This window comes from Rhinatrema bivittatum, chromosome 5 (genome assembly GCF_901001135.1).
Source record: "Rhinatrema bivittatum chromosome 5, aRhiBiv1.1, whole genome shotgun sequence".
NCBI classification, from domain to species: Eukaryota; Metazoa; Chordata; class Amphibia; order Gymnophiona; family Rhinatrematidae; genus Rhinatrema; species Rhinatrema bivittatum.
In genome coordinates this window covers 65,520,352-65,581,299 of record NC_042619.1, presented here as the reverse complement: position 1 = coordinate 65,581,299, position 60,948 = coordinate 65,520,352, and the positions used below count along the sequence as shown (strand labels likewise).

The window sequence follows — 60,948 nt, the reverse complement described above, 5'->3', positions numbered from 1 at the left end:
ATAAATTTGTGTTTATAGATCCTCTACATTTAGAAACATTTATTTTTAACAAAAGTACTGAACAAGGATTAGAAGTTTAATAACTGGGGAGGACAATAGGTTAATTAATATTAAAAAGTTAGGCTCATCTAGCACATATCACTCTCTAATTTTTGTTTCCTTATAATGACTATTTTGCTCCCCCATTTATATATTTGCTGATTTACAGAGAATGTTTATTATTATTATTGGAGATTATTGATATTTTGTTTAGTGCCATGGTTGTATATTATGCCTTTTTCAAGTGTCTGTAAATATGTGTTAATTATCTTGTATTAAATGAAAAATTTAATAAAGAAGTAATTATAAAAAAAAGATAATCATACAAGCTGCACACACACAGTGCAAAATACTGGATAGGGCCCAGTCCACTACTGGACTGCTGCCTGCATCTTAATGCTGTTGAGTTAAAGTTATTTATCAATATATAAGGATAAATGTATTGCTGAATATCTGTGAATAAAGTTTTCCAGTTATACATAGCTGTATAACTTTGAAACCTAACCAGCTGCCGAAAAATATTAGGCCTCTCTCTTCATATTCAGCAGCGAGCGAATGGGCTTCACTCTCATTGCCCTACGTGGTTGCTCTCCTTGGCTGTCTTTTACTGCTAGCCAAGGGCTTGGGTTGGTGATTTCACCGCTTCCTAATGGTTGGCATTCTAGGATGCTCTGGTCAAAGATAGCCAGATAAATCTTTTGTATATGGACCTCAATAAGTTTAAATATGCTGAGGACATATTTACAGAAAGATATGGTTTCAATGTGAACTTTGAGTCACAGATGTGTAAACATTATGCATGTTTCTGTTCAGCACCACAAACCACAGCTTCTTGTGTGGGGAAAGCCAGCAAACACGTTTACATGAAATGACAAGGATGTTATAACATGTTTGTAAAAGGTGACTCACTGCTGAGGCTATAAAAGTAAGGATTTTATGCTGCAAAACCTCAGTAGGTTGAGAATTTTAGAACCAAGCAAGATGTATTCTACCCTTTCAGCTGCCATCTTCCTTCTAAACTTGGCGTGCTGCTTGTCATTTCCTGTGTCCCATGAAACAGAAGAAGTAGACTTGTCAGATGAAGACCTATTCTATGCAGAGGTATTTGGTAAATCTAACACTCTTTCTGAGGCTCTGGAATTCTGCTTGGAAAATCTTGTTCTTTAATAGCAGAATTATATTTATTTTGTAGCATTACCTGAATACGATTTACAGTCCTGTGTCCAGTCCTGCTGGTTTCTTGAGAAAGAGAGGCAAGATCTCTATGGCATCGAAGCTCAGAGAAATGCAGGCTTTCTTTGGTCTGGAGGTGACTGGAAAGCTAGACGATGATACAATAAATATCATGAAGAAACCAAGATGTGGTGTCCCTGATGTGGCCCAGTTCAATTTATTTCCTAAACAACTGAAATGGTCCAAAAATAATTTGACCTACAGGTAAAAGCGTGTATGCCCCTTTCTTATCTACAAATTTCCCTGATGTTTACTTGGTTTGCTTTTATAGTAAAAAAGCAAAGGCAGGTAAATTCCAATCTAATCTTTGCTTAGATCCTAATGTCCATGAGTTGTAGTTCATAAACATTACTTCTGCATATAATATTCTATAATGGATGCGTTCTGCCTTTTTTTTTTGTCTATATGCACAGTTGATGTATGAGACTTGGAGAGAGGAGATTATCAGGAGTTTGTTGATATGCTATGTTACATTGTTCTGGCTCTATTTGCACTTCAATTTCAGTCGTATCTCTTTGACAGGATTGTGAATTACACTCCGGATCTGACGCATGCTGATGTGGACCGAGCCATCAAGAAAGCATTAAAGGTTTGGAGTGATGTGACGCCCCTCAACTTTACCAGACTTCGTTCTGGCACTGCTGACATCATGATCTCCTTTGGGACTAAAGGTACAGTAAGATGGGGACAGTGCATCTGTTTTACAGCTGCTATGGTGCCGTATGTCTGATTGTTTTCTTGCTTTTCTTTGTAGAGCACGGTGACTTTTATCCATTTGACGGGCCTAATGGTTTCCTAGCTCATGCTTTTCCTCCTGGGCAAGGAATAGGAGGAGATACCCATTTTGATGACGATGAAACCTGGTCAAGCAGCTCCAGAGGTAACCACTGTGCTTGCTTTTCTGTTCCCTCTTATGTTTGATGAAATGTTTATCACTGAGGATTAAAATAACCTGTAGATATAAAACTCATGAAGCTTCTAATAAACATATGAAAAGTTAAAAATTAATATGAATTCCTGCTTAAAACATTAAACAGTTGGACTGGGATCATATATATAGCAGTAAAGTATGTTTTATACAATGGGATATACCTAAGCCAAAATGAAGGCAGACTTTAGCCAGAATTTTCAAAGTGGATTTATGTGCATAAATCTGCTTAAAAAATTTGCAGTTGTGCGTGGAATCCTGCGTAGCATATTTGCACGAGAATAAGTGTTACTTTGTGCATGTGGATTCAGACGCATTCTTTGGAAAATTGAAAGCATGCATATAAATTCAGATCCTGCCCTGACTTTGCATATTTAATATGCACAGAAAGGTACACGTGAAATCATGTTCTGCGCATACCTGCTGGGGTTATTTTTTAAGAGCCTCCTGTTTCTATAAAATTGGGTTTAGTATGCTAAAGTGCCTTTGTAAATCACCCCCATTTATAGCTCAAAATATCAGCAAGTTCAAAAGTAAAAACTTAACATGTGACAATTTTCTACCTTTCTGCCTGGTATTTTTTTCTTTATTTTGCCCTTCTACCCTTTCCATATCTCTCCTCTTCTGCAGCATCCTCTTTCTCATGGTTTTTCACATCTCTTTTCTCTCTGTCTAATCCCGGAGCCCGATATTCAAACGGCGGATAGCGGCCGCTAGATAGCTGGATAAGTCTGTTTATTATTATCACAGCGTTACAGCACAAAATAAAATGTTGTCTAACCTTTGTTGCCTTCTTCTTACATTAGGCTCTCCATCTCAGTGTTTAACTTCTTACTATTTTATTTCTTATGCTCCATTCTTCTGTCTCAAATATCTTCCCTCTAGCTGTGTTGCCTTCTTGTATATATTGTTCTCTTTTTCTTCCTGCTCTGTCCCAGGTCCTTTGCCACCTTATTCCTCTTTCACGCCATGCGCCACTTTTCAGACTTCCTTTTGCCCTCCTGTCTGTGACCATTCCTCTTCTTCTTCTGTTCTCTTCTCCTTCTCCTTCTCTACCTCTTTGCTCTACTGTCCTCCATTATAGTAAATTACTTCAGTTCTACAATCTCTGATTTTCTTTCTTTCCTTATGTCTCGTTTCATATTTTCCTTGGCCTCTTCTCCTCTCCCTGAACTTTCCTTTGCTTATTTTCTTCAGCCCTTTCCACTTCCCCATCAGTCTTTTCACTTCTCTCTCTGCTTCCTGCAGTCTTGCCATTGCATCTCAGCTTAGTGTTTCTCTCTTGGTCTTGCAACCTTTCTCCTCCTTTTCTCATAACCTTTCCCTGCTACATCTGCCTCTTCCATTCCCTTTTCAATATCTTCACTCCAGTCAACAACTGACGTGGGCCCCAAACTGAATATCAGTTTGGTACCACGCAAATAAACACTTATTTCTAAAGAAAAAGAAAGTTTTAAAAATATTTACTTCTGTTTAGCAAAAGAAACACCTGGGGTGGGTAATGCTCTGGCCTCCATCTCCTCCTCTCTCTAGCTTTCCCGTCCCCCAGCCTTCATGTTTCTCTCCTCTTCACGTTCTCTTCTTCCTAATCTTTCACCTTCAGCTCCCATCCTACTATCTAAGCAGTTTTCTTCAAAGCCCTCCACCTCCCCTTTCTGTCTCGCCCCTGCCTGCTCCAGCTCCCCCTGCTCCTAATGGACCACAGCAGCAGGATGGGCACAGTGGCAGCACCTGGCAGGCAGCAAGAGAAGCCGGAACTGCAATGCATGCTGCAACATCGGTGGCTGAATTGTGGAAAGGAGAGGGCAGGACAAAGCGAGTGGGCATGCGCCGGCAGTAGCAGCTCCACCTCCTTCATCCTGCAGCCTCCATTTCCGTTCTGAACAGGAAGCGCTGCGGGGATGAAGGAGAAGGGGCTGCCACTGAGACTGTTAATGCGTGCTCTCTTGCTGTGCCCCTGGGCGATAGACGTCACTGCATGTCTTCTAATTCCTGTTTTGCTTGTAAGAACATAAGAACATGCCATACTGGGTCAGACCAAGGGTCCATCAAGCCCAGCATCCTGTTTCCAACAGTGGCCAATCCAGGTCATAAGAACCTGGCAAGTACCCAAAAACTAAGTCTATTCCTTGTTACCATTGCTAGTAATATAGCAGTGGCTATTTTCTAAATCAGCTTAATTAATAGCAGGTAATGGACTTCTCCTCCAAGAACTTATCCAACCTTTTTTAAACACAGCTATACCAACTGCACTAACCACATCCTCTGGCAACAAATTCCAGAGTTTAATTGTGCGTTGAGTGAAAAAGAACTTTCTCTGATTAGTTTTAAATGTGCCACATGCTAACTTCATGGGGTGCCCCCTAGTCTTTCAATTATCCGAAAGAGTACATAACTGTTTCACATTAACCCTTTCTAGACCTCTCAAGATTTTAAACACCTCTATCATATCCCCCCCTCAGCCGTCTCTTCTCCAAACTGAAAAGTCCTAACCTCTTTAGTCTTTCCTCATAGGGGAGCTGTTCCATTCCTTTATCGTTTTGGTTGCCCTTCCCTGTACCTTCTCCATCGCAACTATATCTTTTTTGAGATGCGGCGACCAGAATCGTACACAGTATTCAAGGTGCGGTCTCACCATGGAGCGGTTCAGAGGCATTATGACATTTTCCGTTTTATTCACCATTCCCTTTCTAATAATTCCTAACATTCTGTTTGCTTTTTTGACTGCCGCAGCACACTGAACCGATGATTTCAATGTGTTATCCACTAGGACGCCTAGATCTCTTTCTTGGGTAGGAGCTCCCAAAATGGAACCCAACATTGTGTAACTATAGCATGGGTTATTTTTCCCTATATGCATCACCTTGCACTTATCCACATTAAATTTCATCTACCATTTGGATGCCCAATTTTCCATTCTCACAAGGTCTTCCTGCAATTTATCAGAATCTGCTTGTGATTTAACTACTCTAAAACAATTTTGTATCATCTGCCATTTGATTACCTCACTCGTCGTATTTCTTTCCAGATCATTTATAAATATATTGAAAAGTATGGGTCCCAATACAGATCCCTGAGGCACTCCACTGCCCATCCCTTCCACTGAGAAAATTGTCCATTTAATCCTACTCTCTGTTTCCTGTCTTTTAGCCAGTTTGTAATCCACGAAAGGACATCACCACCTATGCTATGACTCTTTAGTTTTCCTAGAAGCCTCTCATATTGAACATTGTCAAACGCCTTCTGAAAATCCAATATACCACAATCTACCGGTTCACCTTTATCCACATATTTATTAATTCCTTCAAAAACGTGAAGCAGATTGTGAGGCAAGACATGCCTTGGGTAAAGCCATGCTGACTTTGTTCCATTAAACCATGTCTTTCTATATGTTCTGTGATTTTGATATTTAGAACACTTTCCACTATTTTTCCTGGCACTGAAGTCAGGCTAACTGGTCTGTAGTTTCCTGGATCGCCCCTGGAGCCCTTTTAAAATATTGGGGTTACATTAGCCAACCTCCAGTCTTCAGATGATTTTTATGATAGGTTACAAATTTTTACCAATAGGTCTGAAATGTCATTTTTTAGTTCCTTCAGAACCCTGTGATGTATACCATCTGGTCCAGGTGATTTACCACTCTTCAGTTTGTCAATCAGGCCTACCACATCTTCTAGGTTCATTGTGATTTGGTTCAGTCCATCTGAATCATTACCCATGAAACCTTTCACTGATACAGGTATCTCCCCAACATCCTCTTCAGTAAACACTGAAGCAAAAAAATCATTTAATCTTTCCGCGATGGCCTCATCTTTTCTAATTGCCCCTTTAACCCCTTGATCATCTAAAGGTCCAACGGACTCCCTCACAGGCTTTCTGCTTCGGATATATTTTAAAAAGTTTTACTGTTGAGTTTTTTGCCTCTATGGTCAACTTCTTTTCAAATTCTCTCTTAGCCTGTTTTATCAATGTCTTACATTTAACTTGCTAATGCTTATGCTTTATCTTATTTTCTTCTGTTGGATCCTTCTTCCAATTTTTGAATGAAGATCTTTTGTCTAAAATAGCTTCTTTTACCTCCCCTTTTAACCATGCCAGTAATCATTTTGCCTTCTTTCCACCTTTTTTAATGTGTGGAATACATCTGGACTGTGCTTCTAGGATGGTATTTTTTAAACAATGACCACGCCTCTTGCACACTTTTTACCTTTGTAGCTGCTCCTTTCAGTTTTTTCTAACAATTTTTCTCATTTTATCAAAGTTTCCCTTTTGAAAGTTTAGCACGAGAGCTGTAGATTTGCTTACTGTCCCCCTTCCAGTCATTAATTCAAATTTGATCATATTATGATCACTATTGCCAAGCAGCCTCACCACTGTTACCTCTCTCACCAAATCCTGTGCTCCACTGAGAATTAGATCTACAATTGCTCCCTCTCTTGTCGGTTCCTGAACCAATTGCTCCATAAAACTGTCATTTATTCTATCCAGGAATGTTATCTCTCTAGCATGTCCTGATGATACATTACCCAGTCAATACTGGGGTAATTGAAATCTCCCATTATTATCGCACTACCAATTTGGTTAGCTTCCCTAATTTCTCTTAGCATTTCACTGTCCGTCTTCTGGCACTCTGCTTTTTGTGCTGCTTCAAACATTGGAGGGAGGGGGGATAATACAGGTGTAGGTGGAGACTAAGGGGCCCCCAAAAATGACGAGGGGATCCGGGACTGCCAGAAAGGGTCTAGCTCCTTCTCCTGTTGAAGGTTGTGGTACATCACACTGCAGGACAGAGATAGCAAGGCACAAACAATGAGGAAGCTGCTCGTAAAGCTATTTTATGTTGTTTAAATGATGAATAGCTTTCCTCAGTCCAACATATGTTCAGATTCTGAGTAGAACGACTAGATAAATTTGCAGTGTGAAGAAAAGACAATGAATGATAAAAAATGTAATTAAAATTGTGTTTAAATTAAGTTAAAGTTGCAATAGTTTTTACAGAGTGATTATACTAAAATTAACAAAAACTAACAAGCAAATTAAAATATTAGAGAAAACACCTCAATTATTAATCAATATGACTTAGATGAAAATTCAGATCTGACTGAAAACACATCCTTCAGTCCCACTGGCTTAAAAAGACTGTGTTGTCATATTAAATGTCTCATGCTATCCCTATCCTCATGGGAGCTGCAAATAATTGTCATCTCCCATGAGGACAGGGCTAGCTTTCCTCCCTCTGTGTTCAACTCTCTCTCAGGATAGATATGGCTAGTGATGGGAGGCTCCTCAGTTCAGCTAGTCCGTAATTTAAATATCTGACTCTTTTCTAGGGAGAGAGAGACAACGTATTTATTTATTTTGCTGCTCAGAATTATTTTCTCACCAGATCACCAAAATGGAGCTCCTAGCAGTTACAAATATCTCAGCATGATGGAGGAATGCAAACAAAAAACCCCAAAACATAGTTGCACTAGTGTTCAGACAGTTAGAATCGGATTAAGGGAAAATGCTAGGGCATGAGTTAGAGTTTGGCTCTCTGTTTCACCTTGGGCGAGTTAACTTTTTAAAAAACTTCCCTGTGCCCTTGGCACCCTGAAGGAAGCAAGAAATTAGATTTAATCTGACTCTTCTGGATCAACAAATCAAATTATTTTTTATCATATTTATTTATTTATTTAAGTTTTTTTATATACCAACATTCAAGACGGTGGTCCCATCATGCTGGTTCACAAGAAACAGGGGGGTGAAACTTACCATTTAACAAAAGTGCAGAAAGCAGTTACATCTAACAGGAAAACCAATAACTTGGAATGAGAAGGGAAATGAAGATTAGATAGTAAAAATATATGTATAAATAACATTGTGAGAGGTGGCTATTAACGCTAATACTAGCGTAGCTTGTTGCATGAAGGGGGATTAGATGGGGTTGGGAGTTAGGAACGGCCTGCGTGAACAGCCACGTTTGAGTCTTATCTTGAATGTTGAGATGTTGGGTTCCATTCTAAGATCCGGGTGGAATATGGAGTTCCATAATGTTGGACCGGCTGTGGAGAATGCCCGATCTCTAAGCGTGATGTGTCTGGTAGTCTTGGCTGGAGGTACTTGAAGTGATCCTTTGTAAGCATCTCTTGTCGGTCTTGTGGAATGGTGTAATCGGAGGGGAATATGGAGATCGATTGGGGCTAATTGATGGATGTTTTTGAAAATGGTGAGAATGGCCTTGTAGATTATTCTGAAGTGGATGGGCAAGCCAATGGAGGTCCATCAAGATAGGTGTTATGTGTTCTCTTCTCCTGGTGTTGGTGAGTATACGGGCGGAGGCATTTTGTACCATTTGTAATGGTTTGGTGTGTGATGAAGGGAGACCAAGCCATGATGGTGTTTTGCAATAGTCCAGCTTTGCGAAAATGATTGATTGTAGGATCGTTCTGAAGTCATGTGTGTGGAAGAGAGGTCGTATTCTTTTCAGCACTTGGAGCTTGTAAAAGCAGTCTCTGGTGGTTTGTTGATGTTAGCTTTCAGGTTTAGGTGATTGTCAATTTGAACTCCTAGATCTCTCACTTGTGTAGTGCTTGGTACGGTAGGATGAGTGTATGTGATGGAGCTGTTTTTCTGGAGTGATGAGTAGAAGTTCCGTTTTTGATGAATTTAGTATCAGGTTGAGACTTGTAAGAAGTTGTTTGATATTTTGGAGGCAGGATTCCCAGTGCAACATTGTTTTTGCGAGCGATTCTTCGATGGGGATCAGGACCTGAATATCGTCAGCGTAGAGAAAATGTTTGAGATTGAGGTCAGTGAGAAGTTTACATAATGGTAAACAGATAAATGTTAACAAGGTAGGAGACAGGGATGAGCCCTGAGGGACTCCTACGGCTGCGGGGTGTAGAGAGGATTCTTTATTATGAATCTTGACCTTATAACCTCTGTTGCTGAGGAAGGTTCTGAAACCATGATAGGGCAGTGCCTGAAATACCTAAGGCTGATAATTGGTTGATGAGAAGGGAGTGATTGACCGTATCAAATGCAGACGAGAGGTCGAGTAGTATCAGAAGGAAGGCTTGTCCTTTGTCTAAGCCTAGGATGATTGTGGTCAGTCATAGAGATGAGGAGGGCTTCCGTGCTTAAGGTTTTACGGAATCCGTATTGTGATGGAAATAGAAGGTTGTTGTCTTCAATGTGGTTTGAGAGTCGTGAGTTACCAATTTTTCCATTATCTTGGCTATGAATGGGAGGTTAGCTATCGGTCTGAAATTGTTAGGATCGTTTGGGTCGAGATTTGGTTTTTTGAGAAGGGGTTTGAGTGAGGCAAGTTTGAGGTTGTCCGGGTAGAGTCCTTGTGTGAGGGAGCAATTTATGATGTCTGCCAGGGATTTGGAGATAGATTCTGGGATTGCTAGTAGTAGTTTGGTTGGGATGTGATCCAAGGGATGAGAGGATGGTTTCATTTTCCTAAGAATTCCTTGGATCTCAGCGGATGAAGTTGTGTCAAGTATGAAGTATGAAGTAGTCCGTAATTTAAATATCTGACTCTTTTCTAAGGAGAGAGAGACAACGTATTTATTTATTTTGCTGCTCAGAATTATTTTCTCACCAGATCACCAAAATGGAGCTCCTAGCAGTTACAAAATATCTCAGCATGATGGAGGAATACAAACAAAAAACCCCAAAACATAGTTGCACTAGTGTTCAGACAGTTAGAATCGGATTAAGGGAAAATGCTAGGGCATGAGTTGGAGTTTGGCTCTCTGTTTCACCTTGGGCGAGTTAACTTTTTAAAAAACTTCCCGGTGCCCTTGGCACCCTGAAGGAAGCAAGAAATTAGATTTAATCTGACTCTTCTGGATCAACAAATCAAATTATTTTTTATCATATAGTCCTCTTGCTGCAAGCTATAATTATCACTTACTTTGGGAAATGATCACTTCATTTAAGACAACCCTATTCGACATGGTAATCCAGGGGAAAGAATAAAAAATATACTATAGGACGAATTTTCACAGCATTTGCATGCGTAAAATGAGCATATACTTGTGTAAGTAGCCTGTACTTGCGCAATAGCTATTTTATAAGGATCAAATGTATGTGTATACATTAAGGGGGGATTTTAAAAGGGTTACGTGTGTAATATATGTGCGTAATCCTTTTAAAAGCCTCCTGCGTGCGCCAAGCCTATTTTGCATAGGCTCGGCGATGTGCGCAAGTCCCGGGGCTTGAAAAAGGGGGCAGGGCGGGGGGTGGGGCCGGAACCTCCAGGCACAGCGGCCATTTGCTGTTGTGCCCAGAATCGTGGGCCGGCTGTTGCCAGCACGCGTAACCTACGTCTGCCCGGAGGCAGGCACAACTTCGCGAACAAAAGTAAGGGGGGTTTTAGATAGGGCTGGAGGGCGGGTTAGGTAGGGTAAGGGAGGGGTAGGTGGGGGGTGGCGGAAAGAAAGTTCCCTCTGAGGCCGCTTCGATTTTGGAGCGGCCTCAGAGGGAACAGGGAAAGCCATCGGGGCTCCCCTAGGGCTCGGCGCACGCAAGGTGCACAAGTGTGCACCCCCTTGCACACGCCGACCTCGGATTTTATAACATGCACGCAGATGCTTGCGCATGTTATAAAATCGGGCGTAGATTTGTGTGCGCCGGGTTGCACGCACAAATCTACACCCGCCCCTAAATTTTAAAATCTGACCCTAAGTTTTACATGCACTTATACATGCAAAAAAAAGGGTCAGTCTAGGACCATTCAGGGTTGGAGCCAAGTTATTCATGTAAGTTGTAATTTTGGTAAGACATGCGCAAACATTTAGCAACTTGTATAACTGATATCAGACTTGTTAATTGTGTGCTAATGCCTGAGTGGGAGGTCTGGGTGAACTGGGGGAGCTCAGGCTGAAGAACCAGGAGGGTCTCAATGACATGACTAGGTGAATTGGTGGGAGAATTGGAAAACCAGTCATTTCAATTCCCTGTGCTTGTTTTTAAATTATTAACTTCTGCACATAAATCGGGTTTTACTCAAGCAAGTCCTGCTTTGTTTATGCATGGAAAATATATGCATGTATATTTTTTAAATTGCTGGGAAAAGGATGTGCTTTCAATGCATTGTATGTATTCGCACATAAGCATATTGTACATATGTGTGCATGTTGCAGGTTAGAGATAGGCATGTTTTATAATATGTGTGTATCTGATATGCATGGGTTATAAAATATTATCATAGATCTTCATACAGCCATATACACGTATATATGGAGCTGCATGGAGTTGTTTGAAAGTTATCCTCTTTGGGGTTAATTTTCTAAATGTTATGTGCATAAAAAGGAGCATATATGCACATAAGTAGCATCTACTCACGTATTCCATATTATACAAAAGTAAAAAATATGTGCACATTTTCATTTTCATGTGCACATATACACATATACAAAACTGGCAGTCTAGAGGCTTTCCTGGGCAGGACCAACTCTTATGCATGTAAGTTGCTATTTTAAATGACACGTGTGCATACATCTGCCAACTTACTTGCGTATTTTTACACCTGCTAATCATCTGGCATACATAATATTAAAGGTGTTATCGTGTGCTACTGACTGGGTGGGAGGTCTGGGTGAACTGGGGGGAGTTCAGGCTGAAGAACCAAGAAGGTCTTGATAACCTGGAGAAGGACTGGGGAACTGGTGGACTAATTGGTAAACCGGTTAATTTCATATACATACGCATGCTAAAACTGGCCGGCTTATGCGTATAAATCGAAGACTGCATAAGTCCTAGTTTACCCGTGTATGTTTTTAAAACAAGTAGAAAAAGGTTGTGCGTTCAATGCATCGATATACGTGGTTTCAATGCACTGCGTGTATTCGTGTGAAAACCTACATACATGCATATGTTGCGGGGTAGAGATACGCATATTTTATAACAATTGCTTATATCATATGTGTATGTTATAAAATACTTGCATAGATCTGCTTGCGGTCATATATATGTGTGTATATGTCACTGCACGCATTTGAAAGTTATTCACCCTGCTTTTAATCTAATTCTGCAATGCAGAGTAATACAATTCTCTCTTTACCCCAAATGTGGTGATCACCTTAAATTTCTTTGATTTAGAACTTTTTTCCTTAGAATCTAATTACATTCTCAAACCTAACAATTTCTTCTTCTTGCTTTGATTTTACTTAGTGTTGTAACACTGACTGCCTCCACTGGCAAAATGTTTCATGAGTTTACCACACTTGGAGTGAAGAATCTCTTCCTCTGAAGGTGGTGAAATCTATTTCCCTTCAGCATGATAAAATGTGCTTTGTAATATTTGTTAGTCCTAGGGAAAGTTAATTTTCTGAAATATTCCTTTTCTTCTCTAAAGAAAAAATAGCGCTAACTTGGGTAATTTTCCAGCTTAATAAGCCCCGGTCATCTCCTTTTAGCAAGCCTTTTTGAACACTTGAATAACCTTTATGGAATTGGGTGCCCACAATTGATTTCCAATTCCATATTCTAAATGTGATCTAATTGACCGTGATAATTGAATTAATTTTTCTTATTCTTTCATGACAATGACCAGCACAAATATAGCTGATTAATTTAATGCAACATGTAGGGACATTTATCAAAATGCTATAAGGCGGTTTCGCATGTGTTAAGGCGTTTTTGCATGCGTTAAGTACCTTTAACGCATATGAAAACCCCTTAATGCATGCGAAAACGCCTTTAATGCATGTGATAGCACCATAACGTATGGTGCGATGCAAATCTGAAAAAGAGGGGGAATTAGGGGCGGGAGTGGGCTGGGTTTACCGTTTTGCGAAGTCTTATCACACGGCTTTAATGCCGATTTTAGCTACACCTTTTTCAGTAGCGTTAATCCGTGCGATAGGTTGCGTTAAGGTTTTATCACATTTTGCGATGTGTTTGTATGTAGGAAATACCACAATTCTGGCACTTATCTCAAAGTGCGAAAAAGTTATCGCAATTTGTGGTAACTTAGCGCTTTGCATAGGTATTAGCGCAAATTGCAATAAACTGCCTATTACCATAAAACACGCCCCTTTTTCTATCATAGGAGATAATTAGTGCATTTTGATAAATCAAGGCCATGGGTATTAAATATTATTACTTTGGAAAACTGATTTATATTTTGGAAAAATAAAATTGCATTGAAACTTTATTAATGACATTTATTATGAATTTGATTATAGTACTGTATAACACTTGAAACATCTGAAGGAAACTGTATGTTTGATGTGTCAGATTGGCTTAATCACAGTGAGGTCCATATTCAAAGCATTTAGCTGGCTAATTCAAATTAGTTGGCAAAATGAATATTTGGGCAGATTACACACGCATTATGGCATTATCACGTGTGTTAGGGCCCTAACGCCTATGATAACGCCCTAATGTGATTTGAAAAATGACCCTGTTAGCCGGCTAAATAAACTCCTCCCAGTTACAACCCCAGAATGCCCCTAACTTCTCCAGCTAAATTCTAGCCAGTTAATAAGTTAGGTAGCTAGAATTTAGCTGGAGAAGTTAGGGGCATTCTGGGGTTGTAACTGGGAGGAGTTTATTTAGCCGGCTAACAAGGTCATTTTTCAAATCATATTAGGGCGTTATCATAGGCGTTAGGGCCCTAACGCATGTGATAATGCCATAATGCGTGTGTAATTTTCGCATCATGAGATGTGTATGCAAAATTTGAAAATTTAGTCAAAGGGGAGGAGTTTGGGTGGGGTTTATGGAAATGAGGGTGATAGCATAATGCATGTTATTGCCCATTTTAATGCTGGAAATGACTATACCTTTTTTCCTGCTGTTAAGCTGTGGGATATGCCTGAAGTGGGATTTGTGATAATTATCACAAATCCTGTTTTAGGCAGGAGAGGGGAGAGAGAGTGGAGGAGTGTGGAGTGGAGTAGAGAGAGAGAGGGAGCCTCTGGGGTAACCCATGTATTAGTCAACTATTTATACCACTGTAGGAGGGTCAACTAGTAACTTGGGCTGAGGTTTTGGTGGTGGTCTAGGGTTTGGGATCCAGATTTAAATGCACAGTTAGAGGTACGAACAGCACAGTACACATCAGTGAACATTTAATGTGATTTGGAATGAGGAAAGTAACATGAGATTTCTACAATGTACTCTTGCCTTAGCTTGATAGCACCTAGGTAGGCAGTTTGTACCTCTGACTGTGTAATTAAAACTGGCCCCCAAACCCTAGACCACTATCAAAACCTCATCTCAAGTTAATAAGTGGCCCTCCTACAGTGGTATAAATAGTTGATTAATATTAGACCCTTCTAAAGAGTCTTTCTCTCTCTCTTGTTGATAATTCAAATAAACTATATGTAGGTTTAATGCTTAGCTTTGTCAATTGACTGTGGTTTGATCTTGTTTTCCACTACTTTTTTGCAGGATATAACCTCTTTATTGTTGCTGCACATGAGTTTGGCCATGCTTTGGGACTAGATCATTCCTCTGATCCTGGAGCTCTGATGTTCCCTGTTTATACATTCACTGAAACAAACAAGTTCTGGCTTCCTGATGATGATGTCCAAGGGATCCAATCACTATATGGTGGGTGTGGCTAAAATATGTAAAAATTCAAAGTCAGACATGAATCAGGCAAATTTCATTCAGGTTCAAGTTTAACAAAATGTTTTGGATTTTCCTCAGCTTCACTGGAAAAATATATCCATATTTAACACAGTGAATTTGGGAAAAAGCTACAAGATTCAATGCAGATTTGTCATATTGCAGGAATATGCATTGAATGTGAATTCTACAGACACTGCAAATCAGTTTCAGATGCAGATTCACCAGTTCATAGAAACAGCATGAACCTTTTAGTGAAAAAAGTTTGGCAAACTAATTTGATGAACTACAAATGTTCTTGGAATTTTGTTGAATTCATTCAGAAACATTTTTTTAAGTTTGCACACCTCTAGATGTGCTCACTTGCTTTTCTGTGAGTTTTGCATGAACAAAAAATGCATTAAAATATGAAATTGTGTTAATACTAACCATAGGACTAATTATTATCATATGTCTAAGAGTACAGAAGACATTTCAATATTATTATGATTTTTATATGAATTCCTATTCAGGATAACTTAAAAAAATAAAAATGTTAATGCATATACATTTAAAAAGAACACAGAAGATTCATGAAAAAATGAACTACTGAAAATGCACCAAATGTAAACTAAGCAGAAGAAAAAAGAGAAACAAGTGCAACTGACCTCAAAACTGAAAATGATTAGAGGCAGCAAAGAAGGAAAACCACACAAGGAATAGATGGAGAAAGGCACAATTTGGAAAAGGCAAAGTAGAAAGCACCTGAATATACAATACAAAGCTCAATCACAGAAGACAAGCAAAAGGAAATATGACACCAAAAGATGCATATATATTTATTATTTTTGCCACTTATAGAGAACTTTACAAAAAATTACATACAGCTACAATGAGCTGCTGTCCCAGAGAGCTAGTAATGAACGTGATTATCTGACACAGTGGGGCCGATGCAATACAGTGTGCTCAGCCGAGTGCACTGTATAACCCGCAGTCGGACGCGGGTTAAATAGGCGCTAATCCACCTCCTAATGCAATAAGGGGATTAGCGCCTATTTAACGTGCGACCGACATGGAGTGAATGCGATAGCACTCATCACATGCAGATAGCGCTCATCACATGCAGATGAGGCTATTACTCATTCACTCTACATTAAAAAAAAAAAGTGTGCATCCCAGATGCACATTTAGCTTTCACGTATTAATGCTTGCCTGGAGCAGGAGTTAATAGCTGAGCGTGTGTAAAAGAAGTACAGAAAAGCAGAAAAAACTGCTTTCTGTACTTTTTAAGTAAAAAAAAAAAAAAGGAAAAAAAATACCTCCGCATATGGCCGGTTATGAAAACCGATGCCGAGTTTACCGGCATCGGTTTTCGTAACCGGCAACTGCCGCGGGTTTGTGTTAGCAAGGAGGCGTTAGGGGCGTGCAAGCTACCCTAGTACCTCCTTGCTAGCGCAACCCCCTAATTTCCATATAGCATGGTGCCCCTCTTGCGGGTGCCATGACACATTAAGTGCTGACTTTTCAGCATCCGCTTTTTTTTGCATCAGTCCCAGTGAGAGATAAAATGAATGATGTTTTCTACTTCTCAACCACTTCTCAACCACTTAACAGCCTAAAGGGCTCAAAAGATGCTAAAGATATCATCCATAGGTGATTCTTTGGCCACAGTGAGTGTATCAGCAACTCTGCGACTGGTAGTATTAGCCCCATTTACAAGGCTCCTTTGGTGTCCTATGCCAGTGGTTCCCAACTCTCTCCTGGAGGTACACTTAACCAGTTGGGTTTACAGGATATCCATAATAAATAAGCATGAGATAGATTTGCATAGATTGGAGACCCAGGTTTTGCAAATGTATCTCATGCATATTCATTGTGGCAACCCTGAAAACCCAACTGGTTAGGTGTGTCTCTGGAAGAGGCTTGGGAAACACTGTCCTGTGCCTTTCCTTCTTCCTGAAACAGAAAGGGCTGATGGGAGATGTAGTTCCTGTGACCTACTGAAGTCAGAACTAGAATTGTACATTGCACTGCTTGCTATGCCAGATGGTCAAAGACAAGGGTGGCAGGCAATACAATAAAGGTAGGCTGGGAAAGAAGCCAAGACTGCCCAGGCAGTACCTTCCATGCTTGCATGATATATAGGCAATTCCAGCATTAATACGCAAACCTGACATATTGTTGCAGGGCCAGGGGATCAGGATCCATATGCAAAACACCCCAAAACTCCAGACAAATGTGATCCAGAATTATCTATTGATGCAGTCACAGAGCTCAGAGGGGAAATGATAATCTTCAAAGACAGGTAAGATGTGATACTAATGGGGCCCAAACAGAAAGGATTCGTGCTGGAACATGGAGTTAATGGCACTGCAAATCTAGGCATGGGTGTTTCACCTCTGTTTCTATTGATGCTGCGGAAACAGGCCTAGGTTAAATGAGGTTATAGAGAGTCTGGCAACACTTCTGGATGTGCTCCAGTACAAATAATGATGCCAGTGAATGTATCCTAGAACCAGGAATCTAATTATAGTTTGTAGCTGAGGAAGGCAAAACTTTCTATGTAACCAACTTTGGAAGTATCTGCAGATTTTTAGAAGTCAAAACCACAACAACATGCCTACTGTAAAGAAAAAAGAACACATTTTGGAAGTGAATTACTTCCATCCACTGATTTTAGATTGGTTTTTTTTTGCTTGGCAGTTTCCTGCTGTTCCTTTGGGATTTCAGCTCATTTGGAACCAGTCGCCTTTTTATGGGCAACTAGCCAGGGCTCTCCCCTTATTTTATGTTGTCTTCCAGCTTGCTTATACCAGTCCTTGCAGTGATGCTGCTCAGTCAGACTGTGGCATCCTCTGGAACATGGTAATCCGGACCTTGAGTCTAATCACCGGTGTGGGGGGAGGTGAGTTTCAAAGCAACTTATGCGCATAAAACTCTGTTTATGTGCTTAAAATGCACTTTGAAAATCAATGGGGTTGAGGGGTTCATACATAATTTTACAAGGCGTTCTGAGGGGATGAGTTGGGGCTGGAAAAGTATTTATTTGCAAGCTCTCACTTTTTGAGAGTATGTGCACGAATATATACGGATAAAGTTACACCTGCTCAGGAGCCAGTGCATCTTTGTGTGTGTATGCCCACAGGTGTACTTGGTGACTCCGTGACTTTTCAAAACAAACCTCTGAGCGTAAGTCAGCTTTGAAAATTTGTGCTATAGCCTGCGAATAAACAGTGCCTGCAGACTTTGGCCCTATGCGAGCTGTTTGAAAATTACTCTCTCGGAGAGAAACTTTAAAACTGTGAACAGTGTAAAGTCTGTGGGCACTTTTACCCACAGGCTTCACGATGATTTTCCAAGGGAAATAATTCTCCCTTGGAAAATTGAGTCACATTTTTCAGTAATATTTTGTGTGTATGCACACAAGTGTTTGCATGTAAAACACAGTTTTATGCATGGAAATAGATATGAAAATTGCCCTCTGCGTGTCGTCATTGATCAATGCTTTGGACATCCCTCCCCTCCAGGGCTTATAAGCACTGTCTCTGTAGCATCCTCAGTCCCAACAGACCCAGAGAGAAGAGCCCTGGGCCAAGAATTCAATTCAGATTTTCAGCAGCTCAGAATAAAGTCATCTGAAACCTGCATAGGATTATGACACTGTCGCAGACCTTAGAGAATCCGGCGGTAACAGGGAGCGGGGGGCGAAGTGGGGGGGCGGGCCTGCGAATCTCCGTGATGTGATCGCTGCCGGCTTTCACACCCAATAGCGCCATCGTAAAAGGTGGTGCTATTGGGCATGCTACTGGCAGCGAAAAGGGTTCTTACTTTTCGCCGCCAGCAAAGTTTCCGCCGCATCCGCCCCGACGACACCCCGACTCATCCTCTTCTGGGGCAAACTCCGCCTCGACTCCGCCCCGATCTAACTATTGCACGCGAAAAGTCCCTTTTCGTGTGCGATACGCTACGAAAATGACCCCCTAAATCATTGCCTATGGCTTTTGAAAATTGCTACAGTTATGCCACTGAATTGTCAATAGGTTTTATCCATGATAAGTATTTATTTATTTAACATTTTTATATACCGGGATTCATGTAAAAAATTACATATTATATATCATGATAAGTGCACTTAATACGGGCAAATGGGCTTTTGAGAATTGCTGAGATAGTCTGTTACATTTCCATGCAAAATGCCTTTGAAAATGACCTCCATCGAGAGGAGGCAGTCCCAGAGGTGTATTTTATTTATTTATTTATTTTATAACTTTTATATACCGGCATTCGTAAAAAACATCATGTCGGTTTACATGTAACTGAGAAAGGAAATTACAATGATAGGTGGAGGAAAGATAAATAGTTAGGTTGGTTGAGGAAAATGGCACACGGAGATTGCATTTTCAGATCTATGCATATTATATGCTATTGAAAAAGTATCTGCTGAAAAAGCAGGGGAAAGTGTATGCACTTCAATGCAGGCAATTTGGAAGTCGCCCCTTTAAATACTTCAGGCTAAAGCCCCTGTATATTGTCATGAGATTTCATTTTTTTCTCTTGGATGTCATTTATTTATTTATGATTTTCTTTTTTTATTACACCCTTAAGCCCCTTCAAAGTGGATCACACTCAGGTACTGTAGACATTTCCTTGTCCCCAGAGGGTTCACAATCTCATTTAGTACCTGAGGCAATGCAACTTGGAAGTGACTTGCCCAAGGTCGCAAGGTGTGACGGGGGATTTCAACCCTGGCCTCCCTGGCTGCTTTAAGCACTAAGATGTAGCCCATCTATATGCCTTCTTGGACTTTAGGCTCATTTGTAAAAAGATAAGTGTTGCAAACTTTTTTATTTTAAAACACAAAAAATACTTCCCTCAAAAAAGATGGTCTTGCGTAAGACAAAACGCTGTTGATTTTTACACAGCGTTTTCAGCCCAAGCATAATGGTCTTTCTCATTATGGCGCCTGATTAGAATATGAGGACATGAGGAGGATTTGAATTATTTACTATATTATTTTGATTAACATTCTTTACCACTGTATTTATTAAACAGTAATAAATAACACAAGTCTTCTAACTTAGGACTAAATGTACTAAAGGATTTTTCTCTATTAGAAAAATACTTAGTACATAGGGAGAGCAACTTTCAAAGCCATTCATGCGGATTTACCTGCATTATTGGCCCCTTTGAAAATTTCCTGCCTGGTATGTATATAAATTTACATGAAAACATGGATTATGTGTGTAAATTTATGCACATACTGGGAGAGGCATTCCAGGTCAGAGTCAGGGTGGGGGGTCCAGATTTATGTGTACACTTTTTATTTTTAAAATATATTCATGTAAATTCTGCTGGAAAAAGTACCTGTGCATATCACAGGTACAAGTCTGTGCAGGTGCTTTTTCCAATTCAATTTTCACAGGAAACATTTTCCCTTTGAAATCTGATGCAAATTTTGTAGGAGGAGACTTTACTCTTCCTCGCAGTCTTAAAATTGCCCTCATGGCCCTTAGACTAGTATACTGGGTTATTTTAAATAGTATTTTATATTTTTTCTTTTTAATAGGTTCTTCTGGAGACAACATCCTCAGATGACCGAACCAGAATTTGTCTTAATTAAATCATTTTGGCCAGAGCTTCCAAACAGGATTGATGCTGCTTATGAATATCCCGGCAGGGATAGGATATTCATATTTAGAGGTCAGCCTCAAATTCATAAAGTAGTTTAAAAAAGTCATCAGTTTTTCATTGTAATGATACCACTAAGCAACGTTAAAGGAACTTTGTACTAAAGGTCCGTGCACAAAAATAATTGCGAGATACACTAAGAGGTCAGTATTCAGATTGTTCGGCTAACTTTAAAATTAGCAGGACAAACTCTGGGTTTGAAATTTTCCCCCTATTTTGACTGGGTAAATCATTGCCTGCACAAATTGCCTGAGGCTACACTGGGGGAATTCCCAGGCTTCAGTTTCACTTTGCCTGAGAGGTGCACAGTATCAGAAGTGGTCAAAGTTAGCCAGGCAGATTGGTTGAATAATGAACAGGCCATAAAGTTGCTAAATATCTGGATAAAGATGTCTCAGGTAACTTAGCAGCTCAGTGGGATTTTGGAAATGGACTTCTAAGGCCCTAGTGTGCTCACTAAATCAAGGTCAGAAAACAGATGTAAGTACATGCAGAAATTTGTGCCTACCCACACGTAAATGAAGGAATGTCAAAATCAAATATTCAGCTGTACAATTAGCTGGGTAATTGCAGCTGAATATCCATTCAAAGATAATTGAGTCAATTCACCTAGTTATCTGCTCTGTGGTTTTTTTTATTTGTTTGTTTGTTTAATTATTTATTTATGTTTACAATTTAAAAAGTTAGAAAAATAAACTTTGTAAAAAACAAACTGAGGGGTACAATTGAAGGAAAACATAATAGGAATTCTAATATACATGAATAAAGTGTAAACAATTTCCCCTCAGCAACTTAACCAAAAGTAAACTGGGGGAGCCATCAGTAGTAATGGGAGAAATAGGCAATTAGAAAAGAAAAACCATGAATAGCATGATATTTTCCTGCATTAATCTGCTATATATCCCCTGCTGTCTCAGTCTGGGATTCAATAGTCACATTCCTGGAATATAAAAAAGAGCATAAGTGCTCTGACAAAGAAAATATAACAATCTCGATTATAGTAAGGGGTGGAAAACGCGCGTCCAACCCCCCCGAAACTAATAGCACCCGCAACATGCAAATGCATGTTGATGAGTCTATTAGTTAGTCCCGTGCAATACAGAAAGTAAAATGTGTAGCCAAGCCGCACATTTTACTTTCAGAAATTAACACCTGCCAAAGGCAGGAGTTTATTCCGGCGAGCACCGGGAAAGTGTACAGAAAAGCAGTAAAAACTGCTTTTCTGTACACCCTCCGACTTAATATCATAGCGATATTAAGTTGGAGGCCCTAAAAATTTAAAAAAATAAAAATCTGCCTGTGGCCCGCGGGTTGGAAAACGGATGCTCAATTTTGCCGGCGTCCATTTTCCGAATCCGTGGCTGTCAGCGGGTTTGACAACCGACGCCGGTAAAATTAAACATCGGCTGTCAAACCCGCTGACAGCTGCCGCTTCTGTCAATAAGGAGGTGCTAGAGACACGCTAGTGTCCCTAGCGCCTCCTTTTTATCGCGGGCCCTAATTTCCATACCTTTCCTTAGTGAATCGCGCGCCCAGGAGAGTGGCCTGGGCGCGCGTCGGGAGAGTGGGTGCTCGCCGGCTCTCCCGCGCGTTTTACTGTATCGGCCCGAGTGTTAGCAAACCCTTCCTCCTTTCCTGGGTGACTTTGGTTAAATCAGGAAACATTCTCACAGGCTGTCCTAGAAAATTAGCATTCATAGCCTTACTTAAATCAAATTCTGACACAAAAGAGATCAACAATGTTAAATGTTCAGAAACTTCCACATTAGAACTTTCAAGAAAATTAGTCAAGTTAGACATTTCAAAAGAAACAGGAGAGATCTGAAGTGGCCATTGATCAGAAGGAAAAAAATACTTTCTCTGTGGGTTTTTGAATTGACCTGTATGTGTTTTTGGGTGAGCATGCGTGCTAATCCCACATACATGCTATTTTTTGCATCTACAAGCTAAAATTTAGTGCATTATCTATTAAGCGTGTTATATCACCTTTCTGATACCTTCAGCTAATGTACTATGGATCTCTTCCTGTTATCATTTTTTTTTTATAATTGTGCAGTTTCCTTTTATTTTTTTGGTCATATGAAGTTACGTTACTTTCATTATCATTTTTAAACAGGGAGAAAATTTTGGGCTCTCAATGGATATGACATACTTGAAGGCTATCCCAGGAAAATTTATGAACTGGGATTCCCTAAGTCTCTAAGAACAATAGATGCTGCTGTCCACATTACAGACACTGGGAAGACACTTTTCTTCTCTGAAAGCACATACTGGAGGTATGAGACAATATAGGAGCTACAGTATATTATTTTCCTGTAAAGGTCAGGTCACATGCAGGACTTTTCTGTATATGTATATATTTGCTTCTGGTTACAAATCTCACTAGTACTAATCATATATAAATAAAGTAGAAAGTCCTTTCAAATAAGACTGCTTTTATACAATATATCCCACTAATGTCTGATGATATCTTGTTTTCTGCAGAAAAGCTCTTCTAACAAATATTGTCATGACCTACGTTATAAAACAATATAGACTGGAATACATACAGCGAATCATCCTGATGTACAATTGCATGTAGACTTGAAATCAGAAGGAGGTGGATTTTCAAAAGGTTTAGTCAGCTAACTTCATGAGTGAACTGTTTAAACCTCTGCTTTAAAAACTGTTCCACCACTGACCAGATAAAGTGACCTCCTAATTCACCAGGTGGCCACATTTGGGCAATCATAAAAAGAAGCAGTTCCAAAGGCATCCCTGGAAGGAGCTTAAGATTTAACCAGTTAGCACCAATCCCCTAAGCTAACTGGCTAAATTTAGGTGGGAAATCTCAGATGCATAAATTGCTGTGCTAAATCTAGCCAAATATTGAATGATTAGATTAAAGCATACTTTCAGTTTGAAACCTAGCTGGTCAGGTTTGGCTGAAAATTTGGGCTAAAGATTACCAGCAAAAACTAGTCAATTATCTTCGCTGCTCAATGACTCTTTGAAAATTGACCCCAATTTAATATCTAAAGTGTAAAACGAACAGGCTTAGCAGAAGTCCGAATCAGGAGACAGTCGGTAGCGAGGTCAGGCTTAGTAGAGGTCGGAATCAGGAATAACAGGAACACAAGCAAAACCGTGGGCAAGCAACAGGACACATGACTAGAGTGAAGACCAGTTGCCAAGGCGAGTCCTGATAGTCAGGGCTCACCTAAAATAGGCCTCTGAACTGGTGACGTCACAGAGAAGGGCCGGCAGCTGGCGTGTCGTGGGCCCTTTAAATATTTTAGAGAAGCGCATGCGCTCACCTGGGAAGCCAGATACGAGAGGCTGACGACGGCAGCGTTTCTGCTGCGCCTCCAGGTTCTACGGTCGTGGACAAGACCACAAAGAGGAGAGCAGTGCAGAGAGCAGTGCAGACAGCACTCCCCCTGCCCTGCAGTGGAGCCAGAGACTGCCCCTGGTAGGGCGGCAAAGAAGGTGCGGAAGACCAGTTGCGAGCTCTGCGGCCGGCTGACATAACAGCCATCAATGGTAGATTCCTCCAGAATTTTGGCATATCTACAAAGGGAAGGGTGATTCAGTGGATTATAAGAAGATGTATGCGTTGGCTCCTTCTATTTCCCCTCCTGCATTTCAGAAAATGCAAAATGTATCTTTCAGACTTTATCATCATATATCTGGGAGGCAAAGACCAGGGAAAATAGAGGCTTATCCTTGCCTAACAGCATTAGGAATGACTTGAGCTGACTCTCTGTTGAGTGGCCCCACACCTGTATTGGTTGGTCCGTAATCATACATCATCTTCAGATGGCAGGAAGCAGTTGATGGGGATAGTACTGCTCTATGTTGATCAGCAGGTCGCCAACACCATGTGCTAGTGTGGGCCCGGGGACCTCTATAATTACCATGAGTGGACAGATGTACATTGACAGGAGCTCTATGTGCGGGATGGATTTCATTTGCCAGACATAGATAATGATTTGTTCCTACAAGCCTTGAGGAGAGGAATTTCCTCCCTAGGTGAATAAGCTGCAACTTAATTTGGGGGGAGGGGTTCCCTTTGTGCTCTGCCAATCTGCAGCACACCCTGGAGATGCACATGGGGAACTCTCTGTAGAAGGGTCACCAATTCTAATACTAAGGGAAAAGGAAAGTTTGGGGGAATAGTAGTTAGGGGACATTCCAACAAATGAGGATGGGCATGGCTAGGGCCACCTTCTTAGTGAGAAGATCATTGATCTAGACAAGATAAACATTAGACCCAGAGGATTGGACCTTGATGACATTGTCTGGTCAGACTGTGGACAATATGAGAAGAGGCTGCTAGGCTTGCTATATGGCGGCTTGCCAAGTATAGCTGCAACCTCTGGGACAGTATTAATTGTCAAGGGTTGTGGGTGAAGTGAGATCTTGAGCAACCTGCTAAAATGGTTAAGGAGACATGATTCTAATGGCACTTCCTAGTGATCTTGAATAGGCAAATCCGACTTGGCATCCTAATTAGATTTCCTTGTTATGTTATCTAATAAATGGCTGTCATCATTAAATCCAAGCTGGTCTTTGTTCTCATTGTTTTGTGCAAGGCAGTCAAGCATGTGTCATGGCTGTCCCATTTAATGGGCAGTTCCCCAGTGTGGATGCATGGGTGCTGCCTGTAACAGACACCCCCATGCATCTGGCTGATGAGGGCAGCCATATCTACCCATCGGTGTTTTTCTTACTGGTGGTTTGGAGAATGGCAGATTGTGAGTGTGCTATTACAATAAACAAACAACAAAGAGTAGCTCTGCGAACCTATCAGCTCAAAAGCCAAAATAGAACAAAAGGTATCGCCAACTTTTTTTTCAAAAATGCTCTTCACCATCAGCCAAACAATATTATAAAACAAATATTGTAAGAAAATGGGACCGCATCAGCAAGCCTTAGACGACGTGCTCAGTAACAACACCAAGCCGTCCGGTCTTTTCAATCATTTGCAGCCCGTGAAGATATTATTTTGCAAAATACACCATCCGGTGTTATTCAATCGATATTATTTGTGTGAATGTTTATATATGCCCTTTCAATAAACCTTATGGTAGTTGTAAAGATGACTCTTGTGAATTCAGAATAAATGACTCGACAGCGACTGTGTTTCGCAGCCACTAGACTGCTTCATCAGGAGTCAATGGTGTAACAAAGAGTCTGTTCCAAACGGGACGCAAGGTCTCCAAAAGACCCACTCTAGTCCGGCGTTGAGAAAGAAGTCTTATGGAGACCTTGTGTTCCATTTGGAACAGACTCTTTGTTACACCATTGACTCCTGATGAAGCAGCCTAGTGGCTGCGAAACACGGCCGCTGTTGAGTCATTTATTCTGAATTCACAAGAGTCATCTTTACAACTACCATAAGATTTATTGAAAGGGCATATATAAACATTCACACAAATAATATCGATTGAATAACACCGGATGGTGTATTTTGCAAAATAATATCTTCACGGGCTGCAAATGATTGAAAAGACCGGATGGCTTGGTGTTGTTACTGAGCACGTCATCTAAGGCTTGCTGATGCGGTCCCGTTTTCTTACAATATTTGTTTTATAATATTGTTTGGCTGATGGTGAAGAGCATTTTTGAAAAAAAAGTTGGCGATACCTTTTGTTCTATTTTAGATTGTGAGTGTGGCTCCAGATGTAAAGAAGAGACTGCTAAGTCTGATGTGTGGTGGCCTGCCTTCTATGGCTCCACCCTCTGAGACAGTATTACTTGTTATGGCTCACGGGCAAAGTGAGATATTAGGTGACCTGCTAGAACAGTTGCAAAGGCAAGATTTTGATGGTATCACCTGGGAATCTAGAATAGGCAAACCTGACTTGGCACCCTAATTAGATTTCCATGATAGGGTATTTAATAAATGACTGTGACCATTGAATCCAAGATGGCCTTTGTTCTCATTGTTTGTGTTTTGGTCAAGCAGGTGTCACGGTGTCACAGGTAAAGTCCATCTTCTACCAAAAAAAGTCATCAGCACTGTGTGTAATGCAAGTTTAATGTTTGTTCCTAATTCCCCAATAGATAAAAATAGCTAAGAAGAGTATGGGAATACAGATGTTTTAGTATGTGAACAAAGAAACTATAGTGGAGAAAAAAGAATTGTTTTTCAGGAGTAAAAGCATCATAATGCAATATTCTGGTTTTTTTTATTGCTTTTTAAAGCTTTGATGAAGAGACGCAAACTCTTGACAAAGGCTATCCAAAATTAATAGAAGATGAATTTTCAGGAATTGGTGATAAAGTAGATGCAGCCTATCAAAGAAATGGTAAGTTCATGTTTCTTTTCTTTTTTTCTTCAATTATTAGTTGTAGCTTGGGTAAAGACGTGAGGTTGCCATTTAAGCAATAGCTCAAATTCTATATGGCAGAATTAAAAAATGTAGAAAGATTTACAGTAACAACATTCAGTAATTGCTGAACTATGCAAAGCAGAAAGGTGATTTAAACATATCTACTGTATATTCATTATTTGCAAAAGGCTAACATAGTTTTTGATTCGTTTCTGATTACCAGGTAATTTCTGCATCACAGTACACACCGGTGAATCTCAATTTAAAAAAAGTCAGAACAATTAAACATTAGAAATACTAAAAGTTTTATTCCCAGAAAATGCAATAGAAGAACTGTACATGTGAATGGATAATAACAATAGGCATTAATACATGATAGTAAGTATTTTATTACAACAGCCTTAGCCCGGTAAAGCATGAGGTCACAGAACTGCTCAAAATTTTGAAAAGGACAGATACAATACATGCAGGGATATACAGTAGAGTGACTTACTACTAATGATAACTTTTATTGATTTGCTTTGATTTGGCAGTTTTGTCCTATATTTTTCTAGGTGTGTATATGCTGATAATGGCATGATAAAAGTAGCTCCCATCAATCAATCAGTTATATTGTATCAATTAACACTTTGCTCCTATTCCTAAGGAGAATTTTGCCATAGGCAAAGAGTAAGAGAATCCCATTTAAAAATAGATCCATAGTCATATCTGAATTTATCCTATGTACCAGGGAAAGAAAGTTTCATAAGGAAACTATAGTATAGCTAGGTACCTTCATTTTCAGTTTTTATTTTATTTTTGCTGGGAATTTGTCAGTATTTATAACAAGAACCAAAATGGGAGAAATCCAGTGGGAAAAAAATGACTTGTCATTTTTCTGGGTAAATATATTTTTCTTGCTATAATAAATACTGATAAATTCCTGATTAAAATAAAAGAAAAACTGAAAATAAACGTCCCTATGTACAACTAATAGAAGTAAGCCATAAGCATTGGAGTAAATTTTCAAGGGGGATTTTCAAGTAAAAATAGCATATACGCATGTAAGTAGCAGGCGCTCGCAGATATGCTATTTTATAAATGTTGAACATACAAATGGAATATATATCAGATTAATTAATTAATTAATTAATTAATCATTATTTAATGCCTTGTTTTATTGTAAATTATATTATGCAGAAAAATAAATATTGTTCAGCCTTACATACCAAAAAGCAGTCCCCAAAGTATCTGTTTTGATCAAATGTGATTTGTTATATAATTGGTCTTTTTTTTTTCTCTTAGGCTATATCTACTTTTTCAATGGACCAGTGCTTTTCGAATATAGCATCTGGAGTAAGAGAATTGTTCGTGCCATGAGAGCAAACTCCATATTACTGTGTTAGGAACATTATAATAGATTTCTATTACATTGATAGTTTGTGGATGAGCCTCTGGCATATGGAAAATACTACTATGAATACAGAACTGCAGGAGGGAAAGCATATGGTTCTGTGCACATAAGCACAGCTTTGGTTAGACATCAGTTAGTCTGTACTGACTAGTTTTTAGTAGTCTGGAACTGGATAATATAAAAAGGGATAATACTTTACAAACCACTGGCATGTACAAGAAGTTTTAAAACCTTTTTTTGCTTGACTTTGTGTGATCCTCAGTTTGATACTAAAGGATTTCTAGGAACATTAATTTTAAATAATTTTTAATCAGTTTTTAGATGTCTTATAAATACTGTTGTATCCTTGAGCTGAGTCATGTTTACATTCATGGTAACATAGTAGATGATGGCAGAAGTAGACCAATTGACCCATCCAGTTTGCCCAGTTTTTTGTCCACAGTGCTGAGGATATATCCCAGCTGTCAGTCATAGAAGCTTCAAGTGACTGCAGGTATTGCAAAAACTGGATGGGCAGTGAAAATGTTAAAAAGTCATGTTTTAGTAAAATTCATTATGCATTGCCTTTTGATAACATTGTTAAATTATGCCATGTTGTCTTTATATTTAATATTTTTATACAACTTTATATTTATTTTGAATGTCATGAGAACAATGTGTTTTGTTGGTATTTGTAGACCATGAGCCAGCAAGATTGTTTCTCTTCTTTGTAATAAACTTAATGATTTTAATATATCTTTGTGACATCTCTATTTTTTTTAACGGGGAAAGTGAACATAAAAATGTAAAATGTTAAAAATCTAAGTTCTAGAATACTAAATGTAAATTCTATAGTTCTTATGATGACATGATGCAATATTATCAGAAACTATTGTAGCATAAAACATGAAAAACCAAGGATTCATAAAGCCTCTTCTTGTTTAAACACTCAGATTTTGAAGCTCAGCTAGTGGCTACCTGCTTTAACATTTATGTACAGACATTTATAGTCTGCATATCCAAAGTAAATGTTCTAAGTGAGTGGTTCCCAAACCTGTTCTGGGGGACTCCCAACCAGTTGGGTTTTCAGGATATCTGCAGATATCTGCAAATTTAGCTGGATAACTTTATCCCAACTTCAGAGCAGTTCTAAAGTTATTTGGCCTTGTCTGGCCACTTAACTGGATCTCCGGTTAAGTGGCAATGTTTAGCTAAAAAATAGTGTTGTGCTGGCTTTTGGCCTGATTCCCTCTCACCACAATATTTCAGAAATTGCCCTGCCGAGTCAAGCACCTCCACCCCCCAAACAACTCCAAGGTACATAAAAACAGTTGCAAGATCCACAGATCAGCCCCCTCCTTCCACATTTTTTTAGCCTCAATTGTCTCCTGCCCTTACCTCACAACCCTGCACCTACCCACAACCTCTTTGTAACACAGTCAACTCATTCTCAAGAGCAACAAACAGGCCTAGTCATCAGGATATCCACAATGAATATTCATGAGATAGATTGACATGCACTGCCTCCATTGTATGCAAATATGTTTTATGCATATTCATTGTGCATATCCTGAAAACCAGACCTTAAATACCAGAGTTACCCACTCCTGTACTATGGGAATTTTCATTTAAATCATTGCGTCTTCCAAATCTAATCATTAATCTCCAGTAGTTCATATTGTGAAGAAGCAGGGGCTTCACCCACACTGAAAAAGCCTGGAGAGACGAGACAGTTAGAGACTCCAGAAGGCAGAGGGAGGTCCAGGGTGAATACTACTTCAAAGGGGAAAGAATAAATAAACCAGAGTTGGCAAGGGGAATGGAAAGCCAGAAGTCACAGGAAGTCCTGGCTGCTGAGAAATGTAGTTTTGAGATTCTGGGCCGAAACTTAATTAGGATCAAGCTAGCAGCCAGGGAAAGGCATATTGCTAATTGGGAGTCACAGGAGATTAATTAGAGAATGCATGGGTATCAGCATGGCCCTTAAGCCAGAGAACATTGCCTTTCAGACAGGAGAGGAAGAAGAAGAAGGCCCAGGAAAGAAAGCTCACCCAGATCCAGAAGCAGAGGCCTCTAGCCCTTTGGTTAGAGATTTGAATCAGAAAACGGTGCTGTGGGGAAGCAGGTTATATCTGGTCTTGGGGAATCGGGCTAACCTTTGCTATGTACCTTATTTGTGTGTTCCTGGTGTCTCTCAGGAAAGGAACTGAAAGTTACCAGTGTGGAGTGAGCACTGATGTCTGGAATAAAGATGATTTTACTGCAAGTGACTGACTCAGACCCGCAATATGTATTGCTTTTAAAAACAAATCATGCCTGCGGGACAAATCTTCCAATTTGGTCCCTCAGGCATGACACGGCTCTTTGTTGCGTGGATACTGCCTCAGCGGCAATATCCACAAAAGCGCTCACTGAACACATTTTCAAAGCAAAATTAGAGTTTTCCTTTAAAACTTTTGGGATCCGCGAGAGCCGAGAGTACTTTCCTGCCCACAGACTTTGTATTTCCTTTATATCAGGTGCAAAGGTTGGTACCACAAAGAACCTGATGGGAGTTCAAACAGGAATCCCTTGCGTGTTTCTCGGCAGCCGTGGCCCCACCTTTCCGTGGTACGGGTCAAATTATCCACACTGTCAAACAATACGGGTACTTTTACCTACACAGTAGTAGAGCAATTTTCATCTGCTAATTTTACAAGGGTATCTGCTTAGCTACCCAGGTAACATTGTTTGCTTATTATCCTCTGGATGTCGATGGGAAAACCACTTTGACTCCCAAAAATAAGACTGAAGTAAAATATGTTTTGGAAATGTAGAAACACTGAATATGATGCAAGATAAAGGCTGCAGAGGCATTCCTTCTGTTTCCCCTATCTACCGCAACGCTAAAGGTACTTCTTGAAGGTTGATATTCAGCCGCTATCTGTCTGAACAAGTTAGCCAGATAAACATATCCAGCTATCCTGTTAGGGATTTTCAAATAGATAAGTAGCCCCTCCCCGTAACAATATCATCCCACCCACCACATAGCCAGATAACTATTTAACCAGATTTCAGCATCAAATGTGTTTATGGCCATTGATGAATAGGAATGGTATGTGTGGAGTGGGAAGACCATTTGGGCTCATCGACATTTTTAAAAAAATGGGTGCAAGGGGGCCTGGTGGCGTCCCCCGGTATAACAGTTAAAACCCATGGGTGCAAAGGGAGGTAATAGGCAGCCAGATTTAGGCTTGCTCAAGAAGTATATAGATTTGGCCACCCAAACATCTAGTGCTGGAAATCAAAACTAAGCTCCTAAGTTTGGCCCCTGACCAAATTCCCACTGCCTTTTCTAGGAGCCTACATTTAGGCATCTTATGTGATTTAAGGCATAGATTTAGGTGCTGAGTTCAGGAAAATTTTTAAATTCAAACGTCTAAGTGCTTAATATAATTGTCCTCTCCTCCCTCTCCCTCCCCACAGAGACCCTCAAATGTAAGAGAGTCTGGTGCCTGTTTAGAAGCACCAAGCCAATCTCTGGGTGGGATATAGTAACTGGGTCAAGCAGAAGGTGTAGTGGAACCAGCCCAGGAGCAAGAGCAGAATTCCAGAGCTGGACAGGGAGCCCAGCTACATAGGCATCCCCTCTGAGAAGCCCTTCTGATTGCTCTCCCCTTTCCTTTCTCCAATATGGGCCCCAGAAGAATCCACAGCTTTTGATAATGTAGGGTCTCTCACAGAAGGATATATTTAAACAAATCAAGTTTGATTTTCTGGGATTACCAGCAGAGTTTAAAAGGCACTGATCCAATCAGGGTTCACAGGCTCCTGCAGCTAGGCTACAGCAACATCAACTTTCATTCCAAGCATGTGGCCAGAAATTATTCTTGCAAACTATTACTTCCAAAAAGTTATTAAATATATTTCATGGATGACTTCTCTGCTCGTTGCTCCATGTACTCCTTTCCCCGAGTACCACTTTACAGGTTCTCTTCAGCTGAGTTACCTTAGTACCAAAACTAATACTTACCAACCTGGAGTCACATCACATTTCTCCAAGATTCCCAAGTTCAAGCCATTCCATACTACCACACCCCCAGGCCTTCCATGAACAGTGGGACTTCAACTCACCCCACAGTCTTCCGGACCAATATCTAGTACTTTTAAGATCTAGGTCAGATCCCTCAGTTGTTTCCTCAGTCCTTTTTCCTTGAGGGAGGAAACCCTTGATGATCTCTTTTCTGAGGAAAGGGAACCCTGACCACACCTGGGAGCTCTCTGGATTTGGCCTGGAGTCTCCAGAATTCTAAAGGAATTGCCAGGTCTCCGGGTCAACATCTGAAAACTCTGGGAGCTGCTGCAAAAGCAGGCCCCAGAAAAGGAAATTGCCTATGCCCCGTGCCAAGAGAGGGATTGAGCAAGAGAAGGAGGAGGATCGCAGCATCTGAGACCCCTCTCCCTTCCTGGCAGAAGAAGAAATAAGGGCTGGGTAGGCCCCACATAGAGAAGGAAAGGAGAGGCAATTGGCTGGCCGTGCAGGCAGCAGGAACAGGAGATCGGTCGGCGGAGCTGCAGGAGCAAGAGGCGATTGGTTGGCCCCGCAAGGCAGCAGGAGGAGCTTGATTGGCCCTGTAGATCAGCAGGAGGAGGGGGATCCCTGGCCCAGTGCAGCATGAGAAGCAGGAGGAGATCCAGTGAGCCTTAGCTGTTATTGCTGGTGGTTTGGGGTAAGGAGAGAGAATGAGTGAGTAAGTATGTGAATGAAAGAGAGGGAGAGAGAGAGAGAGAGAGAGTGTGTGTGTGTGTGTGTGTGTGTATGTGTGTGTGTGTGCGTTTGTGTGAAGTGAGAGTGTGAGTGAGCATGGGAAAGACAGAGAAAACTGTGAACATGTACATGTGTTAATGTGTGTGTGTGTGGGCATGTGTGTTTGTTTAGAGCATTGGTGGACATGTGTGAGTATGAGCATGTATGCGTGGAAAAGGGCGAAAAGTGTGTATGTGTGGGCATGTGTGTGAGAGTGTATGTGTGGGCATGTGTGTGAGAGTGTATGTGTGGGCATGTGTGCGAGTGTGTATGTGTGGGCATGTGTGTTAGAGTGTATGTGTGGAAGAATGAAAGGAGTAAGTCTGTGCATGAGAATGAGCTTGAATAGCTATGTGAAAGAGAATACGAATGAACCATGTCAGTGTATGAGAGAAAGTTTGTACACATGGTGTTGCCTCCCCACTTCATTCTGTAATAATCTCAGGGTGAGTGGAAATCAAACGTTCCCAGGTATGCCCTACTCTGGACGAGTTTCGCTCCTGCAGGAGCTGCCTCAGGGGCTGTCAAGGGCAAAAGATATATACATATTTCTTAATATAATGTTAAAATACACATACAAAAAACCCCCCTTATATATGTATAGACAAACCAAAATAAGAGAGACATCAAAAATTGTAAACAACATTTAAACACAATTATTTGACTCTTAGTCCATTGTATCCAAAAATTACACATACAAACTTACGCATTATCTTTAGTTGAGAAGGATGTTTATTCACAATTTTTAATATATATACACATTATATACATTTATTGTTTCATTAAACATCTATCATAAATAATTGTGTTTAAATGTTGTTTACAATTTTTGATGTCTCTATTATTTTGGTTTGTCTATACATATATATGGTTTTTTTTGTATGTGTATTTTAACATTATATTAAGAGATATGTATATATCTTTTGCCCTTGACAGCCCCTGAGGCAGCTCCTGCGGGAGCGAAACTCGGCCAGAGTCGGGCTTTTTCCAATAAAGGCTGTTTTTTCACCGATCAGCTTGTTTTCCCTTGCTTGTCAGCACTTTGGATCGGCTTCCGATTTGTTTCCTGGGCCCAGGTATGCCCTGACATTCCATGTCTCTGCAATCTCCTTCTGCTAAACTTTGAGATCTTAATCCTCTTAAAGGGAACACACACAGTAGAATTCAGTTCTTTCCATACCTTTTTTTCTTAATTCACATGTGTAGCGCAGTGTTTCTCAACCTTTTTCAAGCCCAAGGCACACCTACATTAACAAAAATGTTGCATGGTACATCAACCTCCATTGAGCAGGCCGGGTAGATATGAAGAGACCTCGTATGGCCAAAAGAAGATCTCGGGAAGTACTGAGAACCTCAACAGTCTATCTTCCAAATTTTAAAATAAAGGGGGAGAGGGAGACAGAGACACACATTAACTTGTCACAATGGACCAGCTCCCTTTATATGCAAGCGCAGGAGGAGAATGGAGGTGCCAGATCACTTAGTTATGTTGGTTGGGGCTGCCAAAGCTCCTTCTCTGCTGCAGCTTCCTTCACTCAGAATGAGTCATGTTCAGTGCTCAGTGCACTGTCCCCATCTCACTCAGTTTGGGGAGAGGACATGGGCTAGACGGAGTCAAAGAAGAGGCTCAGGAGGGGGAAGAGGAGAAGGAGGTGCTGTGTGCACTGTGTGTGTGTGGCAGAAAGTGGGGCCCAGCTATCTATGCTCTGCATACTGCCTATTAATTACTACGGTTCAAGGCATATACCATAGCTAGGAACAGAAGGCAATCATGATTACATGTGTTTTCAGAAAGGAGCTCCTACATGTTTAAAAGCCACTGCTGGTGACTCTTTTTGCTGTGCGGTGCCTAAAGCAGAGCCCAGGTGCTGGTTTGAATCTGAGTATCAAGTGGCACAGCTGATCAAATCTGAAGGTGGCACAGCTGATCAAGTCTGAAGGTACATCAGCCTGGCATGCACTGGTTGGGAAGCACTCGTATAGTGTAATTTTTTACCATTCATGATGCCATCTAATGGCTGTTCCGTGGAATTATCCCATCAGTAACTTCCTAGTCACAACCCTCAAAGGGGCCGATGCAATACAGTGAGCTCAGCCAAGCGCACTGTATAACCGGCAGTCGGACTCGGGTTGAATAGGCGGAGGGAGTCTAATAGCGTTAATCACATGCAAATGCATGTGATTGAAGCTATTAGCATTCACTCCAGATGCAAAAAACTAAATGTGCATCTAGGACGCACATTTAGCGCTCAGCAATTAACGCCTGCCTGGAGCAGGCGTTAATTGCTGAGCGCTCCTTAAACCAGTACAGAAAAGCAGAAAAAACTGATTTTCTGTACTGCCTCCCTCTTAATACCGTTGCAATATTAAGTAGGAGGAAAAACAAACTTAAAGAAACTTAAAGAATAGAACCCCCCCCCCCAATGAAATGGCAGTCGGGTGCAGGAAACAGACGCTGGAATGACAACTTGGTTTTCCTAACCAGCGGACCACCGACGCCGATCGGGTTCACGTTAGCAAGGAGGTGCTAGGGGTGCGCAAGCAACCCTAGCACCTCCTTACTAATGTGACCCCCTAATTTAAATATTGCATGGTGCCCCCCTTGGGGATGCCTGGGGCATGTTAAGAAAGGGAGCACATAAGAACATAAGAAAATGCCATACTGGGTCAGACCAAGGGTCCATCAAGCCCAGCATCCTGTTTCCAACAGTGGCCAATCCAGGCCATAAGAACCTGGCAAGTACCCAAAAACTAAGTCTATTCCATGTAACCATTGCTAATGGCAGTGGCTATTCTCTAAGTGAACTTAATAGCAGGTAATGGACTTCTCCTCCAAGAACTTATCCAATCCTTTTTTAAACATAGCAATACTAACTGCACTAACCACGTCCTCTGGCAACAAATTCCAGAGTTTAATTGTGCGTTGAGTAAAAAAGAACTTTCTCCAATTAGTTTTAAATGTGCCCCATGCTAATTTCATGGAGTGCCCCCTAGTCTTTCTACTATCCAAAAGAGTAAATAACCGATTCACATCTACCCGTTCTAGTCCTCTCATGATTTTAAGCATATTTATTGCATCGGCCCCAAAGTGTTATCAAAGATTTACAAAACTCAGACAGAGGTGAAGTGGAAATCCCCCATCCAGAATCCTTTCCAGGGAGTTGTTCAGTGACCTTACAGCCCCATCACACTAACTTTTAAAGTTATGCACCAAAGTCTTTTGAATATTGGGCTCATTTACAACATTCTCAATAATATGAGTGGACAGATGTTACACTGCCCAAAAAAATCACACTTTTCAATTCCCTTCAAAAAAGGAACTCAAGATGTAACATCATCCAGAAACTGACCAACATTAAACGGGGAGCATATGCTACCCCACTTCAGTCTACCATGTATATGTGCCCTATATCAGAAAGATTCATACATGAAAAAGGATTTGACCCAGAATTAAAGGAATACTGTAGAAGGCAATACTGGCATCTTTGAGTTAACAAATGTAGACAACAGCTGGGCCTGTGCACTGCGTTTGTTTGTTCCCCAGTGCCTTGAGTCCTAGTTCTCCCCTCCCAAATCTTTAAGTGTGTTGCTGCTCCTGCCCTGTCTTTCTATCCCCTCAGTGCCCTCACTGTATTTGAACCCGGTGCTTGTAGAACCTGCCTTCTTCTTGCATTGCATCATCTCCTTGTCACTTCCTCTTGTGGACTGTGAGGTTTGAGCAGCTGCTATGAACTGCACGGGTCTCAAAAGGATGTGAGGGCCTACCATAGAAAGAATGTGGGCTTTACAGGTGCTGGGCCTGGACATGGAGTGGGGGCTGAGGGAGGAGAATGGAAAGCAGGTGGAAAGTGGCAGTGGAGGCAGGTGGAAGGAGCTATGAGGTAGGTGGAGGGAGAGCAAGAAGTTGTGAGATCCATGGGGACTGGGGGGAAGAGCACTGATGTCAATGGAGAGTGGTGGGGAGAAGCTCCCTGAGGTCAGCATGGGGGAAAGAGCTGGTAGGCCCACAGGAGAGGTGGGAAGAGGGAACCAGGGGACTTACTGGGGAGGGGGGAGGGTCAGATAAGGAGCCATGAGGCTCATGAAGGAGAATATGAGATGCGCAGGGTACTGGCGGGATAGAAAGAGCTCTGAGGTCCTTGGTAGGTGAGTGGGGAAAGAAAGCCATGAGGTCCACAGGAGGGGTGGGCTTGGAAAGGCAGTCATGATGATCACTCATTTTCCTATTGGCCAGGGGATGGAAGGCCCAGGAAAGGGAGAAGGTGGATCTGAGATTAGAGAAGGAGGATTCTGAATTGAACTGATTGAGTAAGTGAGAGGATCAGGGATTCAACTGGGGTTGGGAGCAGAGATAAAGGTGGAGGGTAGGAGAAGTGAAAGCACTGGAGTTTAAACTGGCAGGGAGTATAGGCAAGGTGACGAAAGCACCTTCAGGGGAAAGGTGGAAAGGTGTGTGTGTGTGTGTGTGTGCGTGCATGTGTCGGGAGGGATGGGGTGGGGGGCAGGGAAAGAGAGCACCTGGAGAAGGAATGGGGCAAAGGAAAAGGGAGCACCTCCAGGAGAAAAGAAAGAGGGCTGGAGGCAGAGGGAGAGGAGGTAATACAGGATGAAGGGGTGAGGACTGAGTCCAGGGAAGAGACCATAGCACCAATGAAAGAGAGTCCTGGAGAAAGGGGAAGAGGTGACAATGCTTGCCTATGTATCAGACCTGCTTTAAGAGAGCTCAGTAATGTTTTACATGCCTTAAAAAGTAAGCACAGTAAAATAAAATAGTTTTTTGGGATGTAGAAGGCAGTAGGTGGCAGTGTTGTTGCACAGATGTCAGTTACACTAGATTATACAACAAAAAATCAGCCTAAAAGATGATCTGAGTTCTGCCGTTTTGTGAATATTTCAAGAAAGTAGCAAAGGACGCATTTTGATATTACAGTTACTATATGTCTTGGATCTTCTTAATTCCCAAAACTGAATTGACAAATGATAAGTTCCTAACACAGATGTAAGAAGGATCACTGGGTTGAAAATCTACACTAATGGTAAAGTCTTAATGACTTCTTATGACTGATAATGAGACTGAACAGCACTAATCCTCTCTTGTTTCAACCAGGAATATAAAACACATTGACATTTATAGTACTGGAGACTTAGTCTGTATTATGACAGTAAATGACACATTCATTTTATTTTTTGGTATTTAAGTGGGCATATAATGAAAATTGGTAGTAAGATTATATTTGTTGAAAATATACATGTTCCACTCAGAGTATAGATAAATATACCCAAAGAGGCTGGATTTATATTAATTGTGGAGCTGGCAAAGTTATGCATCTGAAACAATGGAAAACATGGAAAAAACAATGGAAAACATGGAAAACAATGGAAAACAATGGAAAACATGGAAAAAACAAATCATGAATCTGAGTGACAACTACAAAAATAATATGAATTGTCTCCAAAATGATAACTGTTGTGGAGCGCTAGGAGAGCGATCCCACTCCTGGGAGATGTGTGTGCCCTTGGGCCGCGGCTCGATGCCAGAGGGGTCTGGAGAGGTGCCGCGGGAGGCGTGGCATGCCCGAGCATGGGCTGGACCGAGGCAAGCTGGAGTGAAGACAGGAAGACAGGCCCTCCTCCGGATCTGCACGCTTCGGAAGACCCAACAACGCAATGTTGGTCTTGTGAACAGTCCTCCGACCGTTCCCAGCCCTTTCGGACCTGCCGCAGGGTACGGCACGAAGCGGCAGGCCAGATGGAGGCCAGGGCAGCGAAGACTGGAACATGGATTCAGACGAGACTCAGGAACGACGTAGACTCAGGCACAGACGTGGACTCAGGAACGAGGTGCAGGATGCATAGACGTGGACTCAGGCACAGACGTGGACTCAGGGACTAGGTGCTGGATGCACAGAGGAGGACTCAGGAACGAGAGTTGAAGGAAGACATGGGCACTGTCCCTCAGGGCGCCCTACTCAGACCACCCGCGGGACTGAGTCGCGGACCACCCTGTCCCATGCGCGCCCTACTCAGCCCAGGAAGGCTGGTCGCGGACCACGCTGAGAACAGGAGAATGCAGGAGAGATCCAGGCGAAGCGAACTCCGATGCTGGGATACTGACATCTGAAGCCCCGTCGGCTGGCAGGAAGGGAAGCTCCAAAGCACAGGGACGAATCCCACCTGTTGGCCACTCCAGTGCCCAACAGGCCAGAAGGCTCAGGAGCCAGACAAAGACAAAGGGCAGAACATCTGGGACTGGATTAGGAACTGGATCAGGCACCGACATCAAGGCAATAGGGAAGAAGCAGGTTGCTGCACACCAGCAGCCAAAGCAGGATTTGCTGCACTCCTGGCAGCACAAGGCAAGGATACGCTGCACTCCTGGCAGCTCAAGGCAGGTTAAAGCATCAGGATCAGGAACAAGGATTAAGACAGATCTCAGGGCTGGAACAGGGACATCTGGAACAGCTGGAACATCAGGACTGGAACACAGATACTGGAACAGGAGACACACCTCAGGGCTGGAACATGGACATCTGGAACAGTAGGAACATCAGGACTGGAACACAAGTACTGGATCGAGAGACAGACCTTGGGACTGGAACGGCAGGCAGACATCAGGACTGGACGAGGAGCTCCGACAGGTAACAAGAAACACAGGACCTTGCAGAAGGCTGGAACACAAGGTAGCTCCTGGAACGAGGATCTCAGGAGTGACCAACTCCTTGCGAAGGCAAAGACAGACTGAACACTGAGCCCTTTAGTAGAGCTGAGGTGGACAACGCCCAGGGAGGGGTCAGCAGGGGGCCACACCTGGCTGGCCCTTGAAGAGGAGCAGAGAGGCGCGCGCTCGCGCCCTAGGAGGCTGGAGAGAAGAGCTGGAAGCTGGTGGCGTCCTCAGCCACGTGGAGGGCCCAAGGAAGCCGCGGAGCAGCCCTGGACTGGAGCAGCTCCCAGCCGCAAGGACTGAAGCAGGAAGAAGCAGAGAGAGGTAAGGCTGGCTGCAGGCACCGGCAGGGAGAACAGAGAGCTGCAAAGACTGAAGCAGGAAGCAGAAGAAGGGCTGACTGCAGGAACGGCTCCATGCCGTGAAGACAGCCCCAGGAGGAGAGGTAAGACTGCAGGCAGAGTAGAGAGCTGTAGCAGGCTGCAGGCACCGGCAGGGACGGCTTCCCTGCCAGGCAAGGACCCGGGCTGAAGCAGGCACCGGCAAGGATGGCCTCCCTGCTGGCTGAAAGGTCCCGGGATCACAGCAGTACATCGGGGGAAGGCAGAAACAGGAGCAGAGGAGCCAGCTGCATGGCAACAGCTGCGGGGACAGCCCCAGCTGATTCAGGGAAAGAGAAGCAGCAGTGTCAGCAGCCCGACTGGCTGCGAGAAGGTAAGAGCCTGCCCACGCTCCTTGCGGGCAGGATCGCAACAATAACCAGTGCAATTATGCCACTGTGATGACCCAGCATAAATTACTTCAATAAACTATAGAAAGTTTTGCCCCCATGATTATTATGGATGGAAACTTAACATATCAAAACCAAGTACAATGAATAACCTATATTCTAAAACCTTCTACCAAAAATCTAAATCTGTATATTATATTTTTTATAAATAAAGCAGACTTTCGAAGGGGAGCTCCAAGATGGCCGCCGTGTGAGAGGCTGGTGTGAAACACTCTCTCCCCGTTTTTCTTCAAACTTACTTCTTATTAAAAAATGCCGCATTCTAAAAGGAAAGCCAAGCTCAGGGAAGCGGCGGCTTCCTCGTCGCCGATCTCTGAGGTGGGCCAAATGCGGATAGAGACTTTCTTGGCCACCGAAGCAGCAGGAAGATTGCCGGTGGAAGCAGCCGCTGCAAAAGCCGACTTAGGGCGGATGTCGGCTTTGCTGGCTGAGGAAGTCACACTGAGCCCCGGCGCTCTGATTACCCCCCCTCGCCGGTCCCGTCTGAAGCTGTGCTTGCTGGGGTAAGTCCTTTGGAATTACATTTAACCTCTGGAAATATTGAAAATGTTACCTCTAACATGAAAGACTTACCCGGAGCCAGCAGAGATGAGGAGGATAGAGCTATCCGGGAGGTTGTGAGAGGGAAAGCCCCAGGGGGGGGGGGGGGGAGAACTGGCTCAGAGACCTATGCTGGAAAGTTACACACCTATTGAGACGCCGAAGGTGATAACTTTGGAGTCCCTATGGCATGCAATGAAGGGGCTGGAGAAAGCTGTTATTAACTTGAAGAATATCACTGTGGAATCTAATAATAAGATTTTGAAAATTGAAAAAAATCTGGCTGAACACGCTGATAGTCTGCAAGAGACGGAACAACGACTGAGTAAAGTGGAAAAAGTCCAAGTTGAGATCATGAGAGTTGAAAATATAAACCTCAAGAAATTAGAGAATCTGGAAAATCAGATAAAATACTTAAATCTTCGGGTACTGAACTTTCCGTATATCAAAGAGATATCTGCTTATGAGATGTTTAAGGATTACATGTTGAAGATATTAAAGATTCCTCTAGAAGGACTACCGGTAATATCTAAAGTGTATTACATACCAAATAAAGAAGAAAAAGTAAAAGATGCGGTACAAAAAGAAGAAGAGAATCTCTTGAATTTAACCCAGATCCTGGAACTATCGGTGGATTCAGAAGTTAAGAAAAGAATAACCCTCTTTCTCTCATGTACTTTTTCTTCAGATAGAGATCTGATTTTAAAGAGATTTATGAGGAATAGAGAGGAAGTTTATTATGGGGGGAAAATCTGGATTTATCCAGATATCTCTCGAGTCACACAAGAGAGACGTATGAAATTTCTATCTCTAAGGTCTGAAGTTGTGGCTAAGGGCTCCAGTTTTAGACTGAGGTATCCCAGTAAGTGTGTTATTAAACATTTGAATGCAAAATATATTTTCTTTGAACCGGTCCAATTGCAGAAGTTTCTTGAGCCTAGTAACCCCCAAAACCTGGAGCAATCGTAGCATGATATAGGTATTCTGCACACTCACATGACGACCCTCATGCTTTATCAATAACTTTGTGTTATGATTTCTTGTAACCCGCCATGTTTAAACTCCCCCGCTTTACTTGGAATAGTAGATGAAAACTTGAAATGTTAAACCGAGTAAGAAATGAAAGGTTTTCTGTTACTAAAATTGTTTGGTGAATATTAACCTACGCAATGTATAATGTTTGCTTTATGTGAATATTGAAAAATTAATAAATATTAAATTGAAAAAAAAAAAATTAAAGCAGACTTTCATATATTGATGTGATCATGCACAATATATTGCTTGTCTGGTACCTGCATCACACTTATAATTATTGGTCTCAGTCCATTTTATACATAATATTTTGTTTTTAAATTTTCTGAAAAAACAGAGACCCCAAGATCTCCACTATCCAGTTGGTTCCCTAGCTTAAGCCTTAGGCTAGGATTTAGTATTTGCAAATCATCCCTGCAGGCACCTCCACAGAGGCTTGTCTGGATTGGTCAGCAGTGCACTATAAAAGCAGGCAGTGCATGAGAAGTAGAGGGGGCATTTTGAGTTGCAGTCAGAGTATCAGGAAAGTTTGTTGGAGTGTTCCCCATGATACAGAGGAAGTAGCATTTCTTTGGAGTTTTTGAGGAGAAGGGGAGTCACTGGAGAGATCCATAATATATCGGGCTTGGTAGTATGTCCATCAGTGCTCGCACATGTTCCCCAGCCCACCGATAGATGGCGCTTTAATATATCGAGCTTGGTAGTGTGTTCGTCAGTGCTTGCGCATGTTCCCCAGCCCACCGATAGATGGCACTTTAATATATCGAGCTTGGTAGTGTGTTCGTCAGTGCTCGCCCATGTTCCCCAGCCCACCGATAGATGGCACTTTAATATATCGAGCTTGGTAGTGTGTTCGTCAGTGCTCGCCCATGTTCCCCAGCCCACCGATAGATGGCGCTTTAATATATCGAGCTTGGTAGTGTGTTCGTCAGTGCTTGCGCATGTTCCCCAGCCCACCGATAGATGGCGCTTTAATATATCGAGCTTGGTAGTGTGTTCGTCAGTGCTTGCGCATGTTCCCCAGCCCACCGATAGATGGCGCTTTAATATATCGAGCTTGGTAGTGTGTCCATCAGTGCTCGCACATGTTCCCCAGCCCACCGATAGATGGCGCTTTAATATATCGAGCTTGGTAGTGTGTTCGTCAGTGCTCGCACATGTTCCCCAGCCCACCGATAGATGGCGCTTTAATATATCGAGCTTGGTAGTGTGTTCGTCAGTGCTCGCACATGTTCCCCAGCCCACTGATAGATGGCGCTTTAATATATCGAGCTTGGTAGTGTGTTCGTCAGTGCTTGCGCATGTTCCCCAGCCCACTGATAGATGGCGCAGGCGGCTCCCTGGCCACCTTGGAGGCTCAAACAAGCCGTACAGCGGCCATGTCACAACACCAGCTACAAGAGGTACTCCTGGGGGAATTCAGTGCTACTGCGGAATGCAGATTTTGCGCAGAATTTCTCCTTCCCGCAGATTTCCTCCCTTGCCGGAAGACTATTCAAAACCGGAAGGACAGTGGCCATGGCGGGACAGGCAGAAAATAGCAGAGGAGACCCTGGCATGCTGCGAACGCAGCGCGTCCCACGGCACACGGTCCATTCACGGTGAAGATGAAGGCCCGGCGTGCCGCTCACGGCGAAAAGGGAAGGCCCCCGTGTGCCACGATTGGCGCGCCCGGGCCTTCATCTTCGCCGCGAACGGAGCGTATGCCCTGGGACACGCTCTGTTCGCGGCATGCCGGGGTCTCCGCTGCTATTTTCTGCTCAAGGCGAAAATGGAAGGCCCCCGTGTGCTGCAAATGGCGTGCCGGGCCTTCATCTTTGCTGCGAACGGTGTGGGTCCCGTGGCATGCCAGTGAGAGAGAATGTGTGTTGGGGAGGGGAGGGTGAGAGAGAGCAGGAGGGTGTGAGAGAGAACATGGGGGGGGGGGAATGCCTGTGAGAGAGAATGTGTGTGTGAGAGAGGGGGGGGGGTGACAGAGAGCATGGTTGGTAAGAGGAGGGTGGGGAGGGTGTGAGAGAGAGCATGGGAGGTAAGAGAGGGTGGGTGGAGGGATGCTTGAGTGTGGGTTTCAGAGAGAGGGAGCCTATATGAGGGGAGGGGAGAGAGAGAGAATGTGTGTGTGAGAGAGGAGAGAGGGTGTGGGGGAATGCGAGAGACAGCTTGGTAAATAAACTTTGCCTGCCCTGGCTTTAGCAAATGTGCCTCCACGTCCCTTGCCCTGGGTGAAAACAATTTAGTTTTTCCTTTTCAGCTAACGCTTCCATTCAAGAGCATATGTGCCAATAAAAAGGCTCGCCGTCCGGGCGTAGAATGGGCACAGTTGCTAGTTTCTCATACTGGGCCCTCAGCGTGGGATTAGGGGAAGAGACTCTGCTCCGGCCAGTACCCTCCAGATCTGGAAGGGACTGTCTTGGAAGAGTAAAAGAGGAGTTTTTAAGAGAGCTGTTTGTTTTTCTGAGAATTTAGATTTTTTAAGAGCCTGGTTCTGTCCCAGGAAGATTGTGGAAGGTAAGGCTAAGGTGCTGGGATTCCTTCTGCTCAGCTAAAGATGGACAGCAGTGACCTTACAAGAAGAAGAGAGAAGTAGATTTTTATCCTATTGTTTTGGGAGGGATTTTTTTTTGCCACCAGATACTGCTCATCAAGGAGGAGAGATTTTGAACACTTTTTGGATTTTCTACCATCAGAGGTCCAACTTATACCATCAGAGAGAGAGAGAGAGAGAGAGTTAAGGAGATTCAAGTCCCTTCTAGGAGCCCAAGTTCCTTAAGAAGGTTAGGTCTTTCCTAGTGTCTGTCATGTAAGGGAGACTGACTCAGCTAATAGAACAGAGAGAAGCGGTACTTTGGACTATTTTGGTGAGAAGATAAATTGAGGAATTTTTGTTGTGAATTGGATTTCAGGTATTTTTTGGGTTGCACTAAATTTTAGTTGAACACCCCACCAGAATGTTCAGCATCTTTATTCAGCGTTGAAGGTGCTCTAAAGCAAGGACATGGGAATAATGAGAAGAACAGCTATGAGAGCAACCAATGAGAGACTGAGAGACTGTGCGTTGATACCCAACCCCTTGAGTCTAGAGCCCCAGAGGTTAATCCTCCTTCCCGCCAGAACAAATCCCAGCACCCCTGGGAAAGTGGACTGTGTTGTGAGTGTGAGAAGAGGGCAATCTAGGAATGAAAGTGGCCTCTGGGACAACACTGTGTCCTGCATTCCAGGAGGTTTCTGAAGAGGGTCACAAAAACATCCCCAAGTCAATATAACAGCAAAGAATGAGTACTTATTTTTAGAGCAAAGATTTATCCCAATGACTACTTATCTTTAGAGCAAAGATTTATCTCCTGATGCAGACTGACATTTCAAAACAGGGTGACGATGTTGGGATAAATCTTTGCTCTAAAAAATAAGTAGTCATTCTTTGCTGTTATATTGACTTGGTGGATTTTTTAAAATTTTATTTATATCAGTTTTCACAAAAAATAACCAACTAAATATACTTGTTAAGAAACAGCATACGAAGAAAGAACAATATACAAAGGGAAAAAAATATCAGCAAATATATAACTCCTATGCCATATCAGTCCACACACTAGGGGGGAGGTCATCACATGACCAGAGGAAAAAATTAAGAGATAAACTTTACAAAAAAAGGAAGGTCAGACACCCCCAGTAAATGATCACATCTAACAATCTGGAGAAAAAGTGGCTCCTGGAATAGGAGTCCTGAAGCCAATTCTCTGCTGTTGCCTCTCATTCAGGAAAACAGATAACTGGGAAGGGTCAAAAAACACATATTTAACCTCTTGAAATTTTACAATGGATTTACAAGGAAAATTAAGCCAGAAAATTGCTCCCAGTTCAAAAACTCCAGGTCTTAATAAAATATCTTCCTTTTAGCTTGGGTCACTTTTGAAACATCAGGATAGATACGAATTTTTAAACCCTGAAAGAAAGATTCCTTGTTATGAAAATATAACTTCAAAATATAATCATCTGAATCTAAAGTTAAAGTCACTATGAGAGTCATTGGGCATATCGATTCATCCACAGATTTTTCCAGTTTCGCAGTCAAATTGAGAACATCCTGTTGCGTGTGCCGCCTGCAGCAGGCCCGCATTTGAGCCTACTTACCCTCGGCTTCCAGCTCCTGCTCCAGGTTTGACCTCCCTCGCGGCAGCAGGCAGCCTCCTGCACACCCGAGCTTCCTCTACCGTCCCCGGCTCCTCCGCGGACTCTCCGTTTCCTCGGTGGGTCTCCCCGCGGCATACGCGGGGAGATGCCGCCATCCAGCGCCATGCCGCCCACTAGGCGCGCTTGCCTTGCCGGGTTTTAAAGGGGCCATGGCAGGAATCCAACCCACGGCCCCGGATGATGACATCACTGGGTTCCGGTATATAAGGCCGGGCCCAGCCACTAGCTCCTTGCCTTGGAAACAGGTCTTCACGCTTGTCGTGTGCTCATTGCTTGCTCCTGATCCTGTCCACATTCCTGGTTCTTGATCCTACCTTCCTGGTTCCTGTTCCTGATCCGTACCCGGTCCCAGCCTCACCTTATTTAGATTGACTTCTGGCTTGACCCCTGCTATGCTTGACCATGTTTGGACTGACTCCTGGTTTTGACCCTTGCTCATTTGACTGCCTGTCCTTGTCTGCCACCTGTCCTGACTACAGCCTGCTCTCCATCTCTGCTACTGGTATTACCCTGGACTTGGCCTTTCAGGCTTCGGCCTTCTTTACTTGGGCGCCTCCTGTTCTTGCCTCTGATTCTCCTTTGGCGCTTGGGTCTCTGGATCCCTGCCTTATCTAGACTCTTCTCCCTGTGACCTTTGCTAGCCCCTGGCTGTATCCTACATCATCCACTGGGAGTCTTTGGACGGAGGCCCACCTATGACCAGCCGGCCCTGGCACCCAAGGGCTCAACCTGCTAGGAACAAGGGATGGCATTGGCAAAGCTCCAGCCGGCCTCCGTCGCTCAGCCAGCTCTGCCTTCCGACGGTGGGTACTCGTAGGGCTTGCCCTGCGGGTAGCATCAACCCCACGTCGGGCCAAGCGTCCACCTCCGGCACAACACATCCAAAGAAACATGAAATGGAATCCCATCTTATGGGACATCTTTGGTGGTAAATAGAAGGCCTTTGAAATAGGAGGTTTTAAATGTTAAGGTATTTTCAGTACCTCAAGAAAAGTTTCCATTGGGGGAAACCATCTGGTGTCTTGTCTTCTAATAAATTTTTCAAAATGTAATTTTATTTGCCAAATATAAATGGCCATTAGAAAGAGTTCCTGCCAAGTTTTGAAGAGCAGTTATTTTAGGCCAGGATTCATCATGCGATAGGAAGAGGGGCATCATGCGATAGGAAGAGGGGCATGTTTTATGGTAATAGCTTATTTATCACACTTTGCAGTAAATGCCATTCCTACCTACAAACAACCTCTGGGGGAGGAGAGAGAGAGAGAGAGAGAGAGAGACTAGCTATAAGGCCCTCATAGTAGTTAGTTATTTATACCTCTATAGGAGGCCCACCTAGTTACTCGAGGTTAGGTTTAGGTATTAGTGTTTGGGTTAGTGGCCACTTTGACATTCAGAGCGAATCATACGAAGATTTGAGGTCCTTCGGAGTGAGGAAATGCACCCAAAGATGAGATTTGTACAATGTTCTCTCAACCTGGCTTGATGGATTCTCTACCTGGGTAACAAAACGCAGCTTGGAAAATAACCCCCTTAGTTTGCAAAATTTCAACTTTATATGAAGTGGCAAAAGCCTGTTCTTGAACTCTCTGAAAAGTTTAGGCTAAACCTTGTTGTTGGCCCACAAACTGACTCAGCAGTAAAGAGAGTTTAGTTAAAGCTTCCCAGATAAAATCCAATGTTACCATTTGCGGTCTAGGGAGAATAAAGGACTGTACCTCCTCAGAAGAGATTTGTTTCACAAGTTGTAAGGAAGGAAGAGAAGCAATCACAGGAGAATGGCTTAACTAGTCTCAACAGCTGGCAGCTCAGATTCCCAGGAACCAAAAACACTCATGGGATGCTGAATGATGTCAAACAGCTGCAACAATGTTATTCCACCTCAGTATCAGGCGGCTGAAAAACTGGCTTACAAGGGACCTGACGCTGCTCTGGGGTAAGCATGACATCCAGGTCTGGGGTGGTAGAAGTTCAACTTTCAGCCTGCTCACCGCCCAGTGACTGCCATCTGGGGCTAATCTGGGGGTCTGCGGGCTGGAGTAGATGGTGAAACATAGGCCAGCTTGTAACTGGCTCTCCTGAGATACTCAAATAGGTGCGGGCCTTCCCTTTCCTCTTACCAATCCTGCGAAAAGGTTTTGGGTTTTGTACTGTCCTAGGCCTTCCCCTGTCTCTCTTAAGGGAACTGCCCAGCCTGGTAATTTCAGGCTGAAACATCTTAAATAACACAATACAATCCCACATCCCAGGACTGTGCTGTAAACCCTCCAGTGGCTGTTCAACCATACTGCAAGCTCAATAAACATTTCTCCTACTAAAACTCCAGAGCGAGGATAACTCTAGGTCTCCAGTACCAGCAGTTCTGTGAAATATTAAACATGTAAGCAAGGCACTAATTGTGATCCTGTCACAAAAATATAATATACAGATTTAAATTTTTGGTAGGAAGATTGGGAACGTATGTTATTTGTTGTACTTGGTTTTAAGGACTTATTATTGCACTATGGTGGTTTGTTTTTTGTTGGAAACTTAGCATGTCAGCTCTGTAGAAGTGATTTACCAGAGATACTTTTGATTAGCAAAACGAATTGTCAATCAAAAAGTTCAAATGGAAAAAGAGAACAAAAGTGCCCTGCCACATAAAAATAATACAGAGGGAAGAAGACAATAAATTCTTGGAATACAGAAGAAATTCAACAAGAACATTTTCTTTCCAAAAAGAATAATTTTAGCTATCAGAAAACCGATCACTTCATATTAAGAGGGTATTATTTTAAACCATTTTCCTACAAAATTTAAAAAACAGAAATTTTCCTATATAAAAAATAAATACATAAAAAATGTTTAAAAAACTAAAAAACTTAAAAAGACAAAGCAAACATTCAAACATTCAAATCAATAAACAGCTCATAAATACAAAAATCTTGCATCAATTCAAACATTCACCTGAAATTTTCTATAAAAAAGTAAAGAAATCCACATCATTAAGAACACAAAATTAGTACCAAATGGAAATGCAAATGCATCAATAGTATATAATCAAAACTTGTAATGATTGTTTCAAGAGATATCCAAGAAGGTTCAAGCTGAAACATTGGGCTGGTGTCTGGACATTTGGGATGTCCCAGGATTCCTTGAGGCCTTCTTGGATAGCTCATGAAATGATTTTTCTCATCCATGAGAGACTTTTGGAATCCTTTGAGTTTCAAGGAAAGTATGAAATCATTACAAGTTATATATATATTTTTTAATAAATCAGGTTACCTTAAGAGCGACTATTATTCTTTATCTTTCTGTGTATCACACTGGCATATGCTTGATGCATGCCATACAATATGGTAATAATGGTTATATGCTTTGAAGATTGTTTTAGGCTTCCTAGCAGTAAAGTGGATGTACATTCACCCCAGTCATTTCCCCTCTCACCAGTTACCACCCCCCCAACCCAAACACACAGACACCAGTGGAATTAAAAGTATTCAGGTATACATGTACTCCAGGGAGGAAGACTTAGAACCAATGTCAGGAAATATTTCTTTACTGAAAGAGTGGTGGATGCCTGGAATGCCCTTCCGGAAGAAGTGGTGAAGACTAAAACTGTGAAGGAGTTCAAAGGGGCATAGGATAAACACTGTTGATCCCTAAAAGGCTAGAGGATGGGAATAAAAAAAAAAAAGCTAAATTGGCACGGACCGGCAGTTACTACCCTTAAGAGAAACATGGGGGTAACCTGCACGGAGCGGCAGTTACTACCCTTAAGAAAAACATGGGGGTAACCTGCACGGAGCGGCAGTTACTACCCTTAAAAGAAAGATGGGGGTAACCTGCACAGAGCAGCAGTTACTACCTTGGGAAGCTTTCTGGGCAGACTGGATGGACCATTTTGGTCTTTTTCTGCCGTCATTACTATGTTACTATGTAAAATGCCAGGACCCCTTTCCTAAAATACAAAGGGATTGGCAAATTCAAAATATGCATTTGCATTACTTGCTTTTGCATTTGCTGACTAGAACTTGATGGTTTAAATATTTATCATATCAATTGTTTGTTTACGTTTGTTACCAGGCTTTGGCCATACCCCACAAATCGGTAACCAATCCAATGTGGCTAGCAGCAAAAGGATGACAAGGTGGAATCGGTAAAAATGGACTTTATTGAAACTTGCCCAACTCTGGCCGAGTTTCGCTCTGCGAGCTGCCTCAGGGGCTTTTTGAACCAATTAAATTGGCTCTGTTCAGTTTCAATGTCATTTACATCGAGGACGAAGAAACATGAATCAGCATGCTGAGTGTCAACGTGTTCAAAGAACAGACACTTGCGCTATGAATTGCAAGTGTCCTTGGCAAAACAAACAAGAAACTATGGGAACGCATAACCATAACTCTAGCTATCAAACAGCTCCCCCATTTGACACTTTTTAACTGAGTGCTAACATTTTCAGTTAGTGTGCATTAACATCCAGTTAGTGCGCACTAAGGGCCTCATTTTCTAAAGTATCGCAGGCCTGCGGTACTTTAGAAAAATGCGGTAGAGAGGGGCGGGGGGCCGACACGGGGGGGGCTGTCCTGCGCTAGCTGGCAGCGATCGCACCTCTGCGGTGTAATTATTGGGCGCGAAATAGGCAGCGAAAAGGCCATTAACATTTTGCTGTCCGTGCCGTCCTCGCGGAGTCGGCCCGGTGACGCCCCAACTCCTCCTCTTCCGGGACCGACTCCGCCCCGATGTAGGTAGCGCAGGCGTGCGCTACCTTCGCTAGCTATCGCAGGCTTGCGCTGTTAGCCTTAGAAAATAAGGCCCTAAGTCCCGTTAGTGTGCACTAACACGAAATACTAATTTTTATGAAATTTTGACATGTTTTTCCTGTTTTGTGGTGCTCCTGAAAAGAGATGAAATAGGCAATTTCGTTGCCATTATCTATTTCGTTTAAAATGAATGCACATCTCTATCGGATAGTCAGCTATTATTCCGGCTGGTATCAATCTCTACAAAAGATATTTGCAAGAACCTCCTATAACTTCCATTGTCAGGCTTCTCTCCATTTATTTCCCACCTGAAACTAGTGATTCATCCCTTTAGATATCCGGTTTCACTTAGTACATCATGCCAGAGAGAAGAAAGGAGGGAGAGCAACAAACAGGAGGAATGCAGGGGAAAGGAGATAGCAGAGAGAAGAGGGGAGGGGAGCAGCACAAAAAAAGAGACAGGGGACTAGTAGAGAGGAGGAGAGAAGAAATGAGAAGATGAGAGCGAGCACAGCAGGTACACAACGCTAAGTACTGCATTATAAATCACCACCCAGGAAAAGGACCTAGCATCCACCTAACTCAATGAATCTCTAACCTTATTTGTGTCCACTCTCTCCATCATCTGAAACTGGGCGAAGAACTGTTTCACTGAGTCAGCAGATGATGCATCCTGAGAATGGATATGTAAGCAGATGTTTTTGAATCTTTGCCCTTTGAATTTTCTGACATCATAGCCCATTTCTGCTCAGTGTGGTCTCCCTGACATTTTCTATAGGGGACTGATATCTGTCATGTGGCCTTGCATGGTTTGGTGTATATATAGAAAGCCATATGAGATGAGACTGAAGGATGAGAGGAAAGACAGGGCAGATATGATACAGACCTTCAAATACCTGAAAGGAATTAATGATGTGCAAAACTTAAATATTCTCTGATGGAAGGAAGCTGTAAAACTTGGGGGTCATGATATGAGACTCCAATGGGGAAATCTCGGCAACAATTTCAGGAAATATTTTTTCACAGAAAAGGTGGTGGATGCATAGAATGCTCTCCCTGAAGAGGTGGTGAAGACAAGAACAATAATGGAATTCAAAAGGCATGGGACAAACACAGAGGATTCCTGCTGACTAGAGCAGTGGTTCTCGACCTTTTTTCTGTCAGGACACACCTGACAGTTGGTTCTCACATGCTTGACACACTGAACACATGCCCATCATAGAATTAAATGTAAAAGTACAGTTTGCATCCACAGGAACCCCCCTGACCCACAATTATGGATGTAAAGCAGAATTATGACATTCCCTGTACAACTCATTGTTCAAAAAAGATATTCTGGTTCTAGTGTCATCTCAGTAACAGCAACACAAGCTCCTACTACCAGGCTCAATAGCCCTACTTATGAAAAGACAGCAGTTTATCACCAATACATGTTTTCTTGAGAAAATACAACAAATAAGACTGATACAGTTGCTTACATGTTAGTAAAATACCTCACCTCGGTCACATACACAGAACCGACCTAACATACTCCCAGGATCTGCAGTAATGCACATAAACTAATCTGCACACAGTTACACCTGTATTATGGAATGCACTCAAACAGTAACAACCCTACCTATGAAAAGGAAACACTACAAATATTAAATCAGGCCCTAAACATCAAATCACCTCCTATTAGGAAAACAGAACTAGCCAAGCAGCTATAGCTCCCAACACAGAAATAATTATATAACTCTATTAATAAGCAGAATAAATGTTTCACAACTATGAACAGAATAATATCCAACAATTAAAAACTCATAAAAATTATTTAAAATTCTCCAAACACCAATAAAATATTTCAAAACAGCAGACACATCACATAATATTCAGTAATTAAAATGGCTGTCAATCAAGAAAAATAAACTTAAAAAGCCACCTTTACTAACTCCCTCCAGCAGCTCTCCTACTCCTCTTCCATGCAGGCCAGTAGCACACACTAGAAGCAGTAATGGCTGAAGCTCTGTACTCATTGTCCTCTTCCTTAGGGCCCACGACCAGTCTTTCTGTCTCTCACACACACACATACCAGTTACACCCCCATGACCAGTTTCTGCTTTCACACACCAATCATCTCCCGACCACTCTTTCTCTTACACACACACCATTCACCTTCCCGAACAGTCTCTGTCTCTCATGCATGCACACACACACACACACACACACAGGCTTCCATGTTCTATCTTACATATACAGGCTTCTCACTCCCATGCTGTGTCTCACACACACCCAGGTTTCTCACTCCTATGCTAGCTCTTGCCACATGCACAGGCTTCTCATTCCCATAATCACTTTCTTTCTCTCTCACACACATTTATTTATTTATGCAACTTTATATACCGACTTTCAAGTACATGTCAAGCCGGTTTACAATTGGCGAAATTGCAGTAGCAAAATCAGTAATAATTGTAATAAAACTTATCTAATTTTACAGTCATTCAATAAAAAATTATACTTAAAATTTAAACGATAAAATACTAACTCAGTCTCATTATAAACTAAATCTAAAATAAAATATAAACCTCGCATACCACCAGAACACTAACCCCACCCTCTCAACTCCCTAAACCACCAGAAAATAAACAGAAAACCTCCTTCCTCACATAACCTACTCATATAACCTAACATATACCAGACACACTCACATACCAGTTTCTGTCTCTCACACACACACCAACCATCTCCTGATCAGTCTTTCTCTTACACACACACACACACACACACCAGTCACCTTCCTGAAAAGTCTCTCTCTCATGCACACACACACACACACACATGGTCTTCCCACTCCCATGGTCTAACTTACATATACAGGCTTCTCACTCCCATGCTGTGTCTCTCACTCACACACACACACACACACACACATAGGTTTCTCACTCCTATGCTAGCTCTCTCCACATGCACAGGCTTCTCATTCCCATAATCACTTTCTTTCTCACACAAACACACACTCCAGTCATCTCTCTGACCAGTCACTTCCATTGTCTCTCCTATATACACACATCACCTCTCTGACCAGTTTCTCTCAATCACACACATGCTCTCTTTCACACACTTACATAGATGATCTCAATCAAATGCTCTCACTTACACACAGGCTCTCAGTCATAGTTACACATGCACACTCTCAATCACACATACATTCTCTCACTTACAGACAGGCTGTCTGTCTGTCTGTCTCTCTCTCTCTCTCTCACTTCCTGCCCCCCCACAGCACAAATTGTAGCTGCAGCAGTCTCCTCCTCTAGCCTCCGCAGGCTAAGAAAGAAGAATCCCATCGGCCACGGGAGGCTAATTCTGCTGTCTCCTGTGCCGATTTCTGGCTGCTTCTGATTTTGCTCTGGGCCCATGCTACTGCTCGGGACTGATGCTGCCTCTGTTACTTTTTCATGCAGCATGGTTCTTTCTTCTTCCCGCGCACCCCACTGTAACATCACTTCCTGTTCCAGGCCAGGAGGGCAGGTGCAGGAAGAAGAAAAGGCCCAGCCACAGTTGCCAGCTTCCAATGACACTGCTGCCGTTCCCAACCGGGCTTGAACGTGCTGATAGCCTGGGCGGCAACGGCAGCAGTGGAAGATCGTCCCTCTCTCGCTCGGTGAAGGAAGAGGAGGGAAGAACAGCAGGAGACCGGTAGTACACGACACATCTGCTACTGCTTGACTACACACCAGTTGAGAATCGCTGGACTAGAGAATAGAAACTAAGAAATGGGCTAACTTTCTATTATGTCTTGGAGTAGCCTGCACACACTGGCAGTGGTTATACTTGGGGATACCTGTACAGAACAGTAATTGCTACTATCCCCTCCAAAAAAGACAATTTGTTGGGCAGTCTAGATGGACTCCATTGCTCTTTATCTGCCATCTTTCATTATGTTACTAAGTTACCCTCTTCGCTACCTTATCACCTAGTGTTTGTGACAACACAGGTGCACATAGTACGAGTCATTTTGGGACACCCTTACATAGCAATACTTCTGTATATACAGGATTTCTAGTTATTAGTTCACCAAATTCTTTAACAGAATCAGAATTTTTATGTGAGGCATGGTAAATTAGACTGTCAGCTAAAGATTTTATTTCCTTGTGTGTATAATTTAAGCTTATTTTCATAAATTTGTTTAAAAAAGCTCACAGTGCTTCCATTTTCCAGTAACTCTGGTAAGGTTTAGGAAACTATGCCTCCAATTTTCCACTCAAACATGTGGATAAAGATTAAGAAATGTATTGGTATGCTCACATTGCATAGACACTGCTTACTTGTATCCCATACTGTCCAACAGGATATGCAGCTTACCTCATCTATAATATTTACAGATTCAACACATTTTCAGGATTTCACAACAGTTTTTCTATGTGTGTATTCAGAACACTTTTATAAGCATGAGATTATGATAAACTGGTTTTGAATTTTTTTTTTAAGTAGAATGTGGTCCACTTGTGTGTGTGTGCATACCCCATTAAGTAGTGCTGTACAGTGCTATGCTTTTAGGGCCTGATAGTTAAAAGGATTTATATCTGTAGAACATGATTTTATGTACATAAATGGGCTCTCTGAAAATTGCCCTGTGGTTTATGTGTGTAAAAGTGGACAGTGGTACAAGCTTTTGTGCTTAACACATAGATTATTATATTTCACTTTATGTTAGCCTTCCTTTTTTTTATTCATCATTTATTCAATATAGCACAAGAATAACTTGTTAAGAAAATTAAGAATTTGGTTCCAAGTAACATTTGACAATTTGTCAATGAAGTAACATAAAACAACAGAAAAGAAAAATAAAAAAAGCATGCACGCAAAAGGCAAAGGTAGACTCACAGATAAATTGCAAAGGAGATTTACTACCAAAAAGAAAAAATACAAAAAAATAAAGCGATATGCTTGGAATAAACCTTCAAATGCCAAATGAACCCTCAGGATGGGCACTAGTAATTTGCTTCTGATCCAAGAAAAAAAAATGCAACTGTTCAGGGAAAAAGAATGGGTATCTAACACCAGCATACTTCACAATACATTTGCAAGGATATCTAAGAGCCAATACCTCCTGGCACATGACTAAATAAACTTTTGTCCTCTCTTGCATTACCTCTGGGTAAATCCAAATTCTTTTCCTGGTTGTCCTACCTGTGACAATATTATACCAATGCCACAGAACCTCCATTGGTTGACTGTTGCCCGGAGACCAAAATTCAAGTTGTTAACTTTAAACTATAGGGCATACGGGAGGAAGGACCTATTTATCTTTCTGGTTTACTTTCTTCTTATATACCCTCTAGTACTCTTTGTTCTAGGGAGCTATAGTTTTACGAAAATACATTTTCAAGATCACATTCAAATCCTGTTCGAACACAAAGGTGATCAATATGGTGACCTTTTCTACTTCCAGTTTTGCAGAATTCTCCAATATTGTTGAGATATCTAAGCTGTCTGATGAAATTGGGATTCCTAGAAGAGGTCCTTCCTGACCTCCACTGCTTTTCACTCCAGGGAGATAGAAAACCTTATTGAAGGAAGGATAATTTCCATCTAGGAGTCCCAATGTTTCAACAAAATATTCTTTTAGAAGATCTCTTACAGGTAATCCAGGAACTTTAGGAAAGTTTAAAAAATGTAAATTCAAGATGTAAATTCAAATTCTTAACCTAAATCAGTGATTAATTCACTTGTTGACCTCTTGAATCTGCTTTCCCATTTCTTCTAGCTTTCCTTTATATGATACACTTAATTGATTATTACAGAGATCTGTCACAGTTTTTACCAAGGCACCAATATCAGAAGCACAGTTAGAATTGGCTGAATCCATTCTTATCAGGGTATTCCATATGCTGGCCAGAATTTCCTCTGAGGGCTTCATTAGGGAATGCAGTGGTTTGCTCAGCAACTTAGAAGAAAACTGATGAAGAGCCACACTGGACTTACCAGACAAAAAGGGAGCTTCATATTGCATGCTATTCGCTCCTCCACCTTCGACAGATTTTCTTGCGGCGTTTCCTCCCAGGTTTGGGCCTATCTCATTTGACTCCAAGATGCATCATCAACCAGATCCGGGTCCAGCGCTGAAAACCCAAATACTTTGGGCTGACTTAGAGGCTGGCATTCATGGGGTGCTCAAGCTGAGCAGATTCTCCTTCACACAACTTGGCAACTCCACTTTACCAAACAAAAGGGTTGAAAGTTGTCTATGGTGCGTTGACCCAGTCAGAAGTCTTCACTATTGGAGGGGAATTGTCTCAGCCTACACTTCCATTTTGATGGCACAGTGAAAAATGTTAATCCTACAGACAGTCTCAACTGCAGACTCAGACACGTCACCATTTAGGCTTCTCCCCTCTGAGTTGATATTGCCTATCCTACTTGTCAATTTATGGCTCTGTAACTGCTATTAAATGCTGCTGCCCAATTAGTTACTGGTTGTCCTACCAATGACAATATTATACCAGTGCTGCAGAACCTCCATTGATTGCCTGTTGCCCAGAGAACAACATTCAAGTTGTTGACTTTAATCGTGCGGGAGGAAGGCCCTATTTATCTTTCTGGTTTACTTTCTTTCTATATACCCTCTAGTACTCTTTGTTCTAGGGATCTGGGCTTCTTTTCTGTTCCAAATTTGAAAGATGCACATATAATCCCTGGGCCGATTAGTCCCAGATAAGAGCCCAGAGCACACATCTCAGTTTAGATTTTAAGTGCTCAATTCTCAAAAAGATGTCAAATCATGCCAAGTATCCAGAATTTCCTGCGGAGTCAAAGATTTACTTCTTGGCCCTAATGCATTACTTAACACCAAGTCACCCTATAAGTCCACTGTAAACAGCACTGCTGATCTCAAGTAGGTAAAGAGAAGCAATAATCACACTGGAATCCGGTTTGGTTTCCAGCTCAGTTTTACTGAGAATTTGGTAGAATTGAATGAAAAGTTCTTTACAGCTTTTGATGTTACTGCCTGATTGATTTTCAATTAGAATTCTAAATAAATTTTAAATAAAGCCAATTCCTTCAATAATTTAGTTCCTTCTCCTTGCCAGTGGAATGTATTATGAGTTTCTTCTCATTGTGACATGAGTAGAAAGTTACTTTCTTCTCCCAAACAATTATGAATCCTAAAATCCTATCTTTTTCCCCATCGTGAAATGGCTAGATATATAGACCCATCCATCAATGAAATATCAAATCTCAAGCTCTCATATCTCTCTCATAGTTAATCCTTACTTCTTCCTTTATGAACATTAAAGTCAAGATGGTAACAGATTCATCGAACTCATGTTCCTGATCTTCTCCTCTCTCCTCTCCAGGTAATGGATGTGAATCCATTCCTGCTCAAGGGCCTAGATGGTCCCGCGGATTTCTCTAGGTGAAAGATACCTCTTCCTCCAGGTGGTACAAAAACTGGGTCCCTAGGATACTCAGTAAAACAGATGTAAGCCTTAGTGGGGTGTTTTAAGTCCCCAGGGCACACAATCTTATTTTATATCTTCTGGGGCTGCTCCAGCTAATCATTCACTCCCTTGCTGATTCTTAATCGCTGGGGGGAATCCTTTTAATTGGGAGAAGCTTTTGCTTATGGCCTAGATGATGAAAGAAGGTCACCAATGTGTGTGCTATACTTTAAGTGCTTCTCATGAGGTGGGAAGATGTAAGAACTCAGACAGGACCAGGACTGAGTGTTTAAAATAAAGTTTACTGATTCTTAAAGTCAAATTAAAGTCCATTGTCCAAAATGATGAATGTACATCTGACTATAATTACAGGGTTTCCTTTTGGTGTAGGTAGGTGTCCTTATTACAGATGCCTGGGAAGAGCCCATGGTGTTTTAAAAGCGCATACTCTCCCAGCGGCGGTCCTGTTGAATCCTAGTGAGAGGGTTCCCCTTTAACTGGAAAAATGTTACTTTTAGGGATCTTCTTTCCCGGGGACATCCGGCCTGTCCTGATTCCTTAGGTGGAAATCTGGATGGGATCTCCTTCTCTTGTACTTTCTTCCTTTGCTTCAGTTCTTCATTTTCCATAGCTGTTAATCCTGGTGACTTCTCTTGTGGGGAAAATCTGGGGACCAGGCTATTCACAGCACTGAAATCTCAGTGGGGAAGGGGAATCCAAAAACCTGCCTGCTACTCTACTTTACGTCTTAATCTAGAAATCTTCTTTGCCCTCACTGTCTCTCACAGCAGGGCCCATCACTGGTGCTAGCCTGCCTAGGGAGTAGAGTAGGCTCACAGGTCTTTGGTCACCTGAAGAGAGCCCCTTCACCCCAAAGGGGTATCAGGCTTAAAAGTATATCTCATTATAAAATATAAGAAGGACTCTCTAGCAGGGAGTGCACAGTGAGATGTCTCTTCTAATAGAAAACTCCTTTGGGCAAGGCCGGGAGGCCCTAGCAGACCCTGAAAAAATACATGTTGTCTAACTGAACCCCCTGAGTGTTAAAATGGCTGGGCTATATAACACTGAGTCACTCAATCCAAAGCCTCCTAGTGGGAGAGCCTGAAGGTATGAATGGCTCCTATCTAAGTGTGCTCTGAGGACAGGGATACTGGCAGCTAGAGGCCAGACCCGGTAGGGGTTCCACACATAAAAACAGGAAAAGTCTTAAGCAAAAAGGGAAAACCAAACAAGAGGCAGGAAGGGTGGAAAAAAAACTTCCTCCTTTCATAACAGAAAGGTTTCCAAAACCATGGGCAAAAACAGAGGATAAGACACTCTGTCTCTATTTCTTTACCCAGGCATCAGACCAAGAGACCCTTAAAGTCCTTTTTCTAGCAAAAATAATCAGAAGTGGGAACAGAAAGAGACAGAGCCTCCTGCCGAGGTTAAACTAAATAGGCCCACAGCTTTAACAAAATAACAATAGGAGGCCTTCTGAAAAGTTAACTAAAAATGTGTACCCTAAGATGGTGGCAGGGGTTTAAAAACTGTTAGAGCACAGCATCTTAATCTCCCACATAAGGGAGCCAAACCCACAAATACTGCTAATTACATCACTTTGTTCCCTGCTAAAAGAATGGGGTTAGTACTTCTAGGAGAGGATCTTTTAGGTCCTTTACACCCAACTACATGAAACACGTGAAAGAGAGCATTTTCTGTTGCAGTTCTAGTCCATTGGAATGGCTTCTTAGCTGAAATTGCATCAGATATAGGATTATGTAGTATTTAGGAAAAATCGAAGGCCCACAAGTTACAGATTACCAGTAGCAGGTCTGAAATTTCATATCTAAGTTCCTTTAGAACTTTGGGGTGAATACCATCAGGTTCCCATTATTTGCTACTATTTGGTTTATAAATTTGCTTTGGCACTTCTTCCAGATTCACACTGGCTTGATTCAGTTTCTCTGAATCATCACCTACAAAGAGTGGTTCATATATGGATATCTCCCCATCATTTTCCTCAGTAAAGTCCAAAGTAAAGAATTAATTTAGGTTTTCTATTATGGCCTTATCCTCCAAGTGCCCTATTAGCCTCTAGTCATCTAACTGCCCAACTAACTCCCTCACAGTTTTCTTATTTTAAATGTACATGAAAAATGGTTTTATTATTAGCTTTAAACTCTTTGGCAAGACTCTTCTCCAATTCTACTTTGGCCTGCTTCATTAATGTTTTGCATCTAATATGGCAGTGCTTGTTCACTATCCTTTTTTCCTCTTGAAGTTCTACTTTCCATTTTTTAAAATATGTCTTTTTGGATTTGATGGCCTCTTTCATAGTATACTTTAGCAATGCAGTCAGATGCTTGTTCTTCTTTTGACATTTTTTAATTTATGGAATATCTTTTAACTGGGCTTCCAACTATTTTTAAAAAGCCTCCATGTCTAATACATGCTTTTAACTTTTTTAACTGCACCTATTAGTGTCTTTCTAACTAGTTTCCACATTCTGTTATAGTCTCCCTTTTAAAAATGATATGTTATTGCAGTCAACTTATCATAACTATATAGAGATCTTATCTTTCTCTGATATAACCCAGAGTACATTGAGAAAAAACATTTTATCTAGATGCTTGAAGAATTTTCTTACACAATATCATAACAGATAATATAAAAC

General features: G+C 41.9%; 1 protein-coding gene across 1 annotated transcript; it reads left to right on the top strand.

Moving 5' to 3' along the window:
* Positions 1-1,003: 1,003 nt before the first annotated feature.
* Positions 1,004-28,885, top strand: LOC115091999 (collagenase 3-like). The gene is made up of 10 exons (XM_029602423.1): positions 1,004-1,140; positions 1,232-1,476; positions 1,795-1,943; positions 2,027-2,152; positions 14,594-14,755; positions 16,940-17,057; positions 20,319-20,452; positions 22,557-22,716; positions 26,630-26,733; positions 28,042-28,885. Exons 1-10 carry the CDS (start codon positions 1,021-1,023, stop codon positions 28,140-28,142), a joined length of 1,419 nt encoding a protein of 472 aa, XP_029458283.1. The 5' UTR covers positions 1,004-1,020; the 3' UTR covers positions 28,143-28,885.
* The last annotated feature ends 32,063 nt before the right edge of the window (positions 28,886-60,948 follow it).

Excerpts from the sequence above, each read along its gene's own strand:
- LOC115091999 (XM_029602423.1), top strand. The coding sequence starts at position 1,021 with ATGTATTCTACCCTTTCAGCTGCCATCTTCCTTCTAAACTTGGCGTGC. Across the intron at positions 22,717-26,629 it reads TCTGAAAGCACATACTGGAG|CTTTGATGAAGAGACGCAAA; the intron begins GTATGAGACAAT and ends TGCTTTTTAAAG. Across the intron at positions 26,734-28,041 it reads TGCAGCCTATCAAAGAAATG|GCTATATCTACTTTTTCAAT; the intron begins GTAAGTTCATGT and ends TTTTTCTCTTAG.